This window comes from Pipistrellus kuhlii, unplaced genomic scaffold (genome assembly GCF_014108245.1).
Source record: "Pipistrellus kuhlii isolate mPipKuh1 unplaced genomic scaffold, mPipKuh1.p scaffold_m20_p_48, whole genome shotgun sequence".
Lineage (NCBI taxonomy): Eukaryota > Metazoa > Chordata > Mammalia > Chiroptera > Vespertilionidae > Pipistrellus > Pipistrellus kuhlii.
Genome location: NW_023425549.1, coordinates 1,292,782 through 1,353,729, shown reverse-complemented (window position 1 = coordinate 1,353,729; position 60,948 = coordinate 1,292,782). Strand labels below are relative to the sequence as shown.

General features: G+C 44.8%; 1 protein-coding gene across 3 annotated transcripts; it reads right to left on the bottom strand.

Annotated features, from left to right (window-relative positions):
- Nucleotides 1-3,441: 3,441 nt before the first annotated feature.
- Nucleotides 3,442-46,366, bottom strand: LOC118704871 (acyl-coenzyme A synthetase ACSM1, mitochondrial). 3 transcript variants are annotated; one of them, XM_036412917.2, is made up of 13 exons: nt 46,160-46,366; nt 35,807-36,017; nt 32,218-32,425; nt 29,405-29,545; nt 26,042-26,201; nt 24,731-24,810; nt 21,619-21,742; nt 19,396-19,476; nt 18,796-18,897; nt 10,538-10,665; nt 9,445-9,544; nt 7,745-7,864; nt 3,442-3,755 (listed from the first exon to the last, which is right to left on the bottom strand). In XM_036412917.2, exons 1-13 carry the CDS (start codon nt 46,349-46,351, stop codon nt 3,660-3,662), a joined length of 1,743 nt encoding a protein of 580 aa, XP_036268810.1. In that variant the 5' UTR covers nt 46,352-46,366; the 3' UTR covers nt 3,442-3,659. The 3 variants fall into 3 exon arrangements, with proteins under 3 accessions (XP_036268810.1, XP_045428425.1, XP_036268813.1); XM_045572469.1 differs by lacking the exon at nt 29,405-29,545; XM_036412920.2 differs by lacking the exons at nt 24,731-24,810; nt 26,042-26,201.
- Nucleotides 46,367-60,948: the final 14,582 nt, after the last annotated feature.

Sequence of the window (60,948 nt, the reverse complement as noted above, 5' to 3'; positions counted from 1 at the left end):
ATGGCACACGCACTGTCTGAGCAGCACTTCCAAACATACGAAGAAACCATGAGGGGTGTAGCTCTATGGATAGAGCATCGGCCTGCACATGGAAGGGTCCCAGGTTTGCTTCTGGCCAAGGGCACATGCTGGGGTTGCCAGCTCGATCCCCAATGGGGATTGTGTGGGAGGCAGCCGATCCATGATTTTCTCTCATGGTGGATAGTTCTCTCTCTCTGTCCTTCTCTCTTACTCTCTGAAATCAATAAGAAATATATTAAAAATATTAAAACAGAAAAACATACGAGGGCCCAGACTGGTTTGGCTCAGTGGATAGAGCATCGGCCTGCAGATTGAAAGGTCCCAGGTTCTATTCTGGCCAAGGGCATGTACCTTAGTTGCTGGCACATCCCCAGTAGGGGGTGTGCAGGAGGCAGCTGGTCGATGTTTCTCTCTCATCAATGTTTCTAACTCTCTATCCTTCTCCCTTCCTCTCTGTAAAAAATCAATAAAATATATATTTTTTGAAAACGTAAGAGGAAGTGGAAAATTGGGTCTCTGAATGGTTTTTCTTAAAACAAGAAAAGTTCTCTTAGGACGGTATTCACAAATTACCTGAAAGATGGGGAAATGTGTAGCTAATGATGAACATTACTTTGAATAAAGCACTTTATTCAAAAATTATTGTAGTTTATTTGATTACAAAAATTTAGCATTATTAACTGGTACACCTAGTAGAAATAAAATATGGGGAAATTACCTTAATAATCAATAGAAGATCTGCCAGAGAGAACCCTGATAAAGGAAGACCAAAAGTCGACTACATACAGACTGGTAGGATGGGCAGAGGTGGGGAAGGGCTGTCCAGGCATTCACAGATATCAACCAAAGTTCTGGAGAGAGAGATGTCTCAGCTGTGGAGTTTGAGGTCTAACTCTGAGGTCTAATCCCCAAGCTGGGGCCCCCAGTAAAGAGTAACAGAACTAAGAATGTTACCCACATGATACCTGGGTGAAAAGCAGGGAGAGATGCTGGAAATTCAGGCACCCTCTCAAAGGGCCAACACACAAAATTCCCTGTGGAGCCACCCACTTTATGCCCAAGCAGAGAGAGGCAGAGCAGACTGGAGCTTTGGGAGCAGAAGCCAGGATTGGGGGCTCTGAGATGAGAGCTCAGAAGGCAGACACCAAGATTTCCTGTGCTGAGTCAGTCCCCTAATCAGCAGAGGACATCTTTCCCACACAGACATTTGCTATGCAGCAGGCCTTGCCTGAGGGAAGAGAGTTGACCCATCCTATTGGGAAACACCTTGCCCCAAAGTACTGAGTTCCTGAGGCCATTTAAGAGTCTAAAAATAACAGTTAGCCTCCAGGTAGAAGCAACTACCCAACCCTGTTGAAAAAAAAAGAAAAACTCTTGCCACACATGAGGACAATTGCCTGAGGGCTGTGGTCAGCAAACTATGGCTCCAGATGTCACATGCAGCTCTTTGGCCCCTTGAGTATGGCTCTTCCACAAAATACCACAGACTGGGTGAGTCTATTTTGAAAAAGTGGCATTAGAAGAAGTTTAAGTTTCAAAATTTTGGCTCTTAAAAGAAATTTCAATTGTACTGTTGATATTTGCCCTGTTGACTAATGAGTATGCCGACCACTGGCCAGAGGGCAACTCAAGTCAGAATCCTTTCAGTCTGTAGGCACAGGCAGTCCCTGGAGTCGTTAAGTCTTTGCCTGATCTTATTATTCAGAAAAGCATTTGATGCTGTTCTGCACTAAAGATTGAGAGGTGTAGCAGATCTACTTAATACAGTCACAAATCCAAACACACAGCCAAAATGAATAGACAAAGAAACAACCCCCAAATGAAAAACCAAGAGATTTCTTCAAAACAAGAGATAAATGAAGCACAGGTAATAAATTTATCCAAAACAGAGTCTAGGGTAATGATGATAAAAATGCTCAACAGCATGGGGGAAAAAAAAAAATATATATATATATATATAGTAACTCTACTCTGAAAACAGAAATACAAAATGACATAGCACAAATAAATAACACTGGAAGGAATACACAGCCAATTAGGGGAAGCTGAGGATAGAATCAGTGATTAGAAGACAGAGTTGGAAAAAAAAAATCACTCAATCAGAGAACCAGAAAGAAAAACCATTAAAAAACAGGAGAACAGCTTAAGGGAACAGTGGGACAACATGAAATGTAACAATATTCACATAGTAGGTGTGCTGAAAGAGGCAGAAAGGGAGGGAGGGACAGAGAACATGTTCAAAAAATAATTACAGAAAACTTCCCCAATCTGGTAAAAAAAAAAAAAAAAAAAAAAAAAAAAAAATCACACAAGTCCAGGAGGCACAGAGAATCCCAAGCAAGAAGAACCCAAGAGGGCCCACAGCCAGACACATCATAATTCAAATGCCAAAAATTAAAGACCGAGAGAGAATCTTAAAGGCAGCAAGAGAAAAGAAAACTGTTACCTACAAAGGAGTTCCCATAAGGCTGACACCTGATTTCTCATCAGAAACTCCACAGGCCTGATGGGAATGGCATGAAGTACTCAAGGTAATGGAAAGCAAGGATCTGAGACCAAAATTATTATATCCAGCAAGGCTATCATTCAAATTTTACAGTTAAATAAAGAGCTTCCCAGACGACAAAAAAAAAGTCTAAAGGTCTACATCACTCCCAAGTGGTATCTGTACGTTTTCCTGTGTGTTTCTGTGTCTGTTCCCCCAACAAACGACTTTAGAGGCAATCTCCCTACGACTAACTCCCAGCGGTGAAGGAGAAGGAGACAATATGTGCTTCCTCCCCACCCCCAGGCTGAGCCTCTTCTGCCCCTGCTCCTCCCAGCCTGTGATGAGCCCTGGGGATCCATCTCAAGGATGGATGAATGGAAGGGTCAGTTCATAGAACCCCATGCCCAGATTCGGGGAGGGGTTGGAGAAGACTCTGATAGTTGAAAGAATTTAAAAAGTGTGGAGAGAGTGTTTTTAGGGAGAACTCTGGATCCCTGGGAAGAAATATGTGGGTGGGTGCACATGGGGGAAAGCTAAGGGGTAAGACTCCTAGGCCCCTAGCTCCTCCTAGGAATGAGGGACTGGGAACCTCTGGAGAAGTCTGGGAGAGTCCAATGGAACTCTGGTTCCTGAAAAGCAGGTCACTCACTTGCCCACACGGGGCCTAGGCTGGGACCTAGCTGAGGAAAGTGCTTGGGATGCTCAGAGCATCACTCCCAGAACTGGGTCCTGGACATCTACTGGACGTGCAGGGCCACATGGGAACACTGGGGTGTGTGCGGCAGACAACAGGAGGGAGAACCAGGTCCTGTGCTCTCTCTAAAGGGAGAAGGGAGGGCAAGGAGGGACCGCATTTACCACAGGTTCATGTACATGATGAATGCGCAACACAGGATCACCCTTGATGTCAATGTCAGCACTTTATTATCTTCAGCCCCAATTTGAGTGCCCACCTGGGGAATCCAAAGGAACAAGAGCCTTGTTGGCAGGATAGTGACTGATGTTAACTTAAAACAACAGAAATGAGGGAATGCTGGCAGTCCTGGGTCCTTCCCAATCAGCCCCACCACCCCCACCTTGCCCCAGCCATGTGGGGGCACCGAGGGAGCCAGGTGTGTGCCCAAAGTCACACTCAGAAGGGATGCTGAATTTACTGTGGTTGCTTCTGACCGAACTCCTTTTCCCGAAGTTCACTTCGTTTGATCTTGCCAGTGACAGTTTTGGGCAGCTCAGGGACAAACTCCACCTGCGTGAGGAAAAAGCAAACCAGCCTGAGTCCTTCTGTCACTTCCTACCCGTCCCCAGCCCGTCCAAACAGGCTGCAGCAGGTGGTGGCCTCAGTGGTGGGGGCCAAGTACGTCAGGTCCTCCTCCTGACCCCTGAAGCTGCTGAAGCCTGTGACGTGCTCTGACCAATGAAATGTGGTGCAGTGAAGCATGCCCCCTCTCACAGGAGAGTGGGACCCTCTGAGCCTGGCCACCCCCTCTGTCCATCTCTGACAGCACCTGGCAGGTGCCTACGTGGGGGCTGCTTCTCTATCCTGCTCCCAGGAGACCAGGATGGGCATGTGGCATGAGCCTTTCTTACAATAACCCATGCTGCTGTGGGGCTATTTGTTACAATAACAACTAGCCAAGTGGTGTCCAACATGGGAGACACACCACACAGAGGGTCAATTTGATTTTTAAGGGGAGCAATTTGAGAATGAGTTATCAACAGTGGATTTTTCCCATTTTTTATGGTTCTAGGGGCCTCATACACAGTATCCTATCTAATAAAGAGGGAAAATGCTAATTGACCCTCACACCGTCTCAAAGATGGCGGTGTCCATAGCCAAAAGACGATGGTGCCCAGTCCCTCCAGACCCCCAGCTGCCCAGGACCAGCCTGAGGCACTGGCAAGCCTGAGATGGCAGCTGTCCAAATGTCCAGGGCCAGCCAAATCTCAGGTAACCAGGGCTGGCCAAGCTTTGTGCTACTGGCAGTGACGGTAGCAGAAGTGTGAGAGGAGCATGCCTTCCCCTGATTGCTGGGTCGACTCCTGCCCCTAAGGGCTCCCAGACTGTGAGAGGAGACACGCCAGGCTGAGGAACTCCACCTCCAGTGCATGAATTTTCATGCACCAGGCCTCTAGTATAAATATATATTGTGACATATTTATGCATTTCAGTTCTCCATTATATGTTTTGAAACTTCATTTGCTATTTTTTCGTATCACTTCATTTTATCATTTTTTTTTTAACAATTTCTTAGTGATTTCTTATTCAGTACTTCAACTGTCCTTTCATTCTTTTTTCTCTTGCATGGATGCCATGTTCTTTAGAAGGTTTAGACCAAGTTAATGGTCTTTTAGGGTTCCTTCACATGAACAGAATTCACTTTTTGAAAGTATATGTCACAAGCGGGGCCTCAGGATTTTAGAGATGCTTAGATGGAGCATGGCCCCAAAATGGTTGGGAACCACTGATCTAGGCTGTCCTAACTGGTATGCATTCTCTATTCTACTCTCTAGGAGGCAGCAGAGCCTAACATTAAAGCAAGAACGCTGCTGCTGTTGTAGAGACACTGGTTTGAGGTCCAGCTCTGCCTGTATTAACTCTGTTCTCTGAGCCTCAATTTCAACTCTGTAACATACATCGTTAGACATCTCAGGCTGCGGAGAGGATAAATGAAATAAGAATGCACGTGAAGCATTGAACCCAGGGCCTGGCATGTGAAGTAAATATTCAGTAACTGTTAGCTCCACAGCTTTACAACATGCACTAACTATAAACATTCAGACAATGTAAGAAATGGTCACTTGTTGGCATACGTATCCTTTCAAACTTTGTTTCTAAACAAATACAATAATATTAAGTATATTCTCTCATAGCCTGTTTTTTATCTTAATAATATATTGTGGTACCTCTGTATTAAAAAAAATCTACATCATTAAAAATTACAAGATAATATTACATTTTACAAATAATTTTATAATTTCTCTAATGGACAAATGCAGCTCTGGCCAGTCTTTCTCAGTGGTTGGAGCATCATCCCACACAGCAAACTGTCATGGGCATGATTCCAGATCAAGGGCATGTACTTGGATTTCAATTTCAATTTCCAGTTGGGGTATGTACAGGAGGCAGCCAATTAATGAGTCTCTCTAGACCAATGTTTCTCTCTCTCTCTCTCTCTCTCTCTCTCTCTCTTTCTCTCTCTCTCTCTCTCTCTCTCTCTCTCTCTCTCTCTCTCTCTCTTCCCTTCTCCCTCCCTCCCTCCCTTCCTTCCACTTTCTTTAAAAACCAATGGAAATATTGACAATAACTAAAGATGTAAACAGAAAACAAATGCAGTAGAATAAGAATGAACTGCCATAGATGAGATATAAAATGGCAGCAGAGGCCTTAGCCAGTTTGGAGTAGTGGATGGGGTGTCGGCCTGCGGACTGAAGGGTCCCAGGTTTGATTCTGGCCAGGGACAACATGCCTGGGTTGTGGGCTTGGTCCCCAAGGGGGGGTGTACAGGAGGCAGCCAATCAATGATTCTCTCTCATCATTGAAGTTTCTATCTCTCTCTCCTCCCTTCCTCTCTGAAATCAATAAAGAAATACACATTAAAATAATAATAATAACAACAATAATAAAAAGGTGGCATAAGAAGTGGATGCTGCACAAATATGCTCCCAGGAACAAACTGGTATTACAAGTAAAATACAGAACAACTTCCTGAATAATCAACAGAAAACTCGCAGCAGAGAACACTGATGTCTGAGGAACAAAAGTGGAGACTGCATAGAGACTTGTAGGAGGGGCAGTGGCGCGAAAGGGCTTACTGGACGCTCAATGACAGCAACTGAAGTGCTAGAGAGATATCTCAGCTGTGGGGGGTGCTACTGAGAATTCTGGGGTCTAACCTCAAGCTGAGCTCCCCAGTGGAGAGAACCGAAACTGAGGAGGGTACCCATATAACATCTGGCTGTGAAAAGCAGTGGGCTGCTATCTGCCAGGGAATAAGAGCTGAAAATTAAGGCACACTCTTAAAGGGCCAGCACACTAAATTCCCTGTGGAACCACCCACTTTGTGTTCAGGCAGAGGGAGGGTGAAGTAGACTGGAGCTGTGAGAGCAAAGCCCAGAACGGACAACTCAGGGGATACAGCTCAGAAGGCAGACACCCCAAGTTTCCTGGGCTCACATTCCCTCAAGGGGTCATCTTCCCCACAGACATTTGACTTGCCTGAAGACAGACAGTTAATACACCCTACTGAAAAACACCTTGCACTTAAGAGATTAAAAGTCCAATTAGGCAGAAGCAACTGCCCCACCCTGCTGAAAAAACTCTTGCCACACCTGCCAACTATGGCCAGGGACAATTCAAGTTGGAATCCTAACAGTCTGGAGGCTGATCTAATTAATCTGTAAAGCCATTGACACTGTCCTGCACTAGAGACTGAAAGGTGTAGATTATCTACCTAACTAATACATAGTCACAAATTCAAAGAGACAGCCAAAATGAGGAGACAAAGAAACAAGCCCCAAATAAAAGACCAAGAGAATTCTCCAGAAGAAATAAATGAAGCAGAGATGAGAAATTTATCTGAATCAGGATTCAGAGTAATTATGGTAAAAATGCTCAACAGCATGAAAAAATATATAGTAACTATGAAAAAAGAACAGTCTGAGATAATGAATGACATAACACAAATAAAGAACATGTTGGAAGGAATACAAAGAAGATTAGGGGAAGCTGAGGATCAAATCAGTTGAAAATATCACTCAATCACAGAACCAAAAAGATAAACAATTAAAAAATAGGAGGACAGCTTAAGGGAGCTGTGGGAGTACTTGAAACATAACATTATTAGAACAGCAGGTGTGCCAGAAGAGGCAGAAAGAGAGAAAGGTATAGAGAAGGTGTGTCAAAAACTAATGGCATAAAACTTCCCTAATCAGGTAAAGAAAAAAAGTCACACAAGTTCAGGAAGCACAGAGAATCCCAAAGAAAAAGAATCCAAACAGGCTTACGGGCAGACATCATCATTAAAATGCCAAAAATCAAAGACCAAAAGTATTTGGGGGATTCTGACCCAGAACGGAGGTTCCATCCCATTCAGTTGACTGCATCCACCCCTAAGCCGAATTGCTTCTTCTGCAGAGAAAAATGCTCCTTCTATGTTCGGGTTCAGCATCTCCCGGCCACCCGACCAGACTTGGGGCAGCGGAGCTCAGAAGGGCACGAGCATGGGCCCCACTCACCTTCCTCGGGTACTTGTACGGGGCGGTCACTGACTTCACGTGCTCCTGCAGCTCCTTGATGAGCTGGTCTGGGTCATGGGACAGAAACTGTGGGGTCAGGACAACGAAGGCTTTCACCACCTGCAACGCACAACCAGAGCGGGGGATGGGGGTCAGTGCCACCCAGTGGCCGGGTTTAAAAAGTAAGTGTTTATGCAATGCATGGCAAGACAAGCCGACACCAAGCCTTTGGAAACGGCTCAAATCCGAATACTTCAATTTCTACCCCTTCCCTTGCAAAATCACTTAACCTCAGATTCCTTCTCTGTGACATGCGCAGAGTACATCCCATGGAGCTGAACATGATGGCCTTATGTTCAGATTCATTGAGCTAGTACATATAACACATGCACCTCAGCATCATTATTTTCACCACCGTTTTTACCACTAATGTATGTACAGTTCTGTGCCTGGAACCTCTGGGCATTTAATAGTTGTTGGTAACTTACTGACCTTATTGTTTTTATATTTTCTAAGAAGTTGTTGATTCTTTTCTTTTTTTTTTTAATTTTACACAGGGAGGAATTGAGAGGGATAGAGAGTTAGAAACGTCCATGAGAGAGAAACATCGACCAGCTGCCTCCTGCACACCCCACACTGGGGATGTGCCTGTAACCAATGTACATGCCCTTGACCAGAATCAAACCCGGACCCTTCAGTCCCCAGGCCAACGCTCTTCCACTGAGCCAAACCAGCTTCGGCTGATTCTTTCTTTAAAAAAAATATATATATATATATATATATATATATATATATATATATATATATATATATATATATATATATGTTTGTACTGATTTCAGAGAGGAAAGGAGGAGGAGAGATATAAACATCAATGATGAGACAGAATCATCACTCTGCTGCCTCCTGCAGGCCCCCCACTGGGGATCTAGCCCACAACCTGGCATGCGCCCTGACTGGGAATCAAACCTCATTCCTGGGTTCACACTCAACCAATGAATCAGACTGGCTGGGCTGACCTTATTGCTTTTATATTGTTACTAGAGGCCCGGGACACAAAATTCGTGGGCTTGAGGAGGGAATCCTTTAGCCTGTCAGTCCCAGAGCTCTTGTGGGATGTCCGACTGCCAGCTTAGGCACGCTCTCCACAGAGGTGAGAGAGGCTCCTGCCACTGCCAGTGCACTCACTAGCCTTGAGCCCAGGACTGATCACCACAGGAAAGCTCCAACATTGAGCGTCCACCTCTAGTGCTCAGTGCATGTCATAGCAACTAATTGTTCTACCATTAGGTTGATTTGCACCTTATCCTGTCGCATTTATGTTCCCATTGAATTGCACAGGCCTTGTACATAGTAAGTAATCAATAAATCCGGTGAATTCATTGGAAACAGAGTGATCAGATTTCCATCCTGGCTCCACCGCAGTATAATTCAGGCAAGTTATTTAACTACATTATGCTGTCTCTCTGTCTATTACGAGGGCATAATAAGTAAGGGTTTCTAACTCATTACATTGTTGTGAGGGATAAATGAGCCAGCATACCCTGTATTTACTCAGGATGTCATGGATGATTCTACAGTGCCTCCTGCTGCCCACATGGTGTAAGTGCGGCACACATACCCACTGCTCTGAAAGATTCCCTTGCACCAGCTGTCCAGTGCCCACACGCAGATCCCCTATCTCCTGTCCTTCTCCTCACCTGCCCTCGGATCGGGTCCGGGCTGCTCACCACAGCTGACTCAGCCACCGCCGGATGCTCTGCCAGGGCGTTCTCCACCTCTGCCGGCCCAATGCGGTACCTGTGGGACCAATGGTTCCTGCTCTGCTTCTGAGCAGATGCCAGGGCTGGAGTGACCCAGACCCTCCAATCTCATGTTTGGGAGCCAGATTTCCCTGGGCACGGAGAGCAACCTCCATGGGAGCCAGAGAATTGTGAAAAGGCTCTGTAGGGACCAGGATGTGAAGACCTGGGCATTGCAAGCTCAGATGCTCCCAGGGCCTCCCCTCACTGCCTCTGGTGGGCAGTGGGGGTGGGAGGCTGTCCTCCTGAGGCTGAGTGTGTGGCACAAGCATCTTCCCAGCAGGACTCTTACTGTGCACTTGGGAGCCTCAAACTTTGTCTTAAACCTTTATGGAAATTCTGTCTCATTACATCAGCATCCAATGTAGAAATTTAAAAAGTAAAGCAAACCTAATTTCCCTGATGCATCTAAGGGAAGTTGTTACTTGTGTCACTTTTTCTCCCTACATCACCTAAGTGGTAGAGACAACAGATCGGGAGCTACACTATCTCAGTTCAAATCTGGGCCTCTCCCTGAACTATCTTGAAAACTTTCAGCAACTTAGTTCACTGGTCAGTGACTCAGTGTTCTCATCTGTAAGATAGGCACAATAATGGCATCTACTGGGTGAACAAAGCACAGAGCAGTGCACTTTCACACAGTAAGTTCTCTATGAGCTTAGCTGGTATTGCTGTTGTTGTTCTGTGGCATGTGTCCCAATGGAGGAACACAGAGAATAATGTCCCCCAACCCATGGGGAAAAATGGGCGCTCAAACAAGGTCTCCCTTCCCAATCCTATATCCCCTCTTTAAATTGCACGATGTCTCCTGTGGTTGCTCTTCCAGGCCTTCTTAAACTTTCTTTTGATGTTGGAGGAGATGCACAGATACCCCAGGCCGAGGCCCTGTAACATGGCTGCATTCAGGAACAGGTTGCACCTTTCATCACCAATTCTTGGAGAAATGTTGTAGCAACCTAGAGCCTGCCAGGCCCAGGTCAGCCACACCTACCCAGAGGCATTGATGATGTCATCGTCCCTCCCCAGGAACCAGATGTAGCCCTCTTCGTCAATAGTTGCTTTGTCCCCAGTGTTGTAAAAGTCCCCACACTCCACTTTGGCTGTCTTCACTGGGTCATTCTGCAGAGAGAAGGGCACTCTTATTGAAGGCAGTGAGATTAGAGATGCTGAGCTGCAACATGGGGCTCAGATCTGAGTTTGAATCCTGCTCCTTACTCCACCAGGCACCTGTGCAACTTTTGTAATCTCTCTGAGTCTATTTACTTTACATGCTAACACTCAATGCATGCTACCTGTAAATTAATGTACAAAATACACTGACAATTGATATTAATATAACACAGTGGCTGAACAGATGGAAGGTGATAATAAACTTTTCTAAATGAATTTTCTTCCCCAAGTACCATCTCATCTCATCCTCAAAGGAAGCTTGTGACCTGGCAAGTGTGGCTCATTTGCTTGAGTGTCATCCCATGTACCAAAAGGTGGCTAGTTCACTTCTTGGTCAGGGCACATGCCCAAGTTGTGGGCTCAATGCCCAGTAGGGGGCATGCAGGAGCCAGCTGGTCAATGTTTGACAAAATAATGGCAGAAAGCTTCTCTAACCTGGTGGAGGAAAAAGTCACACAAGTTCTGAAGGCACAGGGAACTCCAAACAAGAAGAACCCAAACAGACACATGCCCTGACACATCATCATTAAAATGCCAAAAATTGAAGACCAAGAGAGAATCTTAAAGGCAACAAGAGGAAAGTAAAATGTTACCTACAAAATATCAATAGCTCCCATAAGGCTGACACCTGATTTCTCATCAGAAACTCTATAGGCCAGAAGGGAATAGCATGAAGTACTCAAGGTAATGGAAAGCAAGGATCTAAGACCAAGATCACTATTATCCATCAAGGCTATCATTCAAATTAGACAGTCAAATAAAGAGCTTCCCAGACAAGATAAAAAGGCCAAAGGAATACATCACACCAAGCCAGCATTGCAAGAAATGCTATAGGCACTGCTGTAATGAGAAGGAAAAACAGAGGGAGAAACCTACACATACAGAATTAAAATGGCAATAAATAAGAACCTATCAATAATAACCCTAAATGTAGGAGAAACCAAGATGGCAGCATAGAAAAAATCTAAACTGCTGCCTCACACAACAATTTCAAAACTACAACAAAAAGACAAAACGTCTATTACCCAGAACCACAGGAAAGCTGGCTGAGTGGAAGTTCTACAACTAGAAGAAAAGAGAAAAGAACATTGAGACAAGCACAAGACCTGAAAAGCTGAGGTACAGAGGCGTGTGAATCGGGCTGGCGGCAGGTGTCTGGTTGCACTGCTTCTTTCAACCTAAAGGGAGACAAGCTCCCAATTACTCTGAACTCCAGTTTCTGGGGGGATGAAGGGGACCCAAACTCCTATGGGGAGAAGCTGGACTATCTGCCATCGGGTCTGAAAGTGAGGGCAGCTTTCTTGCAGAGGTGCGCCCAGCAATCATTGTTTACTGTGCTGGGGCGCGGGATGCGGGGAGTTGGAAACACAGAGATGGCTGACTGATAACCATGGCTGATTGCCACGCCCTAGCTTAGTGACTCCCTGAGATCCCAACCTGCACAATCTACAAACCCACCCTAGCTCCAAGCAGTGGCTTTTGCATATAAATGGCCTGCCCTATTGCAGCTTAACCAAACAAACTTCAGCTCTGGTCAGACAGCTCCAAAACCTCCAAACTCAAAGCAAAGAGGAGAAAACTGTTGGTAATGCTGTAGCTCCTGCTGAGTGGCCTGAGACAGTAGCTGGCCTGCACCCCACTGGAGATCCAGAAGTCAGAGTTTCTAGTGGTCAGTGTGAGACAACACCAGATTTCAACTACTCACATACGTAAGTGACACATTCAAGAGGCAGACTCAAGGACCACCAATGCCTCACTGAAGCAAGTCCTGCCCCATAAGCATGTCTCCAGTGCAGCAGTTCTTCCATTATAAACACAGCGGGTCCTCAAAGCCAATTGACCTAGAGGTCAACTCCTCCCAGGGACATCAATAACAGTCAACACTTAAATACATCAAGTCTGTACACACAGTCCACAAAGGGGTGCACCAAGAGTGTCCACCTCAGGTAACTGGGAGGCCAACCCATTGTCCCATATAGGACACCTTAGCACACAAGACCACCCTACCAACTCAGGGAAGCAGCAAAAATGTGGAGACAAAGAAACAGATCAGCCGAAACCAGTTTGGCTCAGTGGATAGAGCGTCAGCCTGAAAACTGAAAGGTCCTAGGTTTTATTCCAGACAAGGGCATGTGCCTTGGTTGTGGGCACATCCCCAGTGGGGGGCATGCAGAAGGCAGCTTATCGATGTTTCTCTCTCATCGATGTTTCCAACTCTCTATCTCCCTTCCTCTCTGTAAAAAATCAATAAAATATATTTTTAAATGAAATAGATCACAAACGAAAGAAATGGAGGAAAACAAATAACTGGATATAGAGTTCAAAACCACGGTTATAAAATTTTTCAAGAATTTCCTGAGAGAGAAGCCAAGATGGCAGCATAGGTAAACGCCTAACTGCAGCCTCCACAACAATTTCAAAAAATACAACTAAAATACAAAATGGACATTATCCAGAACTACAGGAAAGTTGACTGACTGGAAATTCTACAACTAGAAGGAAAGAGAAAACCAGAAGGAAAAATCAGAGGAGCTATAAAAGGCTAAGGTACAGAGACACGGTGCACGTGTGGGGAGAGGACGGAGCTGGAGAGGAGGGAGTGGCTGAGTGCCTGGCTGGCATTCCCTAGCAGGAAGGAGATAAAAGCTCCAGATTGTGCTGAACCCCAGTTCCGGCTGCACTGAACCCCAGTTCTGGGCGAGACCTTGGGGACCCAGGCTCATATAGAGGGATTCTAGGCTGAAAGGCAGAAACTCAGAGGAATGGCAAAAGGCAGAGCCCCAGAGTCACGCATATTGTGCGCAGAAGATGGACTATGACTGTGCCACTGGATTGCCCTAGCGAGAAGGAGACAAAAGCTCCGGACTGTGCTGAGCCCCAGTTCCAACTGCACTGAACCCTAGTTCTAGACCAGACCCTGGAGACCCAGGCTCATATGGAGGAATCTGGGCTGTAAGGAGGAAACTCAGGGGAGCAGCAAAAGGCAGAGCCCCTGAGGCGCGCACATTGAGCACAGAGAACGGACTGTTGACTGATTGCCCTAGTGGAAAGGAGACAAAAGCTCTGGACTGCACTTAACCCCACTTCCAACTGCACTGAACCCCAGTTCCAGGCTCATTGGGGGAGAGACCAGACTGTCTTGTAGTGGGCAAAACTCACAGGCACCTTTCTCTCAGAGGTGCTTGCAGCAAGTACCAAAGCAGCAAGTACCAAAGGATACTGAGGAACACTGAGACTCAGGAACCTCATAGGGCAGGGCTGACAGGAAGCCAAGGCTGTAGGCTCCACCCTGAAACTCCGCCCCATCCAAGCTGAACACAGAGGCTTTTACAATTTTCCATGTCTAGTAGAATAAGACTGTCTCCTGGCATAGACACACCTGATCCTCACAGCGAATTGGCCTGGAGGTCAGTTCCTCCCAGTGATACCAACAACAATCAAGACTTAACTACAACAAGGCTGTACACACAGTCCACAAAGGGGTGCACCAAGAGTGTCCACCTCAGGTAAATGGGAGGCTGACCCACTGAACCATATAGGACACATTAGCACACAAAACCACCCTACCAACTCAGAGAAGCTGCAAAAATGCCAAGACAAGGAAACAGATTCTTGAAAAACCTTATAAGCATGGTTTTGAACTCTATATCTAGTCACTTTTTATCCTCCTCAAACTAAAGAAATGGAGGACAAAAAGCTACTGGATATAGAGTTCAAAACCATGCTTATAAGGTTTTTCAAGAATTTCCTAGAAAAGGTCAATAAAATAAATGAGATCTATAAGGATATGAAAAGGGATCAATTAGAAATAAAAAGGGATCAACTAGAAATAAAGAATACATTGTCTGAAATAAAAAATATTATACAAAGTCCTAAAAACAGAATGGAAGATCGCAAGAATCAAGTCAAAGATTTGGAACATAAAGAGCCAGAAGACACTCCTCTGCAGAAGCAAGAAGACAAGAGAATCCAGAAAGTTGAAGATAATGGAAGAAATCTCTGGGACAACTTCAAGCGAACCAACATCAGAATTATGGGGGTCCCAGAAGATGAGAGAGAACAAGATACCAAAAACATATTGGAAGAAATAATGACAGAAAACTTCCCCCACCTGGTGAAAGAATTAGACTTACAAGTCCAGGAAGTGCACAGAACCCCAAATAAAAGGTATCCAAAGAGGACCACACCAAGATACATCATAATTAAAATTCCAAGAGCAAAAGACAAAGAGAGAATATTAAAAGCAGCATGAGAAAAGCAAGTAGTTACCTATAAAGGAGCACCTATACGATTGTCAGCTGATTTCTCAACAGAAACCATGCAGGCCAGACGGAAATGGCAAGAAATATTCAAGGTGATGAATAGCAAGAACCTACAGCCAAAAATACTCTACCCAGCAAAGCTATCACTCAGAATCGAAGGCCAGATAAAGAGCTTCACAAATAATAATTAAAAAAAAAAGCTAAAGGAGTTCATCACTGCCAAAGCAGAATTATAGGAATTGCTGAAGGGGGTTCTTTAGGAAGAGGAAGAAAATAAAGATAAAAATTATAAACAACAAATACATAACTATCAACAAGTGAATCTAAAAACCAAGGGAATTAAAAAATCTGATGCCAAAACCGGTTTGGCTCAGTGAATAGAGCATCGGTCTGTGGACTGAAAGGTCCCAGGTTCGATTCTGGTCAAGGGCATGTACCTTGGTTGCAGGCACATCCCCAGTAGGGGATGTACAAGAGGCAGCTGATCGATGATTCTCTCTCATTGATGTTTCTAACTTTCTATCCCTCTCTCTTCCTCTCTGTAAAAAATCAATAAAATATATTTTTAAATAAATAAATAAAATAAAAAATCTGATTAACAATATTAACTGTTGAATATAATAGAATCAGAGCTATGGAAGGGGAGTGAACTGATGATTCTCAGGGAAAAGGGAAGTCAGGGTGTGGGAAGAGACTAAACATAAACTGTGTACCTATAGATGAGGTCAATGGAGGGTGTGAAAAGGGCAGAGGGTGAGGTGGGTACCTGGTGGAGGGGAGTAATGGAGTGGGACAAAATGAGGAATATTTGTAATAATATGAACAATAAATATTTATTTAAACTTTTAAAAAATAAAAAGAAATTTAAAGAAAGAGAATTTCCTAGAAAAGGTCGATAAAGTCAATGAGACACTCGAGGATATGAAGAAGGACCAACTAGAAATTAAACATACACTCGCTGAATAAAAAATATTATACAGAGACCCAACAGTAGACTTGAGAAACACAAGAATCAAGTCAAAGATTTGGAATACAAAGAAGCAAGAAACACTCAACCTGGAAAGAAAAAAGAAAAAAGAATCCAAAAAATTGAAAATAGTGTAAGAAGCCTCTAGGACAACTTCAAGTGTACCAAATTCAGAATTATGGGGGTGCCAGAAGAAGAGAGAGAACAAGCTACTGAAAATCTATTTGAAGAAATAATGACAGAAAACTTCCCCCACCTGGGAAAAGAAATAAACTTACAAGTCCAGGAAGTTCACAGAACCCCAAACAAGAGGAATCCAAAGAGGACCACAGCAAGATATATCATAATTAAAATGCCAAAGGCAAAAGACAAAGAGAGAATATTAAAAGCAGCAAGAGAAAAGCAGTTGGTTACCTATAAGGGAGCACCCATATGAGTCTCAGCTGATTTCTCAACAGAAACTATGCAGGCCAGAAGGGAGTGGCAAGAAATATTCAAAGTGATGAATAATGAGAACCTACAACCAAGATTACTCTACCCAGCAAAGTTATCACTCAGAATTGAAGGGCAGAAAAAGAGCTTCACAGACAAGAAAAAGCTAAAGGAGTTCATTACCACCAAACCAGTATTATATGAAATGCTGAAAGGTATTCTTTAAGAAGAGGAAAAAGAAGAAAAAAAGTAAAGATAAAAATTATGAAAAAGGAATATATATCTATCAACAAGTGAATCAAAATATCAAGTGAATAAAAATCTGATGAACAGAATAAACTGGTGAATATAATAGAATCAGGGGATTAGAATGGGAGTGGATTGAAAATTTTCGGTGGAAAGGGGTATAGGGGATATGGGAAGAGAATAGACAAAAATCATACACCTATGGATGAGGACAGTGGGGGGTGAGGTAAGGGTAGAGAGTGAGGTGGGAACTGGGTAGAAGGGAGCTATGGGGGGGAGGAGAAGAAACAATTGTAATAAATCTGCACAATAAAGATGTATTAAATTTTAAAAATAATAATAATAACCCTAAAAACAAAATACATGGTCCAATCAAAAGGCATAGGACAGTTGAATGGATACAAAAACACAAGCCAACTATATGCTGTCTATAAGAGACCCTCCTCAGAACAAAAGACATGCACACAATAAGAGTGAAGGAATGGAAAAAATAAGAGTGAAGGGGAGAAAAAGCTGGAGTAGCAATATTCATATCTGAAGGCCATCACAAAAGACAACAAAGATCACTTTAGTACATAATACAGAAGGGATGGATCCAGTAAGAGGATAGAACCCTGAAAAATATATATACACCCAATATAGGAGCACCTAAATATATGTAAAAAAACTGCTAGACTTTAACAGCTAGAGGAGAGATTGACAACAATACAGTCATAGCAGGGGACTTTACCACCCTGTGGCTTCACTGGATAGATCTTCCAGACAAAAACGTGACCAAGAAACAGTGACTCTGAAGGACACACTGGATGGGATATAATTGACATTTATAGAACAGTTCACCCAAAAGCAGCAGAATATAGTACATTTTTCTCAAGTGCAGGTGGATCATTCACAAAGATAGACCACATGTTAGGACACAAAACAAGTCTCTACAAGTTCAAGAAGATCAAAACCATATCAAGCAATTTTTCATATCACAGTGGAATGCAATTAGAAATCAACTACAATAAAAATACCCCAAAACATTCAAACACATGGAGGCTAAATAGCATGTTATCAAACAAAGAATGGGTTACCAATTGGTATAAGAAATAGATTTTAAAACCTTCGTGGAAACAAATGAAAATGAACACACAACAACCCAAAATCTCAGGGACACAACAAAAGCAGTCCTGAGAAGGAAGTTAATAGCATGACAGGCCTACCTCAAAACAAAAAACTTAACAATAAACTATTTTTTAATGGAAAAAAAAACAAACGATTTAACCCTTCAACTTAAAGAAATACAAAGAAGACCAGAAAAGCCCATAGAAGCAGAAGGAATGAAATAATAAAGATTAGAGCAGAAATAAATGACATAGAGACTGAAAAAACAATACAAAAAAATCAGTGAAACCAAGAGCTGGATCTTTGAAAAGATTCAACAAAATTGATGAATCGTTTAACCAGTGCTTTTTACTGTTGGTGGATAGTATCATGTGAGCAGCAGCGCCACCTGGAGGCTACAATGATGACAACAGTGACACCTAAAGAGCCTCTGATGGCTGTTCTTTTGGAAAAAGGATATGGAATCTGAGATCCATTTCAGGTGTGCCCACCTTTCCATGCCCATCTTGGAAGCTGAGAATCTCCTCTTAGTGGCCTCTACTATCCTGGGAGGGCTAGGGTTTATCTGGTCATGAGTCTGAGCCAGTTTCCTAAATTAGAGCCATCACAAGTTTCTGTAATCTCTGATTTCCCATTAGGTTATGGGGCTGAAACACTTGAGTTTGAACCTTAGCTCTGCCATGTATTTGACATTGGGAAACACATGATTCCTACGGTCTGATTTTCTCTGAGAAGTGCGGGTAAGGGAGGCCTCAGGAGGCTCAGGACAGTTACTAGGTTTGCGCACGCCCTGTTGGTAAATTGGAGAGTAGGATGTGAACCCAGCCGAAGCCTGCATTCTTAATCAGCCCCAAGTCCGAAGATTCCGAAGCCAGGCTTCTCCACCGCACCAGTGCCACGTGGGTCAGGAGAGGAAAGGCTGTGAGCTTTGCGTGAACTAGACCTGGCTTCACTGAACTGGAGCACATAACGGGAGATGGGAGGAGTCTCAGGATGCAGAGTTGGGTGTCTCCCTTATCACTGCAGGGTGCTCGGGCCAGGGAGCAGCAGGCGGGGCACCCTCACCTCATACAACATGAACAGGCCGATGGGCTTGGTGGGCTTCATCCTGATGCCAAGGTTGCCCTCAGTGTTGGGCGGCAGGATGTTGCCTTTGTCGTCGATGACCTGGAGCAAGAGGTCTGTGAGGCCCCCTGCAGGGCTCCCAGCCCTCCTGCCTCCCTTGCTCCCCCCCCCCCCCTCCAGCTCTGCCTGGCTTATGCGTGTGACACCAGTGGGGACCATGGGGAGATCCCTGTCAGGAAACAGAATGAAGCTGTCAAGTCTTTGAAATCAGCAAGTCATGGGCGTGTTTGTTTCCTGGTGTGGACATCGAGTGTGTCTTCAAGCTAGAAAACAGGGGTCAGGACAAGCTAAAAGCTGGAGGGTGGACAGAGCTGCCGGGCACCCCCAGGTCCTGTGCGCCGTGGCTGTTGCACAGCCTCGGCTGGCACGGTGAGCTGCACTGATGCCCACAGTACTGACTCTCCCAGGAAACCAGAGGGGAACTAGGAGAGGAGGAAGGACAACTCGGACGGGGACCCGGCTCTTCTGCCGCCTGGTGTCACACGGGGTTGATCCCAGCTGAACCCTCAGTGCTCCCTGGCCACGCCTTTAGGACCAAACCTGGACGTCGAAGGGCGGGATGGCTTTCCCCATGGAACCGGTCTTGACCTGTGACCCCCGGGCAGTGCCGCATGTGATTCCCTGTGCACAAAAGGAAGAGAAGACCAGTTGTCAAAGGCTCCAGGCCGATCACAGAGCAGCAACAATGGTTCACAGCACCCCGCTCACACACACTGCTCTTAGAGCCTGTGGGGGAGCTGGGAGCTCTGCGCGCTGGGCTCAGGGCATTGACCCAGCTCTTCAGCAGACAGTCACTGCGCCCGACATGTGACATGCACTGGGCCAGTGCCAGCTGCCAGGGCCACAGGGTACTGTGGGGGAGGCCAAGAGAGGAGCAAAGGGCTGACCTCGAGGTTGTGGGTGTGTGCTGGGTGGAGGAGTGCCCACTGCATGCCAGGCATGTGTCCATTTGACCAACACTTACTCAAGACTGAACCTGACAGAAACCTGCCTCCTCTGCACTCGGGTCGAAAACTGTGAATTGTCTCTCTGTAAACTGATTTGGGGCCAATCAGCCTGAAATCACTGAAATCTCTTAGGCTGTGCCTCTGCCACCACTCCCACCCCCATTTGCCCTCCTGATGAACTATGCCTCCTTCCTGGTTCTCTGAAGCTAACATCTGTCCTAAAGCTAAGCCTTCAGTCACACAGATGAGTTAATGCCCTGGGTCTCCCCTGTCAAAGGGGCCAGGCCGCACCCTTTCTCAGGGCCTGCAGGGCGGGAAGCTGCTCAGGTCCGCACTAGTGAGCTCACCTGGATCCTTAGGGCAACCAGCCCAGACTCAGGCCCCAGGAGAAGTCCCGGGCGATCCTCCTCCAGTGTCATTTCCCCTGCATTTCTGTTGTCGCCAACAGGCCTTATACTGACGTTTGGGCATGTTTCCCTCCACAGATACCCAGTGTCTGAGCTTAGAGATGTCCCTTCTGCTCTGCACCCCTGACACCTGGCCCACGACCTCCCACATCAGTGCTGTCAGCGGGCTGGCCCTGGGGGGGCGGGGGGTGCAGGCTGGGTAACTCCGGGGCTTACACATTCCCTTCCACTCCCCTCGCCACCACCCGCAGGGGCAGCATTCCATTCCCATTTGGGAGACAGGGAAGTCGAGCTTCTGGCAGGCTCCACGGTATGCCTGTGGGCTTCATGCTGCCACTGGCGATGCTGAGAGGAACTGAGACCTGAGCTCCTGGCAGAGGAAGGTCTGCTCTCCAAGCTGCTGTTCACACTTCAGGACATAGCAACACCCACAGGTGAGTGAGCAGGTTGCAAGAGCTTTGAGCAATGAGGCTCCATGCAGCCAGGAGGGAGTATTCTGTGGCTCAAGCAGTCCACACTAAGGGGTGGGGTTATGAGTGTAGGGAGTGCATCTCCTAGTCCAACAGTGAACTGTGAGCCATGCCAGGTCAGGCCTAGAGCCCTCCCATTTCTCAGGCCTGGAAGCAGACCACTTCACTGACTAAAATAAAACATTTTTCTCAAAAACAATACACCGTGAGACAAATATGTGAATTAAGACCACCCTACAGGTCCTGAGAGGGATGACTCTGTGAGCTGACGGGATGGTGGGAGGCAGGCTAGTAGCTGTGTCGGCATCAGGGGGTTGAGGATGCTTCCAGAGAGAAGCAGCCCCTCCTCCTAACACTGAAGCCCCTGGGGGTCCAGACAACACAGCAGGCTGCACGGCCCACCCACTGTGTGCTCAGTGACACCCTTGGGGATCACACTGTGTGTGTGTGTGTGTGTGTGTGTTGCCTGTGCTCCCTCCTCTCCTCCTGCTCATTCACCACAATCACAGGTGTGTGCTGCCCTCATCCACACCCAGAGATGAGCTTCGAGGCCAGCTCCTGCCTGGCCCTATGACTGCAGCTCTAGGGAGGGAGGTGACATTGGCAGCACTCATGGGCGGGGCCTCAATTGACATTGCTCCTTCTAGCTCCCTGATCCCAGGGATGTAGCCCTGTCCTCAGACCCCAATGGAAGGTTTTGCCCAATAGCCATCAGCACACTGGGGTCTTGACAAGTCAAAGAATGTGTGTGAATTGTCTCTCTGCAAACTGATATGGGGCCAATGAGCCTGGAACTCCAGAGCCGCCCTCTGCTGGGTGTGCATGTAGTGGGTCCTGTGCACACATTGGGCCTGTGCACACAGTGGGTCCTGTGCACACTCTCTCGCAGATTCAGCTCCTCTGCTGGTCTGGGTGGCCCTGTGCGGCCCATCCACCTACCGTTTCCGACTGTCCGTAGATTTGGTGGAGCAGAAGGCCCGTCTGTTCTCTCCACTTCTCTTGCTCCTCGGGCAGCAGGGCTTCCCCGCCAGTAGTGCAATGCTCCAGAGTGGGGAACCTGAGGCTTGGGGGAGACAAGGTGTCCACAGAGCTTCAGAGCAGGCCCTGGCCCTCCTGTTCAGACCCCGGAGTGGGGAGCCTATATACCTTTCTGTTTCCTCACTTTCTTACTTGCCTTCCGGTTGGATGTAATTCACTTCAGGTTGGACGTCATTCACTTCCGGGTGTCACTCCCTAAAAATTGTTCTTCAGTGGGGTGATGAGGCTAAGGGGTTCAGTTAGGGATCCAACTAAATTTGGACATTGAAACCTCGTCTGAGGGAAGCTTCTATGTGGAAAAAGCGATATTTTATAAACCGCGAGGGGGTGAGGGCTGGGACTCCGGGGACACGTTGGGGGTTATGGGACTGCACTTCCTGCTTTGTGGGAGATGGGTTATGTGAACTGAAGGGCTTTGCGTTCCCGAGTGGAGAATGCAAGTTAGGGATTGTCAGTGAATTGCTCTGGTCATCATGGAAGATTGGGCTGGATGTGGGAAACCAGGAGAGGTCACAGGTAGAAGCCCTTTAAGAAGGAATTTTGGAGAGAACAGAAAAGTCTGCTGTGAACGTGTAGCAGATATATCCTGTACCAGGCACACCATTTGCTATACATTATTTCTCCTCCATTTCTGCCAGGAAAATTCCCAGAAATAATACAAAAACAATCACAATCATAATGGACTCCCTAAAGGAAATGAGAAGTGACTGAGGTCTGAGCATCATCAGCAGGCTGAGCTGGACCAATTCTTGGAGATGAGGGTAGTGGCAGACCTCTGGCTCCAATTCCCACGCACCCCACCCCAACTGTCATCTCTCCTGATACACAGAGTCAGGAGTGGTGGACCAGGGGGCTGATTTCATTAGGGGTGTCTTCCTCACTTGTCTGGAGTTTGCTCCAAAGTAGGTAAAATTACCACAGTCTCCAATGGAGTCATTAGTGATGCCCTGATTGAATTTTTACTGTGTTTGGACCAAGTTCATCATCTGAGGAATGTCGCAAAAAGTGTCTGTCATATGAGCTTTTAAATACAGATAGAGGCAGACTCCAAGGGCATGCTGGGATGGAAGCTTTGTGAATAAAAGCAAGTTATATTTCAGAGTTAGCTTCGTAAGGGTAGTTGTTCAAGTCCTTGACATTTTAACTCTGTGTCTAAAAGTTATTAGGTCTGATTTTTGAAGCAGCCATTTCCATTTTAGAGTCTCTAAAAAATATATAAATATATCTCAAAGACAAGATTAGCTCAAAACTAATCTACAAACATGGGGAAATACAAAAATAAAGTTATAGCAAAATAACACTACATCCATCAGATCGGTAAAAATTAAAGACTCTTACAGGAACAAATGTTGCCAAGGATGTGGAACAAGGGCACACATACTGATTGGATACTTTGAAAAATAGGGGGTAGGATGCGGTGTCAGTGTGACTCAGCAATTTCTCCTAGAAATACACCACATAGTGAGTGCACAGGGTGAATGTGCAAGAACAGTGCTAGTCATCAATCCCCCTTAAATGAAACCACCCAATTATCCATTAGTGGTAGAACGTTTTGAAAAAAATGTGGACTTGTACAAAATGGGATATTATACGGCAATAAAAGTTAGCTACAGCAATATGATGCAATGTGGGCACATCTTAAAAATATGATTTTAGAAAAAAGAAGCCAGACATTACAGAATAATATCACTACAAAGTTCACAAGCAAGTAAATAGATTGATCGGTTTCATAATATTTCCTTAGAAGGGAAACTACAAAGGGAAAAAAGAAAAAAACACACAAATGAGGGAACGCCATAAAAGTCAAGATAGTGGGTTCTTTTAGGGGAGTTGGAGAGGTCTAAGGAGGTCACTGGGGCTGGCAATGTTCTCTTATTGTGACTTGAGTGACTGGTTACATACTGGATTAATTTTCAACAATGTCTTCATCTACAAATTTATGTCTTGTGTATTTATCTGTGTGTTTGTTATTTCACAATAAAAAGGTTTGGGGGGTGGGGACACAATGGTGCAAGGCTCACTGTTACATTACTATCTTACACCTGCTTAACAAACAAATTCGCCTGGCTGGTAACTATCACTACCAACATATCTCTCTCTCTCTCTCTCTCTCTCTCTCTCTCTCTCTCTCTCTCTCTCTCTCTCTCTCACACACACACACACACACACACACACACACACACACACACACACACAAGCTCTCACTGACCTCAAAGAACCAGAGTTGCAACAGTCTGACCATTACCATCCTTGACTAGTATTGAAAGAAATAGCCAGGGGAAAGGCTGACAATGTTGATCACAGTCAGCTGGGAAGCAGAGGTCTGTTTCATACCCAAGAAATGGCAGCATATTCTCCCCAAGGGGATTAACACCCATCTCTCCCCCCTCTGGTTCAGAATTGTGTGTAAGGAGATACGGGGGAGATCAGAAACTGCCCAGTAAAGTCAAACTGGCACAGGGGGAGGTGTTAGATGACAGAGGCTGTCAGTCTGACCTGGAATAAGATAGTTGACTAAAGGTGGACCCAGTGCATGCCCCTGGAATCTTGGGAAGTTAACTGGTTGTTTTAAAAAAGCTCCTGGTTGAGAACCAGAGGGTAATGCTGGCTCTCCCTCTCTTGCCTGGGACCCCACTGGCTCAACTTATTCCTGTCCCTCCCGCCCAGGAGCAAGGACCATGCAAGTCTACAGGCACCTGGGCCTGGGGGAGACTTCCAGGCCCAAAGGATCATAAAGCAGAAACTCCAGGCATTGGCCTTTGAAGATGAGATTGGACTTTTCCAGGGCAGGACCAAGAGAGATGGGCCTTGGGAAGCCCAGAGGAGAACTCTATTGATGATATGTAACAAATAAACCACATTGCCACATCGTGATTTCCTGTGTGTGGATCCTTGGGATTCTTTCCTCCTAACCCTGTGCAAGAGCCTGTTTCCCACCTACAAGACCATGGTGAAACAGACTCCTTAACCTCCTACCCAAAGATTGTGATCACAACAAGCCACTTCTACATACCTGCTAAAATTCTGCTGCAGAATCATTCGAAATACAGAGGGCGCAGTAAGGCACTGGGTGATGGGGTATTTAAAGAATGTCTGCAAGGTGAACAGAGAAAAATATTATATTTATTGTTAAGATGAAAAATACTGGCCAACAACAACAAAGTACTGGCCAATTATTACCTTTTTTTTTTTTTTTTTTCCCCCTGATCTCCCTTCTAAGAGAGCCCATTTATTTGTTGATTCTTTCAGTATTTGTAAATTGAACATGAATGTGTTTATGGACTGAGGAAATAGAGTTGATGAAAAGTGAGAGATTAAGCCGAGACCGGTTTGGCTCAATGGATAAAGCGTCGGATTGGGGACTGAGAGGTCCCGGGTTCGATTCCGGTTAAGGGCATGTACCTTGGTTGCAGGCATGTCCCCAGTAGGGGGTGTGCAAGAGGCAGCTGATCGATGACTCTCTCTCATCGATGTTTCTAACTCTCTATCTCTCTCCCTACCTCTCTGTACAAAATCAATAAAAATATATTAAAAAAAAAAAAAAGAAAGAAAAGTGAGAGATTGATAATATAGTAGAAAGGACATAATGGATTAAAGATGAGTAGTGAGGGGCTCCAATGGAAGGGCCTGGAGAAGAACGGGCCCCACAGTGGCGAGGGGAGGGGCCTGGGCTTGAGAGGTGGAGAGGCAATTCTGGGAAGGAAAGCCAGGGTGCAGTGAGTACAGACACAAACAGCAAGTTCAGGTGCAGGAAGTCATTTGAAAGGGTTTATCTAGGCAACTTCAATTGTCACCATGATGTACACGTAACAGTAACAGCTACTGCTGCCAGTTCCTGAGTGTTTTCAGGTGCAGGCCTGATGGCTAAGCACTTTACACACTTTGCCCGTATCATCTCAATATTCCCAACAATCTTATGAAATCATAATTATTAAAACTCCCATCTGACAGGTGAGGAGACTGAGCTCAGAGAGGTGAGGTTACCTGTAACAAATGTTAAAAGTGTGAAAAGGAACTGGAACCAACATATTCCAAGGGCCCTGTTTTTAAACACTTCAATCAGTTCACACACACACCAGCCACCTGGCCCAGGAGGAGCCAGGAGACCTGAGATTGTGCTGGTTGCTTTAATTTCTCAAAATGTGTATTCTGGGTGGTTCACTGACTGATTCAGCGCCTTACATTTTGAGACACCCAGAGCCCAGGTTATACCACCCTAATGGGCTGCTTTCTTCCATACACTATTCTCTGCAGGGGCCAGCTTTTGAGCCTGAAACATGAGTTTCTCCTGAGTTTGTTGACACTGAGATATTAGTGCTCTTACCTCTACAATGACCTTAGGGTCAAACTGGGGCAGATGATGGGTGAAGACTGTAGACCCTGCTGTCCATGGTTCAAACAGGGTCCCAGCAGCAGCTGTAATCCAGCCTGGATCTGATATGCACCAAAGGACATCAGAGGCCTTCAGCTTCAGTAATTTCCTGCTAACTCCAAAATACAGTGGCCTCAGCTTTGTAAGCACAGGAGCATGTGACCAAGGGCTGGAAAATCTAGTTCTGAGACAGAGAGCCACCCCTCTCACTCTGAATTTATGCGGTTAATGGGGGGCTCCAGACTCACTCCCACCCCAGTCCCAAAGGTAAGCCAGTCAGATTTCCTGGTCGCATGCCCCTTCAACTGGTTCAATCATAATGACCCTTAAGGCTGGGAAAACTGGGATGGAGTCTGTTGCTCTTTTTCTGGATTCAAATATGTTACTGGTAGAGTTTTGGGCAATGCTGGCAGCCATCAGGGATAATAAGGGAGCAGCCTTTCTGAGAATAGCATCAAAACATAACAGAAATCCCTAAATGGTTTAGCTCAGGGGATAGTGTCGGCCTGAGGACATAAGGCTCGCAGGTTCAATTCTGATCAAGGGCACGTACTTTGTTTGCAGGCACATCCCCAGTAGGCACATCTCATCGATGTTTCTAACTCTCTCTCCCCCTCCCACACTCTAAAAAATCAATGAAAAACAAATACCCTCGTGTGAAGATTAACTAAAAAATAACAATTTAATACAGGGGATGAGGTCGGCTAGAAGGAGGGAATGGGGGGGAAAGGGACATATGTAATACATTGAACAATAAAGATTTCATTTTTAAACACACACACACACACACACACACACACACAACAGAAACAGCTGGTAGATGGAGAGACAGAAAATTGAATCCAGTGGCTACTCAGCTGGGATTGAAGCATTTTTCCACCGACTTACTGCTTCTGAGGGACCTCTGTGTGCAGAACTCCTTGAGAAAAACTCAATTCGTCCCTTAGCAAGCTATGGCTTTGAAGAGCTCTCTGTTAGTAGGGTGGGGCCTGGTGAGCCATTCACACCCTCTCTTCCCATCTCTTAGGGCTGTGGCTCACCCACAGGAAATTACAAGCTAGGGACCTCTGTTCTGAGCTGCAGACCCAAGTGTCCACTGGGCATCTCTTCTGGGATATCTCTGTGGCATCTCAAACCCAGAGCGTCCTAATCTCTCCTGCCTTTCTGGACTAATTCTTCTCCAGTGCTCGCTGTGTTTCAGTGAATGTCATTACTGTCCAAGCTCAAAACCCAAAGTCCACCTTCACTCTCCAGCTCCTCCCACCTCCCACATCTAGCCAGCACACCCTCCCATTCTATCTCCTAATCTCAGACTTCTTAACTTCCTTCCTGTCCCCAGCACCTTGGCCAAGCCACCACCATCTTACACCGAAATTATTCTAAGACCCTCTAACAGGTCTTTCTAAATCTGTTATTTCCCCAGCCATTCTCCACCCTGCAGCCACAGTGATCTTCTCAAAATACACATTTGATTAGGTCTCTCCCTTGTTCACAGCCTTTCAATACCACCCATTGTTTTCCCAATCTCTACACCAAAGTCCCCATGACCCTGTGTGCTCCGGGCCCTACTCACTTTCTCAGCTACTCCCATCTGTGCCTTCCTGACACATGAGTAGCAGCTGCTTTCAAATCTCTGTAGTTCTATGAGTGCTACTTTTTAAAATATATAGATATTTTTTATTGATTTCATAAAGGAAGGGACAGGGAAAGAGAGATAGAAACATCAATGGTGAAGAGAATCATTGATTTTCTGCCTCCAGCATGCCCCATACCATATAGCAAAAGCTGGGCATGTGCCCTGACTTATCAGTAAGCCAAGTTCATAGGTCAATGCACAATCAGTGAGCAACACCAGCAGGGCTATGAATGTTAACTTTTATATCTTTGTGCCTTTGCTTGTGTTATTCTGACTACACATAAACTCTCCCATTCTTTCCATCCCCATTCCTCCAGGGTTTTGCTGATCAAGTGATATTATTAGCAGAGATGTCCAGTGTCCACAAGACACCTCTCTGACCCTGGTTTGCTTAATAAGGTACAAAAAAAAAAAAAAAAACATAAAATGCTGGGGCTGACCAGCAGATCCTGAGAGACATACGAACAGATTTCTTTGATACACATTTCTGTGAAAGAGAAGGCTAAGGGGCTCGTTTGGCTTTAGGAACCAAAACAGACCGGAAAGCCTGCACTGTTAACCTCGTATTGTAACAACAGCTTGAACTAAATTTAACCTCTAGATACAATGAGCAGGGTAAATATCCTGAGAAAGCACATGCTTCTTCAAGGTCGGGTCTTAAAGACTAAACATAGATATTCCAGCAATACACCTTGGGGATCAGACTTGTTTGGAAAAGTCAAGGTAGGAGCTGCCACCTTTGGCAATGTCCCCCAGAGGCCCCTGACCTCTTGGAAAATCCTCCTTACAGTCTTTCCAACCAAGTCCCATATGTGAGATCCTCCTCCCCCCAGCTGGTGGGCGGAGTTATGACATTACCGGCATCTGCCACAGAGACATCCCCAAGACATTGAACCACCAATCAGCGTGTGCCGAAGTGCCCTGGTGCCCACCCCTTCCTGTCCCACCCTGGGTCCTTTCTCCTCTCCCCACTCCTTTAATTCTGATTTCTCTACCTCCATAATGAGTCTTGCTCATCACTGGGGAATAAACTTTCCTTTAATATATCTTGGTGGTCAGTTTCATGCGCCTCAAACCTTACACCATACTTCCTCACAGAACTTAATCTCCTCTGTATATTACTAGTTGGGGAGGAGGAAGTAGGAGGAAAAAGATTTTTGGTTTAAAGATGATTACATAGTTAACTCAAGGCTGTCTCTTCAGCCTCTACAATTATTTATTTTAGGTTAAAGGCAGTTGCTTGGTTCCAGGTATTACTTCCCCCTAATGGTTCATGATTGGGAAACTCAACCTCTGTATCTGTACAGTTCACATCACTAGAACTTTCTGTCCTCCTCCCACCAAACCTGGAACCCGTGACAAAGACACATGGCTTGTCATTTGTGCAGCTTGCAGAATGCCTGCTGCCTCCACCCATGTTCCCTCCACACCTGTGAAGGTGCTCAGGCAGGACCCCCTTGTCATTGGGAGGCTGCTGTCAACACACACTTAGAAGTCCAGACCTTCGCCTCTGAGACCCCCAGTGGTCTGAACCAAAGAGAGCAGAAGGGAGAAGAAGGATGAAAGAAGGATGAACTTGTTCTACTTGGAACACCTTTCCCAACACACACACACACACACACACACACTCCTTGCCCCAGAGTGTGACCCAGCCTCTTAGTCGGTGCCCTCTTTCTTACCATGAAGGGAAGGAGTGTCGCAAGGCAAGTCCATGGCTGTGTTTTGCCATCTTGGGCAAGCCGGTGGTGCCACTGGTGAAGAAGATGACCATTGGGTCCATGGTCTTTGATTTAATGCAGGTGTGATCTGGGGATGCTGATCTACAAAGGGATTGAACACAAAAGGAGAGAAGTCAAGTCTCCTGGCTCCACCCTCAGGGTAAGCCAAAGAAACAACATGAGGCTCAAAGTAAAAAACCTGACTTGTTTTCTTGTATAGATGTCAGAGAAAGGAAGGGAGAGAGAGAGAGGGAGAGAAGAAAGGAAGAACGGAGAGAGAGAGAGAGAGAGAGAGAGAGAGAGAGAGAGAGAGAGAGAGACATGGATTTGCTGTTCCACTTTTTATGCATTCATTGGTTGATTCTTATATGTGCCCTGACCAGAGATCAAACACACAACCTTGGCACTCTATCAAACTGAGCTACCAAGCCAGTGCAGAAACTGCAGTTTTGCAACACTGGAGGAAAACTGGTCTCCAGGTCTGAAGCATCAAACAGAGTTTATGGGTGACTTGGGTAAGAACACTGACATTTCTTCATTTAAAGAATAGGGAAAACACAGCCTAGTATTTTATAATTTAACAAACATTGAAATAGAACTTACTGTTTCCAAAAATACACTACTAGTAAATGCCTTACAAAGAAGAACTCATTCAATCTTCAGAGCAATCCCAAGAGGTAATTATGCCTAACTTGTCATGCTCCCTTTGGGGATGAGGAAACTGAGGCTCAGAGAGGTTAGGTAACTTCCCTGAAGACATACAGCTAGCAATTGGCAGAGCCAGGGTTCAAACCCTGTGTGGTGTGTAGACTGTCCTCTTACTCACACTGCTAAGCTTGCTTTCATACAAGCTAACTTTACGGAATTTCACTCCATAACCTTGGTGCTAAGTGGGGGAGGGGGAAGGAGCAGAGAAAGTGAGAGAGAGGGAGAGTGAAAGAAGAAAGAATCACTGGGCCTTGATTCCTGGGAACTACTACACTCAGTCTCTGGGGGCTGGCCAGCGATGATTGTGCTTGTGAGCTTCCTGTGTTGATCTCATAAACTGCAGATCGTTCAGTGCTGGAGGGAACACTGGCACTTGCTGGGAAATGGTACAGTCCTGACTCTGAGCAATTTAAGGGATTTTTCAACAGTACTATTTTTTTTAAATGTTTTATTGATTTCAGAAAGGAAGGGAGAGATAGAGAGAGGTAGAAATATCAATGATGAGAGAGAATCATTGATTGGCTGCTTCCTGCATCCCCCCCCCCCACCTCCCCCCCCACCTTGGGTCTAGCCAGCAGCCGGGGCCTGTGCCCTGACCAGGAATGGAGCCTCGACCTCCTGCTTCATAGGTCGAAGCTCAACCACTGAGCCAGGAGGGCTGGGCAACAGTATTATTTTTAAGTTTTCTGTTTGTTTAACTCTCTGACTTTATTTGTTTATTCAAATTATAAAAGAAAGTTTATCTAGAAGCCACAGAGGTAGTAGAGATGAGCCAGAGGGCTGCATTGGCTCAGCAAACAAGTTCAGACAGAAGAAGGGCCCTTGGCGTTGAGGCGAGAGAGACAAAGGTAGCGCAGGGGGAGGTGAGGGCACGCTCCCTGGAGGAAGAGCCCCCACTCTGAACCTTAGAGTCCACCACAAGGTGTGACGTCACTGTGTTTGCCTTTTGGGGTTGAATAACATTTTACTTTAAAAACAGAGGTGTTATTTCAAGAAAACAAACCCAGTTATAAACCAGTGTTACCTCAGAAAACAAAAGAGACAAAGACAAGACACTCAGCAAGGTTTGAGCTGTGGGTGGAACAGGGGCTCTGTGAACTAAGCTCACAGGTGATCTGATCATAAATCCCTGTCTGGCAGGGCATGGCGGGAGGCAGGCCCCTGACACAGAGCTTCTCTGGTGAAAGGTTTATCTTTGCCTTAAACTAGCCTGTCCATCATTCTTGTGCATCTAGGTTAACACACCCTTGAAATACAGAAAGTAATATCTTTTGAAGGGGTGTGACCCCTCAAGAGAGCACAGAATCTTAACATTCTGTAATCCCATCCCACCTTGCTTTTCCCACCTTAGTCTTTCTTGCGTCCCCTCCTGAATTTCAAATGCATGAAAGAAACTACAAAACAGTTTTCCTCCTGAGCATTTGAGATCTTGCTCCCCAGTATATGTTGTCAGTTTGGCTCAAATAAACTCATAAAAGTGCCCTGCAGGTCTGGGCATTTCTTATATTCAGAGTATAAAAAACTCCTGAAGGCTCACAAAATTAAAACATTGGAGGTGGAGGGTTTCTCTGACATTTCCCTAACTCTCTAAGGGCACCCACACCTTGGGAGATGTTTGCCCCAAAAGCCCCTGCCAGTCACATCCTCATTTTTTCTTACACTCGCAACTTTCACCTTAAGGATCCATTTTAACCTCTCTTTCACCTTATTCATATATATGTATATTTATATGTGAATAGTCTTTTAGATTCCCACCTATAAGAAGCTTGAAACACAGTAATCCTCTGATGATACACCTTCTTTCACATCCCAGGGCGATCAAGCTTAGGGAGAGAAGCATAGACGTGCAATGTCCTGATATTACAGATGAAGCAACCTTGGCTCAGAGAGGGGAAGGAAGTAGCCCAGGATCACACAGCAGGTCAGGGATATAGCTGGGAAGAGGTTTCTGGAGCCAGGCCTTGTGAGCTTCCTACCACCACCAGCTGTCTGTCTACAGCACTTGGGTGTGCATGGCCTTCTCCCACCGTTCCTCAGAGAGCACCTCCATCAGACCCGAAACTCACTTAATCAGAGATCGGAAGTCCAGCCACCCCTCACGGCTGTGGTCAGACACCAGGAGCTTGGTTTTCAGAGCGGGACACTGAGAAGCCACAGAGTCCACATCCGGGGCAAGGGCATCTGTGGTCACGATGCTCTTGGCATTAGACTCCTTCAGTCTGTAGAGAATGTCCTTGGCCTTCATCTGGGTTGTCCCTGGCATGAAGACAATCCCTGGGGATGAGAAAAAAAATTGTTTCACTTCCTCTTTCACAACCACGGGCTTCAGGCCTAGCTGATCCGCATAGAAATCCCCTAATCCCTTGCTACACAAAGACCCTAAGTGTCAGAACCACCATGCCACACCCAAACCTACTGAATCAGAATCTGCATTTTAAAATTTTGTCTAAAATACATTTTTATTGATTTTAGAGAGGAAGGTAGAGGGAGAGAGAGATAGAAACATCAGGGTTGAGAGAGAATCATTGATCGGCTGCCTCCTGCACATCTCACACTGGGGATCAAGTCTGCAACCCGGGCATGTGCCCCAACTGGGAATTGAACCGTGACCTCCTGGTTCATAGGTCAATGTGTAACCACTGAGTCAAGGTGGGAGGGCCAGAACCCACCTTTTTACAGGACCTACAAGTGAATCCCATGCACATTAACATTTGAAACACTTGCCCTAAACCTTTCTACTCTAGATGGGTGCAGCCAGTAGACAGATGGGTCCTACTTTGCAAGAGTCTACATGGGACCAGGACAGAGTCTCTGACATCAGGAATAGCTGCATCCCAGCCGCCACTTTTCTCCTCCACCCCTTCTCTCATCCTTGTGTCACTGGGAATCCCTTCTTTCCTTCATCCCTCATGTCCAAATTAACCACATTGTCCTTTGAACTTTCCTACATTCCCTCCCTTCCATCTGCTGTCGCCAACAATTAGTTCAAGTATTTGTGTGAACCTATTGGATTCTAATCTCCCCACCAGATGCCTTGCCCTGGAACTTCCATATTATAATCAGTGTAAGTTCCACAGGGCATTGATTTTCTCCCCACATTTACTGTAGTTAGAACTAGAAGACAATAAAATCCTTGACATCCATTTGTAAGCTTCCCACCAAAGGAGAACAAAGACAAGGAAATGCTGGCTGGACACCAGGAATCAGACCATATAAGGAAGTGAAACTGTCCTGAAGACACCAGATGGCATACCTGCATTCCATCCCCATTCCAAATCCACCAGCTCAGCCCCCAAACCCACTGATGACAAGAGAGTCCCACTGTGACAGCATATAAGGATGAAACTCCTGCTCCTGAGTACATCATCATCTCCTTGGCTCAGAGCTGTGCAGCCATTCCCTTTGGGTATCCCACCCCCCATCTCGTTTTCCTTAAATAAACTCAATTTTCCTTAATCACTCCTGAGATGGCCATTTAGCCTGCCTGCCCACCACGTTCACCTTCTCTTCTCTCACTAACACCAATGTCCTCTCTCCAGAAAACTCCACGCTCCCCATTCTGACACTGAAGACTCTGCCCATGCTCCACCTTTCTCTCCCACACCTCTACTCTATTTCAAAATGGCCATTCACATAGGCAACTCCCGACTCTAGGCCTTTGTATTTTTTTTTTGTTTTTCTTTTTTCTTTTTTTAATATATTTTATTGATTTTTTTACAGAGAGAAAGAGAGAGGAATAGAGAGTTAGAAACATCGATGGGAGAGAATCATCCATCAGCTGCCTCTTGCACACCCCCTACTGGGATGTGCCCGCAACCCAGGTACATGCCCTTGACTAGAACCCAGGACTGAGCCAAACCGGTTTCGGCCAGACTCTAAGCCTTTGATGGGCTAAGCCTATTCTTGGGATTCCCTTTCTCTGCTTCTACTTCTCTTTAGTTATGCTGTTCCCAGAGGGCTCAGCTCACTGGGTTTCTCATGGGCCATCTCTTAGGTCTACAGGTACATGGCTTCTTTATATTTCCTCTGCTGTTGCTATAAACGTGTGACTTCACAAGAACTAGATGGATTGATCGACTATTTTCTGAGTAAAAAAGAGAGAGAGAATATGTAAGCAAGGTAAGCAAGAGCATGAACATGTGATTCAACTGATTTTTAAAAACCCATGAGTTCCATTCTGATTCTAAATTGTATAACTAGATAGGCAGGTAGGTAGATAGATGGTAGATGATAATAGATAGATAGATAGATAGGTAGATAGATAGATAGATAGATAGATAGATAGATAGATAGACAGACAGATAGATAGATAAGCAAGTAAAAGGGAAATGAAGCCCTGTCTACTTTGGCTCAGTGGATAGCGCGTCTGCCTGCGGACTGAAGGGTCCCAGGTTCAATTCCAGCCAAAAGCATGTACCTTGGTTGTGGGCACATCCCCAGTAGGAAGCATGCAGGAGGCAGCTGGTCAGTTTCTCTCCCATCGATGTTTCTAACTCTCTAACTCTCTTCCTTTCTCTCTGTAAAAAATCAATAAAATATATTTTTAAAAAGGGGGAATGAAAATCATACTGAAAAATGTTAACTAATGAATGTAGAGTGGGTGATATAAACAGAAAATCCTCAGGTTAATAATATTTAATTCAGTCAAGAATCATCAGTGGACTCAAGCTATGGAGTGAAAGATAGTGGGGGAGCAGGATAGTCACTAGTCTTATAAGTGTTATTCTTACTGGTCAGGAAGAGAAAAGGTGCCTTGACACAGTTGACTACCACCCTTCTAACGAGATAAACAATGTCACTGATGGAAGACAAAGCAATTGCATAAACCCCTCATGTGATGCGCCGACAAAGACACAACACTGTCTTCCCAGCACTCCTGCTAAGATGTTTTAAGGTGAATATAATCATGAAGTAAAAGACAGAAATACACATTTGGGTGCAATGCCTGCAAAGCAACTGGCTTAGACACTTCAAAATGTCATTGCCATGAGGAAAAGGCTAGAGAACACTTCTAGGTTAAAGGAGATGGAGAAGACGTGACAACTAAATCCAATGCATGATCGTCAATTGGATTTTGGACTTAAAGAAAGAACTGGCTGTCAAAGACATTATTAAGGCAATTGGGGAATGTTGACTATGGATAGCTATCAGGTAACATATATTTTACCAATGTCAGACTTCTTGTTTGGAAAGCAGGCTGTGGTGATGTGAAGGAAATGTCTGGGATCCAGAGTTTATGGTTTTTTTCATGCTATTTACAGGTGTCACAATGTCTGAAACTGACTCTTGACTAACTCAGTGGGAGGCTCCAATATGGCAAAAGGTTAACAATTTATGAATTTCAAAATAGTAATAATGTCTGAGGCTGTGCAAGAGAAAGTGTGGGAGTGCACGCGCGAGCGTGTGTGTGTGTGTGTGTGTGTGTGTGTGAGAGAGAGAGAGAGAGAGAGAGAGAGAGAGAGAGAGAGAGAGAGAGACATTGCATTTGAGCATATGTGAGGGTGAGGGATAAGGAGTAAAAATATGTGAGGGAGTCTGAGAAAGAGAAATACTGTGAAGAAGAAAGAATGTAGGGGAAGAGAAAGCAGCTGGTGTTCCTGGACCAGTTGGCTCTAGGACATCCCTAAGGTCTCTATGGATCTCTGAGTCACTGACCTGTTCGCATGCAGCCCATGGTCACCAGCCACCACTCAGGCACTCGAGGCAGAATCAAGGCGAGACGGTCTCCCTGCTGCAGGCCACAGGTCTGCGTGAAGACGTTGGCTGCACGGCAGGTGAAGTCTGTCAGCTCTCTGAAACTCCACTTCACTTCGTCTCCTTGGCTGTTCACCCACCACAGGGCTGGGTTGGGGCCTCTTTTGCCTTCCTGGTCAAGATCATACACCATGTGTTACTTCCTGCTTCAGAGGAAAAGGGCACTTATTTCCCCAACCCCCTGTCATAGGCATGTTCCAGTGTGAGCATAGCACAGGAACTAACACCCATTTTATTTTATTTTTTATTATTATTATTTTAATCCTAACTCAAGGATATTTTTCCATTGATTTTTTGAGAGAGTGGAAGAGGAAGGGAAAGACTGAGAAAAATAATGAAGTGAGAGAAACACATCTATTGGTTGCCTCCTGTATGGGCCCTGACCAGTGCCCAGGCTGGGGAAGAGCCTGCAATCAAGGTACATGCCCTTGACCAGACTCAAATTTGGGACCCTTTGGTCCATAGGCCAATGCGTATGCACTAAGACAAACCAGCTCAGGCCTGATACCTCATTTTAAATCATTTAAAGAGCCACATAAAGTTAGGATGTGATCCAGCCAACTTCTTTTGGTCTACTGTAGCCGTCTCCTCTCAAGTCATATAGAATCATGAATAGCTTCATGTCTCCAATTGAAGACTTAAAGTTCTATCCCCACATGTCTTAGTTCCATGGACAGTGCATTCTCTTTGTGCCCCAGCATTCTTATCTACGAAGTGGGGACAATATTACCTAGAAGTTCATAAAGTCTAAATGTGTTATTTAATAAGTAAAGTGTACGTAGCATAGGTACTCAATAAGTGTGACTATTATCATAATTGCTACACAATAAAAGAGGATAATTTAGGCTCTGAATATGTGGGGAAATTCATTTTTTAAATTAAGTTACCTCTAATGGTAGAATTCATAAGAAGCAGACTGGGAAGGTCCAGGCCCCTATTCCTTCAGAGAAACATCAAGTAATCAGACTGAAATGGCTTTGTTGGGGCTCTTGAAACAGTCAAGGATCTGCAGCAACCAGCACATGGTCACACAGCTAAAGCCGCACTCAGAACGGTATGGCATGTTGTGATGTTCTGCTCACTTTTGCACCCCCCTTCTCGGATGTGGTGTCCCGGGGTTAGGAGGAGGTGTCGCTGGTCCCCAGCCCCTCTCTGGGACAGAAGGAAAAGAGTGAAACTTGTTGGCAACGTTCAAAGGGGGTGGATATAGCTGGAAAGGAATTTATTTATTTATTCATTTATTTATAGATTCCCTAATAAAGAGTAATGTTGAGTATCTTTGTAGGCTTGTTTGCTGTGTGTGTGACTCTCAAATGATGTATCTGTTCAGAATCTTTTGCCAGTTTTCTAAGTGGGTTGTTTCTTTTTATTGTTGAGTTTGAGTCCTTTGTATATTTTAGATATGTCTTTTTTTCTTTTTTATATGTCTTTATAATTTTTGTTATTATTCAAATTCATCTAAAAATGGGGTTTTATAAGCAATTGAATTTAAGTTGTTATTACTTTAAAATAGATTTCTACAACTTTAAGACATTATATGTAATATGCACAGCTCACAGATATACACAGAAGGAAATGAGAAGAGAATCAAAACATATCACTACAAAAATAATCAACCAAACACAAAAGAAAGCTGTAAATTTCCCAAAGACAAAGGTTGGCAGGATCTTACTATATGCTGCCTACAAAATTATAACATTAATAAAACCATTTTTGCAATAAAACGCTAACAAAATATTAATTTATATAAGCAAAACCATTTTTACATTATAATTCAAATTTAACAATAATTATTCACTTATTCATTCAATATTAGTTAGATCTTATTATTTCTTAGGCACTTTTCTTAGACCACAATGATACCATCATGGTAAACAAGGCACACATATGTGTCCATATGTAAATGGTTTAAATATTTATGGCCAATTTTCTTGTTTAACTCAACCATCTTATTTTCCTCAAGTTTTCCATAATGAACATGGTTTTTTAAAAAGATTTTTATTATCAGCTGAAACCGGTTTGGCTCAGTGGATAGAGTGTCGGCCTGGGAACTGAAAGGTCCCGGGTTCGATTCCGGTCAAGGGCATGTACCTTGGTTGCGGGCACATCCCCGGCAGGGGATGTACAAGAGGCAGCTGATCGATGATTCTCTCTCATCGATGTTTCTAACTCTCTCTCTCTCCTTTCCTCTCTGTAAAAAATCAATAAAATAAATATATTTTTTTAAAAAGATTTTTATTATCAAAACAAAATGTGTTCAGAGTAAAAGTTCAGGCAATACAGAAAGTTATGAGCAGAAAAGGTTCTTATAAACAAAATAATTTTTCAAATTTCTCATCACATTCTTACTCCCTGAATGTTAGCACTGAAACGGTTTAGTGTATATTTTTCCAGCAATTTTCCCCCAACAGATGCACAAACATGATTTTTTGACTCAGATGATTGGAACCAAAGAATGTATCTCATATGAGATAAGATTAATATATGTGCAAATACATGTGTGTCTCTACAGCTTTAAAAATAAAATGCAGTGCTGTGAAAAAAAATGCTTGCCCAACAGGATAAAGAATATTAACAAGTATTGATGACAAGGTGTGCACTGCTTATAGATAGGGAGCCTAGTACAGTACACAAGATTTCTGGAGGATTTAAAAATGATGGAAAAGCTGGTATAGTAAATAGAAAACAATTGTTGCTCAGAATTCAGACTGTGTTAGATCCTAACTCCTGCACCTTGAAGAAGATATCACTTTAGTAGTTAAGTATTTCTGTGCTAAGGATTCATTTGATAATGTGATATTGACATGAAGCTGTTTTTGAGAAGATAAAATGCAACCCTTAAACTAGATTTGAAATTTAAAGTTTTAAGGGGTGAGATCTGAAACCAAGGGATATTGAGAAATTGTTTTAGAAGATAAAACACTGAGTAAGTAACTCAGCAGTAGAAAGAAATGAACAGCCCTGGCCAGTGTGGTTAGAGTGTCTGCCCTTGCACCAAATGGTTCCAGGTTTGATTCCTGGTTAAGGGCAAGAACCAGGGGTTGCAGGTTTGATCCAGGCCTGATACCAACTAATGGATGAGTCTCTCACATGTTCATATTTCTCTTTCTCTCTTTCTCCGTCCCCCTCCCAAACTCTCTCTCTCTCTCTAAACATACACACACACACACACACACACACACACACACACACACACACACAAACAACTAATCCACAAAAACATTAGGCTGAGTAAAAGAAACCAGACACAAAAGGGTGCAAGAACAGGTCAGTGGTTGCCTGAGGCCAAGGGTGGGAGTGGGAGGGGATTGGCTGAGAAAGGACAAAAGAAAGCTTTTGGGGTAATAGGAATAGTCTAGAGTTCAATTTCAGGTGTACAACCTAATGATTAGACATTTAACTTAGGAATATAATATTGTATGTCAATTGTAACTGAAAACAATTTTAATTTAAAAAATAATAAAGCCATGACAGCTTTGGCTCAGTTGTTAGAATGTAAGCCTGTGGACTGAAGGGTCTAGAGTTAGATTTCCAGCCAAGGGCACATACTTCAGTTGCAGGTTCATTCCCAGAACCTATCAGGGCAACCAATGAATGTGTCTCTCTCACATCAATGTTCCTCTCACTCTCCTCTTTCTCTAACCCCCTTCCTCTCTCTAAAATATCAATGAGAAAAATATCCTTGGGTAAGGATAAATAAAGTCATCCAAGTTACAGTAAAACAAACAAAACCTCCATACATGTGAGTTTATTGCATGTAGAAAAGATTTACCTCATATTCTTTTAAAAATTTTATTTATTGATTCATTTTATAGAGAGAGGAAGTGAAAGAGAAAAACATTGATTTCTTTATGCATTCATTGTTTGATTTTTATATGGGCCATGACCAGAAATCAAACCCACAACCTTGGTGGATTGGAACAATGCTCTAACCAACTGAGCTACCTACCCAGAGTGACAGTGCACTTTCTTTTGTTTTATAATGAACTAGAGGCCCAGTACAAGAAATTCGTGCAGGGGGTGGGAGGTGTCCCTCAGCCCAGCCTGCACCCTCTCCAATCTGGGACCCCTCGAGGGATGTCTGACTTCCCATTTAGACCCAATTCTGGGCAGTCAGACATCCCTCTCACAATCCAGGACTGCTAGCTTCCAACTGCTCTCCTGCCTGCCTTCTTGATTGCCCCTAGCCGCTTCTGCCTACCAGACTGATCACCCCCTAACCACTCCCCTGCCAGCTGATTGATGTTTAACTGCTCCCCTCTCAGCCTGTTTATCCCCAGCTTCCCTCCTCTGCCAGCCTAGTCACCCTCAACTGCCCTCCCTTGCAGGGCTAGTCCCTTTCAACTGCCCTCCCTTACAGGCCTGGTGCCTCCTAACTGCCCTTCCCTGCTGGCCATCTAGTGGTGGCCATCTTGTGTCCACATGGGGGCAGGATCTTTGACCACATGGGGGCAGCCATCTTGTGTGTTGGAGTTATGGTTAATCTGCATGTTACTCTTTTATTAGATAGGATAGAAGCCTGGTGCATGGGTGGGGACCGACTGGTTTGCCCTGAAGGGTGTCCCAGATCATGATGGGGGTTCCCTTGGGGCGTAGGATAGGCTGGGCAAGGAGCCTATGTTGGTTTTCAGGTATCTGGAATTTATTTACCTTCTACAGTTGAAACTTTGTAGCCTGGAGCGGAGCCAAGTCTACTGCTGGCTCCGTGGCTGCCACCGTTTCTGTTTGGATTTGTTTACCTTCTATAATTGAAACCTTGTATAATAGCCTGGAGCGGAGGCCTAGGGTTGCCAGGGCTGCAGAAGCTTGGCTTCCTCTATCACCGGGGGCAACCCTAGTTTCTCTCCTGCTCTTTGTGGCTGTAGCCATCCTGGTTGGGGTTAATTTGCATATTCGCTCTGATAGGCTGGTGGGTGTGGCTGGTGGGTGTGGTGGAGTGATGTTTAATTTGCATATTACTCTTTTATTCGGTAGGATTCTTTGCACACACACACAAACACACACACACACATATCCACAATCAGGGGAGGGCACATAAAAATTGTGAATTTCTAGAGAAACCAAGATGGTGGTCTAATGTACGTTGGTTGCAGGCACATCCCAGGTAGGGAGTGTGCAAGAGGCAGCTGGTCGAGTTTCTCTCTCATCAATGTTTCTAGGTCTCTATCTCTCTCCCTTCCTCTGTAAAAAATCAATAAAAATATATTTTTTTAAAAAAGATGGTGGCCTAGGTAAGCACCTTAGCTGCCTCCTCACACAACAACTTCAAAACAACAACTAAAATCAGAACGGACATCATCCAAAACCACAGGAAAGCTGGCGGAGTGGGAAATATACAATGAGAAAGAAGGGGAGAAGCTCACAGATCGGATTGGGAGCCACAAAGCGCTGAGATAGGGAGATGCTCATGTGCAGAGAGAAAGGGAAGCTGGAGGGGAAAAGAAGTCCCGATTGCAATGAACCCTTTCCGACTTCACTGAACCCCAATCCCGGCCAAAACCCCGTGGACCCAGGCTCATATGAGTGGAGTCCAGATTGTAGAGAAAGGCACCTGGAGACTCAGAGACTGGGAGACCGGAGGAGCCGGGAGCCGCAGCGGGCAGGGTCTACAGTTGCACACGAGTGAGTACGTGCAGAGAGGTCTGACCGTGGAGGTTGCCGTGGCCTCTCCATAGAGGAAGGAGTCAGAAGCTCCAGACTACCTAGACCCATCCCAATTCCAGACGAGCCCCTGAGGCACCCACACTCTTGCACGGGGAATCTGGACGGTCAGACGGAAACTCGGGGGTGCAGCAGAAGGCAGAAGTCAGACGGAAACTCAGGAGTGTGCACAAGGGCAGGGCTGACTGGAAGCCAAGTCTGTCAGCTCAGCCCTGAGAATCTGCCCATCCAAGCTGAGCACAGAGGCTTTTGCAATTTTGCAAGTCTGAACCTATAAGACTGTCTCCAATACAGAAGGTATCCCAGAGTAGACACAGCTGATACCCACATCCAATTGGCCTGGAGGTCAATTCCTCCCAGTGATACCAACAACAATAAAGACTTAGCTACAACAAGGCTGTTCACACAGTCCACAAAGGAGAGCACCAAGAGTGTCCACCTCAGGTAACTGGGGAGGCTGACCCACTGGGCCATTTAGGACACCAAACACACAAAGCCATTCTACCAACTCTGGGAAGCAGCGAAAATGCCGAGAAAAGGAAATAGATCTCAAATGAAAGAGATGGAGGAGAACAAAAGATTGGATATAGAGTTCAAAACCACAGTTATAAGGTTTTTCAAGAATTTCCTAGAAAAGGCCGATAAACTTAATGAGACCCAACTAGAAATTAAACATAAACTGACTGAAATAAAAAATATTATACAGAGACCAACAGCAGACTGGAGGAACACAAGAATCAAGTCAAAGATTTAGAGTACAAAGAGCCAAAAGACACTCCTCTGGAGAAGCAAGAAGAAAAGAGAATCCAGAAATTTGAAAATATTTTAAATATTTTCAACTTCAAGCATACCAACATCAGAATTATGGGGGTGCCAGAAGAAGAGAGAGTGCAAGATGCTGAAAACCTATTTAAAGAAATAATGTCAGAAAACTTCCCCCATCTGGGGAAAGAAATAGACTTACAAGTCCAGAAAGCACACAGAACCCCAAACAAGAAGAATCCCAAAGTGGACCATACAAAGACACATCATAATTAAAATGCCAAGGGCAAAAGACAAAGAGAGAATCTTACAACCAGCAAAAGAAAAGCAGTTGGTTACCTATAAGGGAGCACCCATATGACTCTCAGCTCATTTCTCAACAGAAACTATGCAGGCCAGAAGGGAGTGGCAAGAAATATTCAAAGTGATGAATATGGAGAATCTACAACCAAGGTTACTGTATCCAGCAAAGTTATCATTCAGAATTGAAGGGCAGATAAAGAGTTTCACAGATAAGAAAAAGCTAAAGGAGTTCATCACCACCAAACCAGTACTATATGAAATGCTGAAAGGAATTCTTTAAGAAGAGGAAGAAGAAAAAAGATAAAAATTATGATCAATAAATACATATATATCAACAAGTGAATCTAAAAATCAAGTGAATTAGAAATCTGATGAACAAAATAAACTGGTGAATATAATAAAATCAGGGGCAAATAAAAGGAGTGAATTGATAATTATCAGGGGGAAAGAGATGTGGGGTGGGGGGTGCAGGGAGAGACTGGATTAAAATCGTACACCTATGGATGAGGACAATGGTGGGGGGAGGTAAGGGCAGAGGGTGCGGTGGGAACCGGATAGAAAGGAGCTATGGGGGTGGAAGGAGAAACAATTGTAATAATCTGAGCAATAAAGATTTTTTTTTAATTGTGACTTAAGACTGTTAAATTTTAAGGGAGTTCAGGTAGCAGAATGGACCCAGTGGCATACCCTTGCAGTCTTTAATAGGAGGAGCACCAAGATCTATGGGTTGTAAGGCAGGTTTCAAAATTAATTTATTCCACAAATGTTTGTTGAGAAACTTCTAGGTGTCAGACACTGCACATCACTAGACAGATACTGATCATGGTTAAGGCAATTGGAAAAATGAAACAGACAGATCAGAAGTGTTGTGAGCATAAAAATTAATGCAGAGACATTGAGAGATATGAATGACTTGACAGTGACTGGTAACAATGATATAAAACCCAACAGGAACAGGTATTTATGGGGGAACCCTATTTACTTGGTGGTTATCTCCCTGAGTGGATGTGTGAACTAATAAATAAGAATTTTATGAAGATAAATGCGAGAATAAAGTGATGGCTCCTTCCCTCCTCTCTACTTCCTCCCTCTCCAGCCCATCTCATGGTCCCAAAGGTCTTCATCAGATGTTTGGTCTTGGCAGTAATGGAAGTCAATTTATAGTCTGAAGGAAAAGATCTGGCATCATCAGATCATGAGAACAGGTTTAAAAATGTATTTTAGAACTCGACAAGCGAAACCCAAATTCTGCTCCTCTACTCAAGCATGTAATTTCTGTAGGTTATGCAAAACTTGGATCCTCAGTTTTCTCATCTGGAAAATGGGGATCATAAAAGTGCTCTTCATAACCAAGGCTCTATTTTCCTGGGAGTTATTATGAAAACTCAGAGAAAAGAGGAAGAAACCCCATGAAAGGCATATAGGCCTTGAACACTAGCACATGAATACATATGTTAAATTCATTGGAAACTTAAAACTTCCACCAACTCTCTGGCTGCATTGCTGGTGAATTCTGTCTTTCTACAAAGATAATGGTGGGTAACTTTTCACACTGTGATCATCATCAGCTGGGACTTAGTAGCTGGAACACCACCCATGGTCCACCCCACCCCCTGGGGTACACATCACAGCTCCCCTTTCCGTTTCAAGCACTTGGTGTCTTCTGAAGAGACCTGTAAACTCTAGAGGCTGAGGGACTGGTTTCTCGGGACAGACCCCAATTCAAATCCCCGTTGTCTTTCATAGCCAGGCCTGCAGCTGGCCTTCCTCTCCTCACAGGATTCCTGACTGAGCTCTACCTGTCAGTGCACAGGTGCACCAGCAGGGGGCCTGTCCTTCCCTCTGTGCAGCCTGAAGTTGAGCCCAAGTTTGATGAGATGAATTCCAGTGAGGCTCACCCTTAGTGGAAGGTCAGAATTCAGGTGAACATCAAGTTGCTGACCTTGTAGTTATTAGGTCTAGTAATAATTAATGTCGTTTTCTAATACTTTTTAAATCGAATTTATTTAAACAATACAACAAAATTTAATCAACAATATAGTTGCCGTTGTTTTCTACTACTTGTGCCCAACGCTCAGGAAGCATTTTAATCCCTCTGTTGTAAAATTCTTGTGATTTTGATGCAAAAAATTCGGTCAATGCATTTTTGAGGCATTCTTCATTATTAAATTTTTTTCCAAGAAGAAAGTTTTGCAAAGAACGGAACAAATGGTAATCGGAAGGGGCAATATCAGGAGAATATGCAGGTTGAGGGAGAACTTCCCATTCCAACTGGCGCAGTTTTTCAGCAGTGATTCTTGCAGTATGCAGTCGTGCGTTATCGTGGTGAAGAATTACGCCCTTCCGATTAATCAGCGCGGGTTCTTTTTCTCTTAAAGCTTGGACTAACCTTTCCAATTGGGCACTATACACTGCACTTGTAATGGTTTGGGTAGATGGTAAAAGTTCATAATGAAGAATTCCTTTAAAATTCCACCAAACACACAACATCACTTTTTTCGCATGCAAGTCAGGTTTTGGCGTGGGCTGCGGAGCCTCATTTTTGTCCAACCATTGAGGCCGCCTTTTCAAATTAGCATATAGCACCCATTTTTCATCTCCGGTAACAATTTGCTCTAAAAACGGCAAACGGTTTTGACGAGAGAGGAGCGAACTGCAAATTGTGACTCTTTGATTACGGTTGTTGTCGGTCAACTCATGAGGAACCCATTTTCCAAACTTTTGGACTTTGCCAAGTGCACACAATTGATTGGAAATTGTTTTTTGTGAACAATTTAAAGTTGTCGCAAGCTCTTGTTGGGTAATTTGAGGATTTTGCACCAAAAGAGCTTGAAGAGCTTCTTGATCAAAATTGGACACTCGGCCTCGACCACTCTTGTCATCTAACGAAAAATTTCCCTCACGAAATCTCTCAAACCAACGCTGGCATTTTCTGGCGCTAACTGCATCTTGACCAAGAGCACTACAGATGTTTTTTTCAGCCTCACTTGCTTTTCTTCCTAATTGGAACTCGTAAAGCATGCAGTGCCGAATATGCTCTTCATCCGCCATCTTCTTAGCCCTAGTTTTGCAACAAAAACCAAACCAAACACAAACTTTTTCAAGCAAAACTTGTTAATTGCACTTCACGCATTCTGTAGATACCACGTGTTTGAAGGTTATGTCAATACAAGTCAACGCCAAGCAAGATTTTAAACGAATGTTTAAAAACGACATTAATTATTACTAGACCCGATAGAACTTTGCATTTGGTCCCAATTATCTGACTGTATCAGATACTTTTACCTGCTGTCATGTTTCTTAAGGGAGATTGTCCCCATTTCACAGATAAAAACCACTGAGGTTCAGAGAAGTGTGGGAGTGGCCAGGGTGAGACTTGAGAATTGAACCCTAAAACATAAGCTTTCCCCATGATACTAGTAAGTTAAGACAGACTCTGTATTGGGTCTGTGCCCTCAGCCTCCGAAGAACAAGATAAGCCAGAGTGATCATGCCTATCCCCACCCCCCATCACAGGTTTCTCCTCACCTTCTCCATTTGAGTCCAGTAGTCCACGACATCACTTGCAAAGTTAAATTTCTCAGGTGTGTCATGGTCATTCCATCTCGGGGCGCCAGTTGCTGTTACAGACTGAGAGCGCAAGTGCCAAGAGGCAGGCTGGAAGGCGTGGCAGGATTTGTGGGTGCCCCAAAGGACCCGGAGCCTCATCAGCCACTGCATGACGGAGCAGTCCTCAGGAAGCAGGCACGCACTTCTCAGTCACCACCTGCTTCGGGAAGAGATGGCTGCTAGGTCAGTCGTGGGCAGGACTTTCCTCCACAAGACGAGGCACATTTCTGGTTCATGGCTGGAGTTTGGTTTCAGCTGACCAGTATTTGGAGGCACAACTTAGTGCCTTAGGATTTAGGATTTCTCTTCCCAGCTCAGGAACCACAGGCAAAGAGGGATCATAGCTGCTAGATGGGGTTGGTACACCTTCCTGAGGGTCTTCTCCTTCTCTCTCACCCCCTGGGAGTTAAGCTCAGGTTGGCAGCCATGGGACCAGCCCCTTTGTGGGAAACTCACCATTTGAAAGTCCTGTTCTCCATGCCAGCCTGGCTCTAACACCTCTCTTCCTGCCGAGCTCAACTGTGCCGTTCTCATGGGAGCTGTTATATTTTTAGATGATTCCCTGTCCAAAGTTCATTGGGCCAGGGTTAACCAATCATTCCTTGCAATTTTTTAAATCCTGACAGCTGCCCACAATCTCTTTCACAAACTTGTGTGTGTGTGTGTGTGTGTGTGTGTGTGTGTGTTGCCCAAGGGTGTAAAGGCACTCTGTCTCCACAGGAGGCCACGAAGTGTGCATCTGAGTACCTGTCGGTGGTTATGATTCCAGTCACTGAGATGACTGCTCTGCAGGAGAGAAGAAAACTCCTGTGCAGAGACAGGGCTGAGGGGCTGAGTGAACCTTAAACACCTTCAAGTTGCTGGCTCACAGTGTTCCTCAGGCCCCTCTGCATCTCACTCCTTTCTTGTTAATATCCTATCCTGGATTCTGTAAGCCACATGTGTCAAACACAAGGCCCACGGGCCAAATCCGTCCCGCCAGGCCTTGCAATGTGGCCCGCACTGCGCTGTCATCACTGCACTCCGCTGCGTTTCCATCACAATGACAGTTTATGACTGTTCAGTAAACCATTCGGCCCGCGATTTAGGCTGGATTTTAGATTTTGGCCCCTTCTCTGATTGAGTTCGACACCCCTACTGTAAGCCAAGGAGTTTTCCTGCCTGCGATCAGGTTTCAGTCACTTGAGACTGTGGCCGAGAGGGGTCACACGCTGACCTGCCAAGCTCAGGGGAGGCCTGCATGGCAGTCTTGCAACCTCAGAGACCTAAAGTCACCATAAAGGATGGTCCGAAATGAAACTTTAACTAAACGCAGTTGTGGTTGGTGGTTACATCCTAGGCCGGTATCTACGCTGACAAGGTCAACCTTTATCTTAACTGAGTCTATCTGTCTTTTTGCATCTATGATAACATACCCTTGAAATGTCTGGGTAACTTGTAACTTCCCTTTTTCTGGAGCCCCTGGGGAAAACCTAGTGTGGTGGGCGCCAGGAAAGACACCCCAAATTCCTTCATTATCATGTTTATTGTTCTTGCATCCATCTTAGTATGTGTCCATCATTTTACTTTTTATCCAATCCCATGGGTTTCCCACCGCTTTGCTTTATCCCACCTCTTTAATCTATCACCAATTAATTTCATGTAACCCACCTATGTCCCTCCTTTGATTGCAATGTATAAATACAGGTATAACCCGCCATTCTCTAGAACATTATCTCAATTCGTTGAGGTTCTGCTTCCCGGCATATGTCGACAGTTTGGCTCAAATAAACTCACAAAAATTCTTTACAGGTTTCAGTGTTGGTTTTTTACGTTAACAAGACTCTGAGGATATTGACAAATATACACAACCATACTCGGGACCAATGAGGCTAATACCACAGCTCCTTCCCTCCTGGACTGCACTCTAGCCTCAGGGCCCCCCCCAGGACAGCATGGGGGCAGCAATTATCAGGGTTGACCCATGAAACCTCTTTGCCACTCCAGATTCCAACAAATGCCCTCAAAATGGGAGTGAAAGGGGGCAGAAATACAATGTTGGGGAACCAGCTAGTACTGTAAGAAATATTAATCCTGCTGTTAACTGTGATTGTTTCATTCTGATTAAAGAAGGCACATTCTGACCTGGCTGGCAGTGCACTCAGGACCTGGGAACTCACCTAGAAATGCAGCCTGTCCTCCCCATGGAGCTGCCTCTTATTATGGAGAGATGATCAACTTTGCTGCAGAAACCAGAGGCCCCAGCCAGCCTTTCTGCATACCTGCAGGCCTTGGCAAATCTCCAGCCTGCTTACCTGTTAACTGCCCATTTGGCCTACCCTTAGGCTATTTGCCCTGTAATCCCAGCTGTGGTATATCACTAAACCCTTTGAAGATCCCCAGCCCTTTTGCATATCTGTCTACTGCCCATTTGCCCTTTTCCAACTTTCCTTTGTACTTCTATTGATATAAACAGCTGGCTTATGATGGGGGGCAGAGCAGATTTTTATGGCGACCTGCTGCTCTCCCATATTGCTGGCAATCTATATATATAAAAGGCTAATATGCAAAGTGTCCCCTCGGGAGTTTGACCAGGAGACCTGGAGTTCAATCGCTCCCTATGACTACAAGGGGGCAGCACAGAATATGGCAAGTAACCAGTGACAGCAGAGGTAGCAGGGCACTGAGAGACCAAGGGAAGGAGGAGGCAGGGAAGCAGGAGGTGGGGGACCTGATTGGCCCTGATCCCCAGCCAGGCCTAGGGATCCTACCCATGCACAGATTTTGTGCACCGGGCCTCTAGTATTGAAATAAATGCTCATATGTGATTCAAGCCTCTCTCTGCTTAATTGGCTCGAGCATGGACCCATTCATTGTTTGTCTGGTTACTGAATCAAAACCCTGTTTTCGTAGGGTCCTTCTTGAAGTTTGAGTGTAAAAAGTGGCTTAAGCTAGAATTATCTTTCCATGAGAATGTTGACTGAGGGAAGGTGGTCTCACAAACAGATTGGAGGTTCAAGCATGTCATCACTGCAAACAGGGAAGCCCCCTCGCCTGGTTTCAGCAGTTAGATGCCACTGCTTGACCACAGACCCCCAGAATAGACCAATAAAACTTGACTCAGCTTACTTTCAAGTCCTTTTTAAAAAAATATTTTTATTGATTTCCAAGAGGAAAGGGAGAGGGAGAAAGTAATAGAAACATCAATGATGAGAGAGGATCACTGATTGGCTGCCTCCTGCATGCTCCCTACTGGGTATCGAGCCCGCAACCCAGAAATCGAACCTTGACCTCCTGCTTCTCAAGTCAATGCTCAACCACTGAGCCACGCTGTCTGGGCTTGGGTCCTTTTGACCCATAATAACCTAACCTCAATTAATTTTGATGCTGCCCCCAGAACCCTGCTCTGCATTCCCAGCAGGAAAACCATAGCTAATTATGTCATTGGACTACTGTCTGCAGAAAAGAGCACAGACATTTGAGAAGTTCACCCCTGAGAGTTTGCTTGTCAGCATGGTTCTTAGGCCACAGTACACCCCTTCCTTTTTACTGCCTGCCAACTAACAGTACTAGCTTTTGTTTGTTTGTGGGAGTACCTTTGAAAGAAGGGCCCTGAGGTATCAGCTGATCCAAACCTGGCCCTCAAACACATTTCCTTTGGAGAAAAAAATTATCTGTTCCATTTTTTGGTGTGTGTTTTTTTTTTTGGTGTTTTTGTTTTGTTGTTGTTGTTGTTTTTTGTCGTTAATCCTCACCTGGTGATATTTTTCCCATTGATTTTTAGAGAGAGGAAGGGAAGGAGAGAGACAAGGAAAGAGAAACTGATGTGAGAGACACCCTTCGATTGTTTGTCTCTCCCTTCCCACCCCCTCCCCTAGCTCCCACCAGCCCTTCAGTCTGACAGCTGACCCCCTAACCACTGTGACGCTCTATCCACTGAGAAAATGGATTAGGGTTCTGATTTATTTAAATGGGACGTTCTCCACCTTTGCAGGGTTCCCACCACTCCTGATTCTGCCACACCCCTCTGTTTCTCCACTTTCTTTTCAGCCTCTGTGGACATTGAGCTTAAAAACCCTGATCTAAGCCAACACCCCAAGAGGAATCTTCCAGGTTGCAAGGCAAGTTTAGGAGCAGAGCTGGTCCAAAAAGCCCATTTCCCCTGCTTTTATTTTCAACGTGTACCTCTCCACCAACACCAACTGCTTTAGAGCAAGAATACCAAAATCCGTTATTTTCATACACAGGACCTCATAAAATCCCTTAAACTACCCAAGGAAGGTTCAAAAAAAAAAAAAAAAAAAAAAAAAAAACTCTTAAACCAAAGGGAATGAAATAACAAAGAAATTAATTAATCCTCAGAATCAGACTGTATTCGGATTTTTTTACAGAGAGAAAAGGAGGGGGATAGAGAGTTAGAAACATCAATGAGAAACATCGATCAGCTGCCTCCTGCACACCCCCTCCTAGAGATGTGCCCTCAACCAAGGTACATCCCCTTGACTGAAATTGAACCCTTCAGTCCACAGGCCTGTGCTTTATCCACTGAGCCAAACTGGTTAGGGCAGAATCTTTTTTGTTGTTGTTAGTCCTCATCTAAGGAGATGTTTTTTGTTTAGTTATTTAGTTAGTTAATCCTCACCTGAGGATATTTTTCCATTGCTTTTCACAGAGAGTGGAAAAGGGAAAGGGGAGAGGAGAGAAGAGGAGGGGAGGGGAGGGGAGGGGAGGGAGGAGGAGAGTGGGGAGGGGAGGAGAGGAGAGGAGAGGAGAGGAGAGAAGAGGAGAGGAGAGGAGAGGAGAGAAGAGGAACACTGATGTGAAAGACACACATAAATTGGTCGCCTTACGCATGTGCCTGGGGCACAGGATGGAACATGCAACTCAGGTACATACCCTGACGGGGAATCGAACCCGCAACCCTTCCATGTGCAGGCCAATGCTCTAACCACTGAAAATACACTAGCAAAGGCTGGAGGAAGAATCTTTAAAGAGGTAAGTTAAAATGAGGTCACTAGATGAACCCTAATTCGATACAACTGACGACCTTATAAGAAGAGATCAGGACAAAGACACATAGAGGGAGAATGTGGTGTGAACATGAAGACTGACAACTTCAAGCCCAGAGCTAAGCCTAAGAAGAGACCCCCTGTTGTCACCTTGACCTCAGACTTCTTGCCTCCTGAGCTGTGAGAAGTGAATTCCTAAGGTTTAGCCCCCCAGGCTGTGGCTCTTTATAACAGCAGACCTAGCTATCCAATACCCCTCTCTTAATCAAACAGCAAATAAATGACTTTGGCACTATCTTATCCTGTAAATGTGTTTGAAATTCTGATTTAATCTTCATCGTGTGAAAGGACTGTGGGAGCTGAGAGCGTGCCCTTAGGAGCCAAGCTGCACAGGTTCAAATGCCAGCCCCTCACTCCTCACCTACACAGCTTTGGGCAATTTTCTTAACCTCCCTCAAAATTATGGAAATATTAGCAACACCTGGAGTAGTGACTGGATGACATCCTATGTAAAGCATGTGAACACAGACTCAGCTCAGGTGAATAATCCAGGTCTGGGGGTTTCTTCTAACAGACACTCTCTCTGGGGAAACTCATTGAACAATCAGGCTTCAAAAAACCTGGCTGCTTGAGCTTTGGAACTAGGGTCTAATGAGAAGGAATCGGGAGATGATGCTGAGCAGACACCATAGCATCCAGCTTCTGCATTGATACGTTAAGAAGGCTAAACATGGGGATATCTATACTGACATGTCCATGTCTATCTTCATGTATATCTGTCTTTATAACTGTCAATATCTATATCTATAATGATGCCAACATCTGCTGTCACTATCTGTAGCTATAACTTTATCATATCTATACCTATAACATTGATAGCTGTATTTATATCTATATCCATATTGATATTGATATATCTCACTATGTATTACTATAGTGATATTTATAACTACATGTATATCTGTGTCTATAACTATGTATATGTATATGTATATGTATATTTATATTTATATGTATACTAGAGGCCCGGTGCATGAAATTCATGCACAGGGGTTAGGGGAAGGTTGTTCCTCAGCCCAGTCTTGGGCTGCAAAGATGCCAGCATCCCTCACCCTGGCCTCTAGCCAGAGGTTCCTTCCCTCCTTCTGCACAGCCTCTGAGAAGATGATTGTCCTGGGGCTCCGGCCCACAACACCCTGCAGTTCAGGTACTCGGGGGCTTGGACTTTCAGGTCTGGCTTCCTCACCTGGCATGGTGAGCATCAGCTGCCATGAGAGCCTTGCCTCAGGAGTCGCCTGAGGGCCATACTACTTGTGGGGGGGGGGGGGGGGGGCGGGGCGCCCTCAGTGGCAGTGATTTGATATCTGTAGTGTGCCCCCAGACACACCCCTCCCCCGCGGTGCCACACTGGTCCTGTCTGGACTGCTGGCAGGGGGCTTCCATTTTGCAATTGGGGTTGCTGGGCTGCAACTGGGGCTGCAGGTGGATGACTCCAGCACCCATAGGACTCTGTCAGGATCAGGAACTGAAAAGATTCATTTTTCTGGTTCCCCACAGGCCCCTTCCCTCCCACAGCACAGCCATGGCTCGAACACTGAGCTCACACTGCCACTGGTGACACAAGCTCAGCGTCCTGCTCCCAGTCCTCTGAACAGCGGTCCCTCCCCTCTCTCAGCGGCCAAGAAGCAGATGCTGGGCTCCCATTGCCGAGGCGATGCCACCATTTTTGTCACGGAGTGATTGCTAATTTACATATTACTCTTTTATTATATAGGATGAATACACTGGAGGCTTGGTGCACAGATTCATGCACTGGTGAGGTCCCTCGACCTGGCCTGAGGGATCTGGCTGAAACCAACAGCCCACCATCCCCCGAGGGGTGTAAGCAGCACACAAAGTGGCAGGAAGCTGGGGAACAGCCCATGCCCCAGCGGGGCACCACAATTCCTGCTCATCCCAGCCCACTGCACCTGCTGCCACTGCCTCTCCTTAGGCCCCCGCGGGCCATAGTTTGAAAACCCCTGGCCTAGGGCAACCCCAGTGCCCCATGAACGAGAAGCAGCTGCAGGCTCACACCCAGTCAGTCCCAATGCTGTTCCCCATCCCAATCCCATCCTGGTCTGGATGGGGGAGAGGCTTGCCCTGCTGCAGGTGCACTCACCAGCCGTGAGCCCGGCACCTGATGCCCATCAGTCAGCTGAGCAGTGCTCCCATAGTGGGCAGCTCCTGAATTGAGCATCTGCCACCAGATGGTCAGTGCATGTCATAGTGATTGGTTGAACAGTTGAATGGTCACTTAAATATATATATATATATATATTCCTCATAATGCCTGACATTGGAACACAACAAAATGTTAGATTTTTCCCTTTTGCCATCATTAGGAAAACTAAAAGATGAAAATTGGAAGTGAAGATACAGTGTGCCTACAAAATGTCTGAATTACAGATGAAGTTTTCATTCATCAAATATTTACTGTGCCACATATGGCTTTAGATACCATCAGATATTATTTAGGCTGCAAGCGTTCATACCCTCTTGGGCTTTATAATCTAAGGCAGTGATTTTCAACCTGTGTACCACAAGAGTTTTTAAAATATGCAATACCAGACTATTTAGTCAGGAGCATTGACCTCTTTTCTCTTAGAATGTCAATTTTAAAAAATGACAAAAGCCAACACAATAATAGCCAAGTAGTGTGGATGAATAAAAATAATATCTATTTTTGGTCAGAGTGGCAGAAAATAGAACACATTTTTTGGTATGCCACAGAGTGTGGGGAAGAACAGGACTTGGCTGGAAAGTCTATAAGGAGGATTCTCTGGGAGGCTGAAGGCCTCTAGGGGGACCTTGCCAAAGGTGACAGACCCTGCCTTGACTTTTCCAAACAAGGGTGTTTTGCTGGAATCTTTATGTTTATTCTTTAGATGCCCTTGCTTAAAGGACACTACAGACACATGTGTCTACTCAAGGGTACTTACCCGGCTGATAGTATCTAATAGTTCATTTTAATTCAAGCTGCTGTTATAATAAAAGCCTAAGGAGGCAGGCGAATGGAGCTGTCTTGTTCCTTTAGCCGGGCAGTCCCTTAGCCTTCTCTTTGACAGAAAATATTGTGTCAGAGTAATCATTCATCTGTTGCTCAGGGTCTGCTCATCAGCCCCAGCAACAGAGTTATAGTAATTAGTTTATGTGTGCCATGGGATAAAAATGATTGAAAATTACTGATCTAGGCACATCCTATAAAAACAGTTTTAAAGAACAATTGTGTGAGTCCCACTAACATGGCTCAGTGGTTGAGTGTTGATCAGGAAGTTGAGGTTCAATTTCTGGTCAGAGTACATGCCCAGGTTATGGGCATGCTCCCCAATGTGTGGTGTGCAGTAGGCAGCCAATTAATTTTTTCTTATCTTTGATGTTTCTGTCTCCATCTCCCTTCATCTCTGAAATCAATTAATCCTATATAATAAAAGCCTGATATGCAAATTAACTGAACAGCAGAATGACCAGTCGCTTATGATGCTCACTGACCACCAGGGGGCAGATCCTGCATTGAGATGCCCCCTAGCGGTCAGTGTGCTCCCAGAGGGGAGTGTGCTCAGTCAGAAACCAGGCTTAAGGCTGGCGAGTGCTGCAGAGGTGTCGTAAGCCTCTCCCGCCTCCGATGCAGATGGGCAGTAAGGAAAAAGGGGTCCTGGGCTTGTGAGAGCCCCGGACTATGAGAGGAATGTCTACCTGTCGGCAGACATCCCCCAACGGGTCCCAGACTGTGAGAGGACACAGGCCAGGCCAAGGAACGTCCCACCAGTGCATGAATCTTGTGCACTGAGTCTCTAGTATAATGTATAACATATGATATATAATATACAATATGCAACATATGATATATAATGTGTAACATGTAACATGTGACACATGATACGTGGTGCCTAATATGTAATACATGATACACAATATATAATACATGATATAAAATACAAAACATATAATACATAATACATAATATATAATATATAATACATAATATATAATACAATCATTTGAAATACTTTAAGTTCAGTTTGGCACTGGCTTTTGAGGGGTGGCTCGGCTCACTACTCTCTGCTTAGGCCCACAGTGCCTTAAGTTCCAACAATAAAACTCTGATTTCATGAGACTTTAGCCTGAAAAAAACTATTTATTTTATCAGTATGTCCCAGGGGATCTTAGAGTTACACAGCCTACCAGCTGAGTAATTTTGGCCACTATTTGTGTCTCTGAACTTGAGGGGACTGTACCAATACCTACCACCCAGCTGCCCACAGGATTAGTAAAATAATCTACAAAAATCTCTTTGCCAGTGACAATCCAAGTGCAATAGACACTGTGTCTAATAAGGGTAAGGGATCAATAAATGTTGAGGTGCCCTGTGACACCCAGCAATTTCTAAAGCCCACCTCCCTGTTAGGTATGAAAATGTTTTAGAAAACGAAAGCCACACGCATTATATAATGTGAACCCACTATTGCAAAGTGGAGTCTTTTTCCAAGTATTCACCTTCTTGGTCTTTTTTACAACCCTCTGCACCCTCTACCCCATGCACAGCTGTCTAACATTACATTGATCACCTGCTATGTGCATATCCCCATGGATACCTTACTTGATATCACCACCTTCATTTTGCATTTAAGGAAATGAGAGATTAGGACACTTACCAAAGCCAGCCAACCTACAGTCAGACTTGCAAATTTTTAGTTCCAGCCTCTGTATATACTTACTGGCCCAGACACACACACACACACACACACAAGCTGCCGTTCACATTTTATTTGCCTCCGTCTTACCCGGAACCGGGGATTTTCTAGGAAGCAGTTGAATCAGGTCTCAGATTGTCATGGAAAAGGGAAATTTGCATATGTAGTCCTCTCTGGGCAGCAGTTTCCAGGGGTGTGTACATAACAAACAGCTTCTGTCCACACATGGGGTAGAAAACTTGGCAGGAATTGGATGATTCAGAAGGAAGAAGCTGCCGAAACCGGTTTGGTTCAATGGATAGAGCGTCGGCTTGGGGACTGAAAGGTCCCGGGTTCGATTCCGGTCAAGGGCATGTACCTTGGTTGCAGGCATATTCCCTGTAGGGGGTATGCAAGAGGCAGCTGATCGATGACTCTCTCATCGATATTTCTAACTCTCTATCTCTCTCCCTTCCTCTCTGTACAAAATCAATAAAATATTAAAAAAAAAAAAAAAAAAAAGGAAGAAGCTACTCAGGTAGGATAGGGCAGATGGCAACCATAGGCCTGCATGGAGACACAATCGTTAGAAAGACAAGCCATATAGGTGGGAGTGGGGTAGAGGGGGACAATGGCCAGAAAAGGGACATCTGTAATATTTTCAATAATAAAGAGAAAAGAAAAACAAACCATATGAAGTCACCTCCAATTCTTGTGGGATGACGTGCACTGTGAATGAACAAACAAGGTCAAATGCAGCTCTCTCACTGTTCTCTCACTGTGGCCCTTTCCCTCCAATGTGCTCATTTAAATGAGAGGTAAAAGGCAGTATTGCCTAGTAGTTAAAGCTAGTACTCTAGAGGCAGAAAGGTTTAAGTTGAATCCTCAGGTTTGCCTTTTACCATTTCTTTGACCTTCACTGACATTTTTTCTCTAAGCTTTGGTTTCCTTATTTATAAAGTGGGGGTGAAAATAGTGACACCTAATCTCCTGTGTGTATTTTTATTGAGAGAGAGAGAGAGAGAGAGAGAGAGAGAGAGAGAGAGAGAGAGAGAGATTTGTTGTTTCATTTATTTATGTATTTATTGAGTGCTTCTTGTATGTGCCCAGTCCCAGAACCTTGGTGTATCTGAATGATATTCTAACCAACTGAGCTTCCTGGCCAGGGTATGGTTGTGTTGTTGTGGTTCTGATTAGATGGAATAGTTTGTGGAAGCATATAGCACAGTGCTTGGCATAACCAATGCTGGTCATTTGTATTAGTTTGGGATTTGAAGTATAACGTTGTTGTATTAGCAAAATGCAGGGACTTTGGAACCCCAAAGTCTTGAGCTGAAATTCTGGCTCAGGCACTTATAAGATGGCCCACGTGCAGGCCATTTGCTATTCTAACCTTGGTCTTCTGGTCTGAAAAAAGGAGGTGTGGGGGTTGCTGCTCAGATGTGCCTCCTGGGCTCTCTGAAAGGACTGCATGAGGTGATGCCTGGGAAGCACCTGGCCCAGGCATGCACGTGTGAGTGGGTACTGTCACAGGCAGTGGCTTGAACTGTTAGTTCTCTACTAGAGCTATTTCGGGGTGTTGTTGGGGGGTAGCGCATCTCCACTCTTCTGGCCCAACTGTCCGTTACATTTTACCTCCCAACCTCCATTGAACCAGGAGAGAAATACCACTGTTCAAAGTCACCACCAAAGATTGCTGGAAACACCTACATTACCCCTTCCATGGCTGAGGGAAACCTGGCTCTGAGTGTGAATCTTGTTCTTCCTGAGTGATTCATTAATGATAAACTTTCAGCTCAGACAGCCTTTTATTTCATGGAAGGAGTGAGTGAGAAGGCAGGGCTAGTTGATGGGCCACAGTAAACTAAAGGTTAAACACCAAAAGTGTCAAAGTATAAAAAGAACCTGTCACTCGAGTAGAAGAAGCAGTCACTCAGCACTTTTAAGAAGAGAATGGGGACAAGAGGAAAAGTCCATGGGATCCTCTCTGGATCTCAGTGGTTCTCCTGTGTGAAACTGTAACATCATTGTTGGGATCAAGAAGACAGTGGCCAGCCATCCAACTCAACTCCTGGATTCTTAGTGAGTCTTGGATTTGGCGACCCTCCAACCAAACCCACTGCTTCAGCCACAGGCTCCACCTGACTTGACACCTGGACCCTTTGGTTTGACTTGGAGTGCGCACTACTACTGCCAAGCACACCAGACTCTGCCCCCCACCATAAGCCTCTGGGTCAGTGCAGGCTCCATCCCTCCCCCAGAACAAACAGAATTATCACCTGGTATGTACCCTACCCCTGTTCCAAATCAGAGCTGCTGGTGTAACCTGTTGTGCTCAGCCACCGGTCACAGGACAACACTGCATGTGCGCTGCCAGAGTTTCTAGAACAACATCCTGCCTTGGGTTCCAGTGCCACACAGTGGGCTCTGAGATCTCTGAGCCCTGACAGGGAGTTGCACACCAGAGGAACTGTGCAAATGCCCCCACTGACCCTGAGAATCTCAAGTGAACAACTGAAGGACCAGAACTAGGAGATAATGGGGTACAACTCCAAGAAGAGACAATAAAGCCTCTGGTCTAGCAAGTCCTAGATCATTGAACCACTAGGGGCTTTAACACCTCATATCCCAAGCAGGGAGTCTAGGGCCAGAAAGATATAGCAAAAATGGGAGACAAAGAAACAACCCCAAAAGAAAGAAAAAGATTAATCATCAGGAAAGGAACTAAATGAACTGGAGGCATGCAATCTGTCAGAAAAAGAATTCAGAATAAGGGCCCTACAGTTCCTAAACTGGCTGGATGAGAAAATCAACAACTTATGTAAGAAACAAAAGGAAATTGAGAAAGATATAACTATAATAAAAATTAAAAATAAAAAAACACAGTGGAAGGTTTCAATGGTGGGTTAGAAGAAGCGAAGGACCAAAAAAGCAAGTTAGAAGACAGGGCTAAAAAACATCCAATCTGAACAGCAATTGGAGAAAAAAAATAAAAAGCAGGAGGAGAGCTTAAGGGAGCTTTGGAACAACATGAAATGAAGTAACATCCATATAATAGGGGTACCAGAAGGACAAGAAGAAGAGCAAGGATTAGAAAACCTATTTGAAGAAATGGCAGAAAACTTCCCTGATTTGGGAAGAAAATAGTCACACAAGCACAGAGAGATCCAATCAAGATGAACCCAAAAGACCCACACCAAGACACGTCATAATTGCAATGGCAAACATTAATGACAAAGAGAAATATTTTACAGGCCTTGAACAAACTCTCCCAAAATTCGTATGAAATAAAAAGACCCCAAATAGCCTCAGCAATCCTGAGAAAGAAGAACGAAGTTGAAGGGATCACAATACCAAATATCAAGCTATATTACAAAACTAGTGTTTTTAAAACTAGCTGGGACTGGCACAAGAACAGACATATAGTCCAATGGAACTGAACAGAGACCCCAGAAATTGACCCAAGCCATTATGCTCAATAAATATTTGACAAAGAAGGCAAGAGCATACAATGGTGTAGAGAGCCGCCTGAGAAGGCACATGGACATTCTTTTAATTCTTATCAGCTGAACCCAAGGACACTGGCAGAATCTTGTTATCAGTACAGATTTCTTAATCCATGTGTTTGGAATGAGGAACAAATAGGACCTTGACTCACCCAGGTCTTGATATGCTAAATCTTGAACCAAAAAATAAGGAGCTTACCCAGATCTTGATGAATAGTATCTGGGCACACCTGAAACTCCTTTTGACCTTAAACTCCGCTTTGGAAGCCAATAAATATGCTGTGTTGTCTGTGGTGAGTGTGACTGTCTCTCCATCAGAGAGATGGCACCCACTTAGCTCCCAGCTTTATGAATCTATTTCTGCCTCTTGTCTCTTTCTTTCTCTAATTTCTTAATCCCCAGCTCCTCCCCTCAGGAACCTGTCATTTTCTCATGTGGGATGGGGGAAAAGGAGAAACAGCACACTATGGTGTCTGTTTCTGTATTATCTAGTTGGGTAGGTCAGGGTCTGGAAGAGTCACTAGAATCTCTAAAGGTCTTACTGGTTTTTAGGGCAGCCTCCCGGGCCACTTCATCTGCAGCTTGGTTTCCTCTTGCTTCTGGGAAGTCCCCTTTCTTGGTGTCCCTTACAATGCTACTACTTTGGGTAGCTAGATGGCTTTTAGTAGAACCAAAATATCTTTTTTATTTTTAATGTCCTTCTCAGCTGAAGTAAAAAATCCCTGTTCCCTGTAAATAGCATTGTGTATGTGAGCTGCTGCAAATGCATACCTGCTATCAGTGTAAATTGTTACTGATTTGTCTTTTGCCCACCACTCATTTATTCAATGACAATCATGTCATCATCTTCTGGAACATAATAACAATCCAATTCCTGAATTTCCTGGTGAATTTCTTGTGACTCCATTTCTTTCAGAATCAGTGGACCAAATCTCTCATGTTTAGCCTAGGGGGCCTTATTTTCAGGGGATGCCTTATATTTCACTCAGAAGGAAACCTGTAAGTAGGTCTTATTTTCGGGGGATGTCTTATTTTTGGGGAAACACGGTATATAAGGAGAAAAATATATTGACCTGCTTTAAGATCTTTTGATTTTCCTTGCCCATTTGGGCACCTGCTCTTTTGGAAGCTAGTTACCCTTTACTTCTTTTGGGATTCAATCCTATATAACCTCTTCCAGGACAGCTAACATGGGGCCATAACAATAATGCTTAGTGTGGGGAAACTGTCACTCCTAAAGACTACTAAACCCTGTAGACCAGTGTTTCCCAAAGTGTGGTATGAGTACCCCCAGGGGTACGGGAAGAGTTGGGGGGGTGGGGGGGGGGTAATGCATTGCACCGGAGTTTGGTGGGGATATGCACTGCACCATGCTTTGCTGCGCCTAATTCTACGTTCTCATGAGTACGAGGGGGACTCAGCGTTACGAAATTTATAGAAAGGGTACACATATGTCAAAAGTTTGGGATACACTGCTGTAGACCTACATAGGTCTATAGTAA

Coding starts and splice junctions, on each gene's coding strand:
- LOC118704871 (XM_036412917.2), bottom strand. CDS start 46,351: ATGCAGTGGCTGATGAGGCTCCGGGTCCTTTGGGGCACCCACAAATCC. Junction 18,898..19,395: donor TCCCGCCCTTCGACGTCCAG/GTTTGGTCCTAA, acceptor CTCTTGCTCCAG/GTCATCGACGACAAAGGCAA. Junction 10,666..18,795: donor GCCTGTTCATGTTGTATGAG/GTGAGGGTGCCC, acceptor TTCTCTCTGCAG/AATGACCCAGTGAAGACAGC.